The 54,116-nt window shown below is 58.0% G+C and overlaps 3 protein-coding genes across 4 annotated transcripts; 1 reads left to right on the top strand and 2 right to left on the bottom strand.

Moving 5' to 3' along the window:
- The first annotated feature begins 324 nt into the window (after positions 1-324).
- Positions 325-12,603, top strand: CLCNKA (chloride voltage-gated channel Ka). 2 transcript variants are annotated; one of them, XM_047871181.1, is made up of 20 exons: positions 325-365; positions 969-1,075; positions 1,780-1,908; positions 2,701-2,829; positions 3,430-3,569; positions 3,902-3,979; positions 4,098-4,176; positions 4,702-4,827; positions 5,152-5,236; positions 5,335-5,436; positions 6,023-6,107; positions 6,369-6,542; positions 6,996-7,065; positions 7,235-7,345; positions 7,706-7,919; positions 8,819-8,952; positions 10,708-10,796; positions 10,933-11,013; positions 11,781-11,867; positions 12,218-12,603. In XM_047871181.1, exons 2-20 carry the CDS (start codon positions 976-978, stop codon positions 12,263-12,265), a joined length of 2,061 nt encoding a protein of 686 aa, XP_047727137.1. In that variant the 5' UTR covers positions 325-365; positions 969-975; the 3' UTR covers positions 12,266-12,603. The 2 variants fall into 2 exon arrangements, with proteins under 2 accessions (XP_047727137.1, XP_047727136.1); XM_047871180.1 differs by having other exon boundaries at positions 10,933-11,016.
- A 564-nt stretch (positions 12,604-13,167) lies between these two features.
- On the bottom strand, positions 13,168-32,378 carry FAM131C (family with sequence similarity 131 member C). The gene is made up of 7 exons (XM_047872252.1): positions 32,211-32,378; positions 18,944-19,059; positions 17,906-17,941; positions 17,554-17,647; positions 15,216-15,398; positions 14,833-14,943; positions 13,168-14,053 (listed from the first exon to the last, which is right to left on the bottom strand). The coding sequence occupies exons 1-7, from the start codon at positions 32,230-32,232 to the stop codon at positions 13,770-13,772; spliced, it is 846 nt and encodes a 281-aa protein (XP_047728208.1). The 5' UTR covers positions 32,233-32,378; the 3' UTR covers positions 13,168-13,769.
- Positions 32,288-35,165, bottom strand: LOC125171792 (translation initiation factor IF-2-like). Its single transcript, XM_047868901.1, has 6 exons — positions 35,111-35,165; positions 34,842-34,844; positions 34,197-34,253; positions 33,272-33,324; positions 32,917-33,029; positions 32,288-32,663 (listed from the first exon to the last, which is right to left on the bottom strand). The coding sequence occupies exons 1-6, from the start codon at positions 35,163-35,165 to the stop codon at positions 32,288-32,290; spliced, it is 657 nt and encodes a 218-aa protein (XP_047724857.1).
- Between the last annotated feature and the right edge of the window lie 18,951 nt (positions 35,166-54,116).

The following is a 54,116-nucleotide window of genomic DNA, read 5'->3' as shown; positions in this document are numbered from 1 at the left end:
TGACCCCTCCCTGTCCTGCTGGTGTGCAGGAGTTTCTCTCTCCCATGTCCCCCAGCCCACAGCAGGCACCTGCAGCGTGCTTGAGTGCCACCCTCCGTGTGGCTGTCCTGGGTTTTGGGAAGCTCCTGCTCCTGGTCCCCCTTGGCCGCTCTGGCCTGCACGGCTCAACCGGCCTGGGCAGTTCTGGTTGGTTTGTCAAGGACATTCTTAATGGCCACGGTAAACCCGGGCAGGGCGGGGAGGGAGGGGGGCCTAGGTTGTTGATTGGTGGAGCGCAGACCTGCTCAGGTGCATCTGGGCTGCAGGCAGAAGTGTCTCTGTTAGAGGAGAGCTGGCTGGGGCCGCAGCAGGGCCAACGGACAGAGGTGAGGGGCTGCTGGGTGTGGAGCCGGGGCCTGGGTTGGGTGGAAGCTGGGCCAGGGCAGGTCGGGCTGGGGCAGGAGGCTGGGGGGCAGGGGGCCAGCACCTCATTTCAATCCTCACGGGCTTTCCTTGAGCACCTGAGGTTTACCTGCCTCTGTGGCCTGAGCAGAGGAGAGGGGGGCTCAGGGATGGGTAGGGGGAGTCAGAGTAGCCCCTGGGGACCCCACAAAGTGAGTGACTCCGCGGGGCAAGGAGATTGCTCTGAGCAGTGGAAGGAGCCAAGCAGGAGCTGTGTCCACAGCAGGGGAAGGGAGTTCTGAGGCTTGGGGTCCTGCCTTGATCAACATGGTACTGGACACAGGGCACAGTTAGGAACCCCGGTCCCCACCCTGCATCCTCGGTGGCACCCCCTTAGTGATGAGGGCACAGCAGACCTATGTCCCTTCCTGGTAACTTCACACACACACACACGCACACATGCACACACATGCAAACAGGAAAGCGCTTTTCCTTTTTATCTGGGAAGTAGGGGCATTGGAAGGGCCAAGTGGCAGGGTAAAGCCACTGGAGCAGCTTAGCAAGGGTCTGTCTGTCTGTCTGCTCAGGGACCCGATGGAAGAGCTGGTAGGGCTGCGCGAGGGCTCCTCAGGGAGCCCTGTGACTCTTCAGGAGCTATGGGGCCCGTGTCCCCGCATCCGCAGAGGCATTCGAGGTGAGAGCTAGGTCCCTTCCTCTCCCTATCGAAGACCCCTCAGGACGTCACCCCTGTCTACCCAGACCCCACCTCCCCCACCCACCTTGAAGTCCAAGAGCTGCCCTGCCTTGATGTGCCCACAATCACTGGGCGGCCGGGAGGGAAGGGATCTGTCTGCCTGTCCCTTTGCCTATGGGTCAGACGTGCTAGATGTCTGTTGTCTGCCTTTGGGGAGAGCAGGTCCCAAGGCCTGATGGCTATACTGGGGCTTTGCTCCGGGCCCAGTGGGTGCTGCCTGGTCTGACACCGGTGCGGCCTGTAGGATGGCCCCACGGGTCTGGAGACATGGAGGGGTCCTGCTAGCCCCTTGTGTTCTGTAAGCTGTGGGCCCTGCGGAGACACTGGAGAAAGCTGTAGCTCTCAGCACACACTCCCCACCCCCTGCTGCCCCATCATTCTTCCATGAGTATCCAGTGTGGGTGGGGGGTGGGTGGGGAGGGTGCCAGGCCTCTGTACCCCGCCAGGGCCCACCGTGTGGCCACCTTCACTTGCCCAAGTTTCTGCTCTGCCCCTCGTGTGCAGACCCCCTTCTGGGCTACCCTGGGCTTGACCACATGGCCCCAGCCCCACACTGCCCCTGCCCTCCCTGCCCTGAGCCTGAGCAGGCCTCCAGGGAAGGGGCCGTGCTTGCCCCGGGCTATGACCCAGTGCCCCTGCCCCAGGGGGCCTGGAGTGGCTGAAGCAGAAGCTGTTCCGCGTCGGGGAGGACTGGTACTTCCTGATGACCCTCGGGGTGCTCATGGCCCTGATCAGCTACGCCATGAACTTCGCTATCGGGCGCGTGGTCAGAGGTAACCCCTCCCTGGCACGCACTCCTGCTCTGGACACAGGCTTCTACGCACGCTCTCGGGATGCCACATGGGCCGCCAGGTGCATCGCGGGTGGAGGAAGGCTCCGGGTAGGGAGGAGGCCTGGGTCTGTGCAGGCGCTGCTCTTGATTTGCTGTGCAACCCTGGGCAGGCTCCTGCCTCTCTATGGGCCTCAGTCTCCTCATCTGCACGATGAGCAAGAGAGGCCCGGATGTGCCCAAGAGCCCTTCGTCCTCCGAGCTTCTGCCCACCTGTTCTTGCTGCCCCTGTTTCTTCTCCTCCCTCCCTCCTTGCTCTCAGCTCAGTAACTCCAGGCGAGGGCACTTGCTCAGGCTACCAGACACAGACCTTTCTTTTCCCACGCCTCAGCAGGCTCTCCGCACCCTGAGATCTCCCAGGAACCGGGGTAAGGGGGCAGGAAGGTTCTAACACCCCTCTGGCGGACTTGCTCAGGGGGTCTCCTGAGCACCTGCTATGCACATGCCCCGGCCATGATCTGAGAGCTTTCTCACAATGACCTTGGGAGGGAAGTCCCACTGCTAGCCCTTCTGACAGACGGGGAAGCAGAGGCTCACAGAGGTTAAGTCACTTGCCCAAGGTCACTCAGCTAGGGAGCGGCGACACTGGAATATAGACCCAGGGTCCTACGTCTCCCTCCATTTGGGGATCTGCTGCCCCCTGGGTGGCCCCGGGCCTCCCCTCTTTGAGCCTCCGCTTCCTGGTCGGGGGACACCTGAGGGCTGTGATGGCTCCCTGACTCCTGGGTGTCCCCAGCACACAAGTGGCTCTACCGGGAGATTGGGGACAGCCACCTGCTCCGGTATCTCTCCTGGACTGTGTACCCTGTGGCCCTGGTCTCCTTCTCCTCTGGCTTCAGCCAGAGCATCACACCCTTCTCTGGAGGTGAGCCATTTGCCTGTGTGCTTTGTACCGCGGAGCCTCGTGCCAAAGCCTTTTCCTGTCCCTCGCGGCTTCTGATAGGGGGAGGCAGGAAGCAGTGACCCCATTTCACAGCCAGGGAGGCCAGGCTCAGGGGAGTCGTGTCACTGCCCCAGAGTCACACAGCGAGAAGGCCAGATCTGGACTCTTGGCTCACTGCTGGCTCTGCTTCCTTTCTTAGGGCTCTTCTGGGTGGTGACGGGGAGCCCTGGTGGCGGGTTCCCCAGGGAGGAGGGGCACGGCTCCCCCAGGGCCTCTCAGCTCTGCCTCCAGCTCCAGGCCAGTGCTGGGGAGCTCCAGGGGCACATCCGCGGGTGGCCTGAGCTTCTGTCCTGGGTTCCCCCCACCTTGCCAGAGCTGTCCCCCAGGCTCAGCTGGAACGACACGGGCAGCTCACGTCCCCCTCTCTGACCCTCACCTCTGCAAATGAATTTGCAAATCCCAACTCAGGGTTTTGGAGGACCCGACAGGTTCACAGCGTGGCACATTTTGCGCAGGGTGAAGTGTTAAGGTCTAATCTGGAGACTGTGCCTCCTCTTGCCCCCCTGTCCATCCCCTGCCAAGGTTCTGGAATCCCAGAGCTGAAGACTATTCTGTCAGGCGTGGTGTTGGAGGACTACCTGGATATTAAGAACTTCGGGGCCAAGGTCGTGGGCCTTACCTGCACCCTGGCCACCGGCAGCACCCTTTTCCTGGGCAAAGTGGTATGGGCAGAGCATTCCTACCCCGCCCCGCATCCTCTGCCTTTCCCCCCAGGGCCCCACAGAAGCCGGGTCAGCGGGGACTCAGGCTGATGCCTGCCTTCAGGGGCTCAGTCTTGGGGAGGAGATGGGCTGGGTCCCCAGCGTGTGACAAAAGAACCGGGAAACGAAGAAGGGTGTGGACGGGTATCGATGCGGGCCTGGATGAGGCTCTCTCTGCGCCCCCCCTGCCCCCAACCCTGGGCCCCGAGGGGGAGTGGCTAGGGCTCTGACACGCCCCCCCACCAGAGGCAAGCCCCGCCCCTGTGCCCACGCCCCCCCCCCCTCCCCCGCAGGGCCCCTTCGTGCACCTGTCTGTGATGATCGCTGCCTACCTGGGCCGTGTGCACACCAAGGCCATTGGGGAGCCTGAGGTAAGGGAGTCAGGGAGGGCCGTCCTTGGAGGGGCGAGAAGGAGGGGAGGGTGGGGGCTGACTCTGAGCCCCGGACTCCCCCCCCCCCCCCCCCCCGCCCCCATCCCCTCTCGCACAGAACAAGAGCAAGCAGAACGAGATGCTGGTGGCAGCGGCCGCGGTGGGTGTGGCCACAGTGTTTGCAGCGCCCTTCAGCGGTGAGACCCTCCCTCGCACCCTTCCCTGCACCCCGGGGGCCCCCCCACACCGCTCCTGTCCCCTACCGCTGTGGACTGATCCGTTCACTCCTGTGTCCAGCTGAGGGACCTGCAGGAGGGATGGGGGCCAGCTGAGATCTTGGTTCTTACAGCAGACTTTTGAGGGCACGGCCACCCCTGGGTGGGGTGGACGTGTTTATTGAGACACTTCAGGGTTACGCCAGGCAGACCCGGGCTTGAAATCCAGCTTCCCTGCGTGACCCTGGGCTGGTGGGGTCAGCCCTCTGAGACTCACCTCCTTGTCTATAAAATGGGGACCAGAATGGCCCCACCCCCTAGGGCTATTGGAGGGATTGAGATGGCCCAGGAGGGCACACACAGGCGTCTGCCCTGGGCTCCTGCCTGCCCTCCCTCACTTCAGGTCAGGACCGAAGAGAGAGGGCAGGCCTGAAGGAGAGAGGAGAGCAGGACGGGAGGGGTGCTGGATGGGTGGGGGTGGGGCTCTAAGCTCAGCATCACCTTCAGGCGTCCTGTTCAGCATCGAGGTCATGTCTTCCCACTTCTCTGTCTGGGATTACTGGAGGGGCTTCTTCGCTGCCACCTGCGGGGCCTTCATGTTCCGCCTCCTGGCAGTCTTCAACAGCGAGCAGGGTGAGTCCCCATCAGACCACCTGACCCCAGGCCCGGCTCCCTCCTCGTCCCTTCCCCTCCTCCCCTCTTTCCCTCTTTTCTCCCTCTCCCCCCCCTCCCCTCTCCTTCCCGACCTGTACTGGGCATGAAGGATGGGGGCCCTGAGAGTACAAGATGGCCCAGTGAGCAAAGAGGCAAAGGCTGGTTGTTGGGGCCTTGAATGCCGGGAAAGGGTACTTTGTGGGGGCAGGACTTGGCACGACTCCCACGCCTGTTTGTTGAGGCTGGGACTGGGGTTTGGCTGGGGTGGGAGCGTGGTCCCTGATCATTCCCCTCCATCCCCAGAGACCATCACCTCCCTCTACAAGACCAATTTCAGGGTGGATGTCCCCTTCGACCTGCCAGAGATCTTCTTTTTTGTGGCCCTGGGGTGAGTGAGTGCCCCCCACTGGGGGCCTCCCCCCCCCCAGGCCTGAACTGCCACCCCGTTTCCGGGCTGGGGCTCCAGAACTCCCCTCCCCTCCCCAGGGCCATCTGCGGCATCCTGAGCTGTGCTTACCTCTTCTGTCAGCGAACATTCCTTGGTTTTGTCAAGACCAACCGGGTCACCTCCAAACTGCTGGCCACCAGGTAGGCTCTGGGCAGGGACTGGGGACCTCTCAGGGGAAGCAACCCCCGGGCCCCTACTCTCAGCCTCCTGATCTGTTTTATAGAGAGCCCTGCCCTCTGTACTGTCATCCTCCTACAGAGCCCCCCAAACCTTCCTAGCCCACACGCCACTTATGGAGCCCTGGTTCCCTCCTAACAGCCCCTCTCCGGGTCCCCTCAGCCACCCCTCCACCACCTCCAGCTTGCTGGACTACCAACCCCTCACTCTGTCACTGAGTTTGCACCCCCCACGGAAGGCCCACTTTCCTATGGAGCCGGAAGGGCTAACTGAGCCCCTCTCCTCCCCAAACCTTGCCCGCCCCCTGGCATTGGCATCTCAGAGTCGGCCTCCTCTGCCCCAGGCCCGCCACGCGTGGCCCCCGTGGCCTGATGGGAGCTCCGTCTGGGCGGGGTGGGGCTGACCCCCACAGGGTTCCTCCCCTGGAGTGGATCCGGCCCCCAGGGTGGTGGGGGGGCCCGCTCTTGTCCTTTTCCCCTTCCCGGGGGGGTGAGGGAAGAGGGGGGCCAGCACTGGAGCTTACCCGCCCCCTCCACCCCCACCCCACAGCAAGCCTCTGTATTCCGCCCTGGCCGCCTTGGTTCTTGCTTCCATCACCTACCCCCCTGGCGTGGGCCGCTTCATCGCTTCTCGGGTAAGGGGTGCAGGGCTGGGAACCCCCCCCCCCGCCATCCGTCACCCACTTTGTGCCCGTCATCTCGCGTAATCCCCACCACACCCGTAAGGGGAAGCCTGTGGGTCATCCTCGAGTTCCAGACGAGGACACCGCAGCTCTGGGATGTCAGAGCCCTTCCCGAGGCGGGACAGGGCAGAGGAAGACTCGGGGCAGGGGCAGGGCAGGGGGGTGGCAGGAAGGGGCCCCCCAGCCCCCTCACCGACCTGTCCCCCGCACCAGCTGTCCATGAAGCAGCATCTGGAGTCACTGTTCGACAACAACTCGTGGGCGCTGATGACCCGGAACTCGTCCCCGCCCTGGCCTGAGGAGCTCGACCCCCAGAACCTGTGGTTCGAGTGGTACCACCCACGGTTCACCATCTTTGGGACCCTCGCCTTCTTCCTGGTTATGAAGGTGGGTGCCAGGGGGCCCCCAGGGGAGCGCACAGAGTGGAGACCAGCCTGGGAGGGGGATGCTTGTCCGTGGCCCGGGCCTCTTCCGCCCAGCCCGCCTGATCTGACTCCCGCCAGCTGTGCAACCCTGGCCAAGTTGCTTCAGTTCTCTGAGCCTCGGTTGCCTCGTCTCTTAAAACGGTTGCTGTGTCGGCCTCGGAGGGAAGGTTGAGAAGGAGGAGAGGAAAGCCCTCGGCACGGTGCCAGGCACACAGTAGGCACTTTGTCAGGACGGGTTTCCTGCCCTCGGTCAGCGCCTTCCTGGTCAACAGCAGACACCGGCGATGGGGGCGCGTGCCCGCGCGACCCCCTTCCCCCCGGGACACTCCCCTGTCCCCCCATCTATTCCCTCTTCTCGCCCACTCCTGTCCGGTTGCCCCTAACCTCTGCCCTGCTGGGTTCCCACCGCCCACAGTTCTGGATGCTGATTCTGGCCACCACAATCCCCATGCCTGCCGGCTACTTCATGCCCATATTCATCCTCGGTGAGTCTGGGGTTCTGAGGGTCTGAGAGGTTCAGTGTTACTGGGGCAGGGCTGTGGCTCTTGGCCCCTCCCCTCCCTCCTCCGAGGGTACTGAGGTTAGTCCCCAGGAACGGAGGGCTGTGGGAGCCTGGTCAGCCTGGCTCCCCCTCCCCCTGCTGTCTGTGGCCAGGAGCTGCCATCGGGCGCCTCATCGGGGAGGCCCTGGCTGTTGCCTTCCCTGAGGGCATCGTGGCCGGAGGGGTCACCAACCCCATTATGCCTGGAGGGTACGCCCTGGCAGGTGAGTGCGCTGAGTCCCCCCTGGGCGGGGAGACTCCCCGGGCGGACTCCCCAGGGCGGACCTGGGCTGGACCTGGGGGGTCAGCCGGTGGTTCTGCGGGGCATGGGGTGGTCACTGCGCCTCCCCGTGAGCCCCCTCCCTGAGCCCCCGTGACTCTCTCTGGCTCCCGTCTTGTCCCTGGTGCCCCACACTCTCCCTTACCACGCTCCCCCTCACCGAGCCCAGCCACCGGGGCACCTCCAGCGTGTGGCCTCTGGACAGCTGCCGTCTAGCACGTGGCCTTAGCCCCGGGTGGCTCTGCGCTCTGCACGAGGCTGGCCCCTGGCCTGAGCCGCCCCGCCCTGGGTCTGCCCCCTGCAGGGGCTGCGGCCTTCTCAGGGGCTGTGACCCACACCATCTCCACGGCGCTGCTGGCCTTCGAGCTGACTGGCCAGATAGTGCACGCGTTGCCGGTGTTGATGGCCGTGCTGGCAGCGAACGCCATCGCCCAGAGCTTCCAGCCTTCCTTCTATGATGGCACCATCATTGTCAAGAAGCTGCCGTACCTCCCGTGGATCCGAGGTCGGAAAATCAGGTGAGAGGTGCCCACTTTGGGCTGGTTGATGGGGTGATGGGTCTGGGTGGGCTGGGGTGAGGCCCCACCTCCAAAAAAAAACACCACAAAACCCTCACTGTGGCTGGCCTTGGACCTGGGTGGTATGGAAGAGGCCAACACACAGCCACCTCGTCCGCACTCTCTCCAGCTCCCTGCATGACCTTGGGCAAGTCCTTGGCCTCCTGGGCCTCTCTGCGGCTCATTAGCCATCAGTCTGTCCTCGTGACGGTAGGACAGAGATTGCCGATTTGCTGGAAACTGGCGCTCAGAGAGATGCCTTGTCCTGCTCGCGTCCCACAGAGAATCGACGCCAGATCTGGGAGGTCCCCTCCTCTCTCCCACTCCTGCCCTGCTGTCCTGACTGGGACACAGGGGGCTGGAATCAGGCTTTGAGGTCCTCACATGGCAGCCTCTGTTCCCAGAGAAGCAGGACCGAGAGTCTCTGAGACCCAAGGCCCAGCTCCCAACATGTGCAAGCTGCCACCTTGCTCCGGACCTCAGTTTCTCCATCTGTAAAACGGGGGTGGCTACTCCAGTGATTTTCAAACTTGAAAGCGTTTTTTTCATTTTGCCATAAAACTTCCCTTCAAATGAAATTTTTCAGGGAAGGCTTCCGAGTAAAACAAACCAAAGTGGAGACAGTCTGGGCGGGGAGACAGGGGTTTGAGAGCTAGGAATCCAGAGTCAGGCCATAGGTGAGCCGGTCCCCAAGTTCCTCCCCACCTTGGGGTTCTGCCAAGTTCCTCCCCACCCTAGTTGCTCCTCCTAGGAATGTCTCAGCGCCTGCCCACAGCCAAGAACCAGGTACCCCTGCCTCGTCCTGGGGTCTGGATATCCTGCCACTCCAGGACCTGAAGGGAGCGCCCTTCCGCCTTCAGCTCTCACTGTGTGACTGTGGAGCACTTCATGAACGCTACCATCACCACGGTGGCCAAGGACACACCGCTGGAGGAAGTGGTCAAGGTCGTGACCTCCACGGACATGGCCAAGTACCTCCTGGTGGAAAGCACAGGTGCCCGGCAGGAAGGGGGGAGCGCGGGTGGGGAGGGGACATTCCCTCGACCTTTCTCCCCAGCCTTGGGGGCTCAGGTCCAGGAAAGGGAAAGCAGGGCATGGGACCTGTCAGGCACCTGAGTCTGAATCTTCTCTCTACAACTGTGTGACCTCAGGTGGGTCACTTCACCTCTTTGAGCCTCGGTTTCCTCACTGGTAAAATGGAGACAGCAACCGCCCTGCTTGGGGTGGTTGACATGTTTAAATGAGAGACGAGAGGGGGCTTGTAAGGCACTCTGCGGATACCTTTAGGAATTTTAGAAACCAGTCCTCGTGTGCTTGGGAGTGGGGATAAATCGATGGGAACACTACCAGGGTCTCCCCTTGAAGCATTCCCCGGCTTAGTCACCTCTCTTGAAACCCCGTTGCCACGAGAAAGATCTCTTTGGAGAAAAATGGATGGGCCCCTTTGTTAAAAGACACACGAGCTGAATCTTGGGGAAGGATCTAGCTAGAGCATCATTTCCCACTGGGACACGTACAGTAAGAGTGGGAAAGACATGCCGGGGGGGAGGCAGCTACGTCCACTCGGGCCACCGCCAGCCCATATGTGCAAACAAGGCAAGGTACACACTTGGCAAGCATAGCACAGCTGGATTTTGACGCCCACTCATCCTTTTAGCAGGTGCCTTGTTCAGGGAGCAACCTGCACAACTGTATGGGTCACCCCCATACCCACCCCAAGAGACCATAAAGTCCTTTATGAGCAACAGAAGCCTGGGCAAACCCCTCAAGCTCTAAGGATTGCAGTTTCCCTACCTGGAAAATAGGGACCAATGCAATATGGAGTTGTCGGAGGTTCTCACCCCAAATGCCAGGCCCTCTCCCCACTCAAACTGGGATACCTTTAACATTATCCCACAGAATACACCAAATGTCCCGTTTGGAAATACTTGCATATGTCTGACTCCCCTAAGAGGCTTCACCTCCTGGAACAAAGACAGAACTGGCCTCCAAGACAAAGTCCACTTCTACCCTTAGAGCCACAGGAAGCAAAGAGCCCCCAACCAGCACAGGCGCAGGTTGTGGGACCCTGGCGCTCACCTAAGACACAGCTTTAATTGTTATTGTTGTCGTTGCTGTTGTTTAAAGGGACAGTATTTACCTATCTAGTTGTAAAGGTGTTGTTTTTTTTTTTTCTAGTTGTAAAGTTTTTTGTTTTTCTGGTGGTAAAGTTTTTTTGTTTTTGTTTTTGTTTTTGCTTTTTCTAGCTGTAAAGTTTTAATTTTGCTTGACAAGAAGGAAGACTACCAGGACTGCCCCCTCAAACCTGTGCCCGCTCCGGTCATGGCCTGGAGTGAGGCTTGCCAAGCCCTCAGCACACGGTGCATTTCCTGTGGGGAATGAGGGGCAAAGCCCGGCCGTGATGCACAGATATCTTCACGCTAGTTCTCCCAAACCTGCTCTTGCCTCGAGGCCCCGCCACAGGGGCGGTCAGGGTGGGCAGGTAACCTCCCGGCCCCCTGGCAGCCTCTCCCAGCTGCCCTCAACCACCGGGCCTCCGCATCAAAAGCTGAGCGACCTTGGGCAAGACGATCAACCTCTCTGTGCCTCTGAGCCTCAGCTTCCTCTTCTGTAAAATGTAGCGTAATAGGCTGCTGTAGGTTCCTGAGAGACACGAGAACAGCCAGTACAGTTCTTGGCACATAGTCGGCGCCCAGCAGATGCAAGTTTCTCCTTCCTGATGTGGCTCTCTCCCTCTCCACTTGTGCAGAGTCCCAGATCCTGGTGGGCACCATGGAAAGGGCCCACCTGGTGCAGGCACTCCAGGCTGAGCCACCTTCCTGGGCTCCAGGACACCAGGTGAGTACAGGACGGGGAGTGGTCAGCAGGGTCGTGAGGGGAGGGGGCCTCTGGGAAAGGTGGTTCTAGGGGGCCGGCCTGGAGGAAGGGGTGGCTGGCCCGGGCCCCCCATGATTTTCCCACCACCCCCAAGCAGTGTCTCCAGGACATCTTGGCAGGGGGCTGTCCCGTGGAGCCAGTGACCCTGCAGCTGTCTCCGGAGACCTCCCTGCACCAGGTAGTGGGAGACAGTGGGGAGGGTTGGGGCCTGTGGGCATGCGGGCATGCGGGCAGACAAGGACTGTGGGGTAGAGGGAAAGAGCCCAAGAGGGGAACTTGGGCTCCAGCTTTCTTGGCACGCTCTGTCTCCTTCTCTTGGGTCTGCTTCCTCATCTGCGGAATGGACACAGCAGTCCTTGTCCTCTCCAGCCTTTATTGCTAGGATTCTTGGGATGACGCAAAGACTAAGGGAAGAGGGAGAGCTTGGGGGAACAGAAGCCTCTGGGTGGAGAGAGACAGTAGTTAAAAATGTGTCTTTGCATAAAGGTACACATGGGTCTCGGTTTCAGCTCTACCATATTCTCCTCGTGTGATCTTGGGCACATTACTTAATCACTCTGAATGCTGATCCCCTCCCACCCTGCAACACAGAGCCTGGCACATGGGGTTGGGGACCTGGGGGAGGCCTCAGTTCCTCTGTGCTGCTGGATGATCCTGGATCCCTTTAAATAAACCCGTCCTCTCCCTTGGTCCCTTATGCGGACTCTGGAGACCTCTGGTGGTCATGGTGGACGTTGCAGGCCCGGGTCCTGTCTCCCACCCACCACTATGCACGCGGCCGCCCTACCCTTCCCAGGCTCAGAGACAGGCAGGTGGGCACCACTGGGACGGAGCCCTGGCCAGGGCTCCACCTCAGCTCACAGCCCCCAGGCCAGGGCGAGATTGAAGCTAGAGGGGTGGGCTGAGCACATGTCCTCCAATGTTTCCTAACAACCCCTCCTCCAGGCACACAACCTCTTCGAGCTGCTGAACCTTCAGTCCCTCCCTGTGACGTCCCGGGGCAGAGCTGTAGGCTCCGTGTCTTGGGTGGAGGTATGACGGCCCCAGGGGGCGGAGCAAGGCAGAGGAGCCATGCTCTAGCAGGCTGGGGAGGCAAGGGGGGGCACCAGTATCCTCCCATCTAAATTTAGAGGGGTCTCACTGGATTCTGATGAGCCTCACTTCTTGGCCCAGAGTGGCTGGCCGCTGTTTTGTGGCCAGTGGCCAGTCTTGCCATTCTCTGGACCTCAATGGTTCCATCTGTGCAGTGGCGGGGGGCGGGGGGCACTGGCTTCAACGTTCACCCCAGAATCAGCCCCGAGCAGAGTCAGGTAATACTGGAACCCCCACTCTTAGCCTCTTCTACATCCTCCCTCCCCCCAACCCCTCTTTCTCTGTTCTAGTTGAAGAAAGCAATTTCCAGCCTGACAAACCCACCAGCCCCAAAGTGAGCCAGCCTGGCAAGAGGAAACAGGGCGCCTCAGCTGCCCTGGTGAAGGAGGTTGGGCAGGGACCCTGCCTCTCTTCCCCCATCACGGCACACCTCCCGCCCAGCTCAACTGCTCAGTGTAGCAGGCAGCTCCGACCTAGCACCAAAGAGGGCCCCACGGTCACCACGGTCCATCCTGGGTGACGCAAGCACTATGTGCCTTAAGGGACAAGTTCCACCCTGGACAGAGCAGAAATGGAGACCGCAGAAAACCAGCGGACAGTGGGTGCTCATCGAAAAGTCACCAAATTTACAATGAAGACAGGGGTGTATGCGGTCACCAAGGGCAGGTACAGAGGCCCTCTGGGGGTTGTAGGACTCCCAACCAGAGGCTCCTGAGAAAAATAAAGCCGATTCCCAGAGCTGCAGACCCCCTCACCTCAGCTCCAAGGGCGTTGACGTACCTGTGCGGGCCCTGAGCGAGCTCTTGGGGGCCCCCTGGTGGCCACCTGTGGGCATCGCAGGCCTGGGTTCCTGGCCTCTCACTGCTCCTAAATAAGCAGGAGAGCAGGTCCCTCACCAGGTCTTATGACGCTTGTCCTCACGAATAAGAAGAACCCTGTGGTCCAGCTACCCTCACCCCAGCCCCAGCTTCCTCCTTGGCTGAGCCTGGGCTGATGAAGCAGCGTCCCTGGGTGTGGCTCCTGTGTGCTCCGCAGAATCTTGGGCATCTCCTGTGGGGCCTCTCCGGGCCGGCTGGCAGTGGGTGAACCACCTGTTGGGGGGCGGGGGGGAGGGGCGGGGCATAGGGCCCTCCCCAAGTCCCTCTAAAACCCCCTTATCCCAGGGGCCCAAGGACACACCTTCCCCCAGAGACCAGGCCAAGTTCATTGGGTGAATCCACCACTTTAATGTCTGCAGAGAACCTTCCAGGGTGCAGGGAAGGGGGTAGGGGCACCAGGGAGTAGGTTCAGAGAGTGAGGGATGAACAGACCCTCCAGAGACAGAGATTCTCAAGAAGGGAGCTGAGGAACAGACACTTAGCTACCAGAGAGGCTGTCCCACCTCTGAGGGAGGGGGGGCACGAACACAGAGGGAGGGGGAAGGACTGAGCCCCGGGGTCAGGGCAGGGGCCCCAGGTCCCACTCCGAGTGGGTTTCCTAGGCCCTTCTGCGTCTGCCTGGGGGCCCAGCTGCAGGGTCCTCTGGGCAGCTTGCCCTGGTGTCTGCTGAGAGTCCTTGAGCCCACTGATGACAGAAACCCTGCGGGGGAAGGTGCCCCCCTGAGCCAAGTAAAGAAGGGAGAAGGGGGATTATGGCTCCCGCTGCTGGGGCAGGTCCACGGAGGCACAGAGTGGTCCACAAGGAGTGCTGACCCCCCCCCATCCCTTCTGCACCCACCCTCTGCCTGCCCTGAGGGTGAGGGTCAAGAGCCGCCCAGCCCGGACCCCGACGTCCTGATGTGCCCGGGCTGCCCCCCAGGCAAGGTCACAGTATGAGGAGGCTCTGAGCCATGTAGCCCCCACCTCAGTTGTAGAACACCTCGTCCTCCTCCTCCGAGAGGGAGATGCTGTCCACCGAGGGGAGGGAGCCCTGCAGGTGGGCCCCACCCTCAGGCCCCGGGCCCCTAGGCAGCCGCCTCCGATGCTGCTGTTCGGGGCTGGGGGGCTGGGGGTCGGCAGCTGTGATGGGGGGCTCATCGGGTGAGGGCCAGCCATCGGGGGAGAGGCCAGGGGAAGAGAAGGCCAGAAGACTGTCGTCCTGGGAGGGGCCGCTCAGAAGACTGTCCTGAAGGTAGAGGTTCTCTAGGTCTGGAAAACCAACAGGAGGGGGAGGAGGCATGAGGAATGGAGTCCCGGACCCCCTCCTCACCCTCTCCTGGTGTGTGAGGGAAGGTGAAGGCCAGTGTTTTGTCACTGCTGAGCTGCGTGACCTTGGGCAAGTCACTGAACCTCTCTGAGCCCCTGTTTCTCCCTGGGGGCTCCAGGGGTGGTGGAGGAGTTAAAAGCAGGCCGTGCTGCCTGGACTCGAATCTGCATCCTGCGCTCTGAAAACTGGGACAGTGCTCTTCCCCGGCCTCCGTTCCCTTCCCTCCCCTCGCTGTCAGAGGAAGGATTACATGAAGTAGCTCGTATGCAGGCTTCACCCAGGACCAAGCCCTGCTGAAGCAGTAACTGGGGGTGACCTGGGGTTCTAGAAGACTGGTTGGTTGTCCTGGCTCTGATGCCTCTAGCTGTGTAACCTAGGGCAAGTTTCCTGGTGCCTCGGTTTCCCTGAGACAATAACAGGACCTATTGCGTAGAGGTGTCGTGAGGATGAAGTGAGATAATACAATACGCACTTAACACAGTAATCACTCAATCCCCACGATGCATTATTACTATTATTCTTCTCTCCTTTACCCTTAGAGCTCTCCTTGGGCAGTGGGCAGGGCAAGGATCCCCAGCCCCATTGGACAGATGCAGAAACCAAGGCTGAGGAGAGGGGGGCGGGGGGTTGTCCGAGGTCACAGTGCATTTGGTTGGCAGGGCAGGCGGCCAGGCCCTGCTCTGCTCCGCCCGCCCCGCCCCAGCGCCGGCCCAGGGGGTACCCTGTAGCTGGACGACGTCCTGAGGGCTGTTCTCGGGGTGAAGTTCCTCATTGTCCAGAGAGGACCAGGCGCTCAGTGTGGCCTCTGTGATGGCAAACTGTTCGGCGACCCCTGGGGGAGGGGGAGGACAGCGGGACTCAGCTCAGCAGGGACAGGGCAGAAGATGGGGGCAGGGCCTTGGTGCCAGGCCACATTGGCACTCTGCAGCGAGCTGGCTGTCCATCCAGGCCCCGGTGATCAGAGCGCCCACCTGATGCCCCGTCCACCCCCTGGCATTTTTTTTTTGCCCTGCCTAGACACTGCCCAGGTGGTGACCCTCGGTCCCCTAAGGACCAGAGACCCTACGGTCCCGTCCCCATGCCCCCCCGCCCCCCACCTCTGACCTGCAGCAAAGCGGGCCTCCCGCAGCTCGTCTGGCAGGCAACAGTAATGCTCATCCTCAGCCGGGGATGGCTCCCAGCCCGACCGCTGGGCACGCCAGCCCTTCCACTCGATGAGGTGAGCCACGCGGCCACGCGCCATGGCCGTGGGCTTCGTGATGTGGTCCTTGATGCTCTGCACCACCCCTGGGGGCATGGAGGGCAGCTGGGTGACCGCTCTGACACAGAACCCAGCTCAGGGCCCTACCCCCGCTACCCCAGGCCCCCCCAGTGCCTCAGGCCCACCCAGTGACCTATGCCCTACAATCATTCATCGCTGTGTACTCACCCAGCGCCCCGCGTCCTCACAGCCTCATACCCACAAAGCCCTGTATCTATCTGTGCAAGTCCCCCTGCCCAGCCAATGCCCGTGCCCACTCTGTACCCCACGGGCCCCAAGCCCCAAGGCCCCCCACCTCACTTAGATGCTCCCCACTCATGTGGAGGTCCCATGCACTGCCCCCCCCCCACCAGCATCCTGCTTTCAGGCAATATTCCCCTCCACTTGGTGCTTCCTCCCCAGACCTGCCACACCCCTCATTCCCTTTGACCAGGTTTAGACCCTTCTGCCCCAGAAGATCCACCCAAAGATCCACTCGAGATCCACTTGGTCCTCTCCCTTTATGCATTAATTAATAAGTGCTGAGAGAGCATCCCCTGTGCCAAGCCCAGTGCCAGCTCTGCTGAAGGGGAGACCTGCGTGGGGTGCCGTATACCAGGTAGGCTTCCTGGAAGAGGTGGACTGGGGTCTGAGCTTTACAGGTAGGTTGGTAGGTTTGTAGGTGCATTGGACAGAAGAAGGCAAGACTGGAGGCTATTTCAGAGATGAGATGAGAAGGAAGGCATCGAAGAATCTGGCATGATTCCAGGATTACCAGGGGTGAGACGTGGGGGCAACACTAAGACTGGAAGAGGCTGGAGAGCCCCTCAGGGGCTAGACTAAGGACTCTGACGTTTTCCTTCTAGCAATGGGGAGCCACAGCAGGGTAATGAGCAGGAGAGTGATAGGTTAGATCTGCTGTTTAGGAGGAGCATCCTAGTTAGGGAAGGGGCCAAGGGTGGAGATGAGGCTCTGTCAGATACCACTGAAGGGAAGCAAGAGACAGGACAGGGGCTGGGCATTGTTGGGGGGGGGGGTGTGGGTGGCCCGAGGGGTTCTCAGGAGGAGACTGGCTGGATGTGGAAGTTGACAGAAAGGGCTGTCAGGCATGATTCGGCATCTCTCTGAACCAAGGCTGAGCACACAGTCACTGGGGTCTCAGAGCCAAGACGCAAGGAACAGCAATATTTAAGCAAGACGGGGTATCCACCAAGGAAACCAGAGCCATAAGACTGAGAAAATGGGGAGGACGGAGGCGAGGAAGGAGGCGGAGCCCCCCTCCCCAAGCTAGATGTGCGGGCAACCGGCGAAGGTCTTTGCAGGAGGTGGTTCGAGAGACCCCCGCAGGGCCCCTGCAGAGGGAAGGGGTTTCAGGTGGCAAAGCGTCCAGGCAAACGGAAGGAGGGCCGTGAGGGCCGTGAGGGATTTACGGAGACGTGAGCCTGAGGTACATGGGACAGACCTGTGAGCAAAGAGGCTGGCCCGCTGAGAACGGCCCAGAAGGTGTGCTCTGGGCCACCTGCGCGGCAGACCCCGTGCTGGCCTGTGCGCCCACCTCCCCGCTGCCACTGCCTCCCGCCTGCAGCCCTCCCCAGAGCCTGCCCTTGGCTGAAAGGAGTGGAGCCGCCCCGGAGGCTGGAGAGCCTTCCCAGGGGCAACAAGGGACCAACGGGGGGCAGTAATATCCAAGCATCCGCCAGCACCGGGAGTGGTTCCGTCTGTCCGTACTCCTGAGCTCCCCGGGGGTATCAGGCCGAGGACGGTTTCTCATGCGGCCCCTCTTTGCTGGGCTCCCTCCCCTGGCCCTGCTGCCCTCACTCCTACACACTGCCCTCCAGAACTACCCCTCAATAAAGCACTCGCACAATCCTCGTCCGGGGCTCTGCTTCTAGGGAACCCGACCCAAGGGGGAGTGATGGGCAGACTGCATCTGCTGAAGAGATCTGAAGACTCGGGGCCAGCTCCTCAGGGCTTCGGGGAGACCCCAACAACTTAACCCGGCCGGGGGGTGGGGGGGTGGGTCAGGAGCACCAAGTCACCATCCCTGGCCGAACCCGGCCCGGAGCGTGGCATCTGGAAAATGGTGACTCGGGCAGGGCTGCGATCCTTCCCCCTGCGGCCCAGCTCTGGCCTCCCCACGGCTAGTGTCCAGGGGTGGGGGACATGCTAACTCCAGGGCAGGAGAGGGCAGTCGGGGCCTACCCACAAGGGACGAGGTGGCTAGAGCCGCCACATTGTAGTTGCTGGAGCAGGACCTGGAATCAGACAGGTAGCCGTTGGTGGTCTGCAAGCACCTCTGCGGGGAAGAGAGGTGTCAGATGACATCCCCCCTGCACCTGCCAGAGGGCACCCCCCTCCCCACTTCCATCCCCACGAGGCATCCTCCCTGAGCGATTGTGCCCTCCCCCACAGGGCCATCCCACCCCGCTGTTCTCGTCAGGGCCCCCCTCCCCCAGGGCCGGCAGGACTGGGCGTTCAGGCTGGGCACTGCACAGTGAGGGGCACCGGTGTCAGCCGCGGCTGGCTGGACCGGGGGAAGGGCAAACGCACTGACCTGCCAAGGATCCCAACAGAAATCCATCTGTTTGTCCTAAAACGAGAGGAGAAAGAGGGTCAGGCAGGGCCTGGCACACAGTCAGCAGAAGGCACGGGTCCTGGAGCCCGGGGCGGTGGCGTCGGTCGGCCTTCTGGTATTCCGAGGTCGTGCCCTGCCTTCCCTTGCCGTGCGGGGAAAGACGGGGGGCGGGGGGCAGGCAATGGCGGCTCTGCCAGCAAGGCAGCGAGTGCAGGACATAGGTCCGACCGGGGTCCGAGTTTTGACTCTGCACTTTGCACCCGGGAGCGCTTAGCCGAATGCCTTAACATCCCAGAACGTCAGTTTCTTCCTCTGTAAAGGGGTGATACTACCATTTACCTCACGGGTTGTCGTGAGGCAAATGACACGATGCAAAGTGCCCAGCATGACACTTAGCATGCGTATGCGCTAAAAATATATATATTATAATAATTATATCAACAGGTAGGTCCAAGCCACGACCTCTGGGGTGGGGGTGGAAATTATGCAGCACGATTTGAGAGCCCCAGCAAGCTCTTCCTAATGCATCCGGACTAAGAATGCCACTTCTTGGGGGCGCTTGGCTGGCTCAGTCACCCAGCACCCAGCTCTTGATCTCAGGGTTGTGAGTTCGAGCCCCACGTTGGATGCAGAGATTACTTAAATAAACTTAAAGAAAAAGAAAAAAAAAGAATGGCACTCTACCCTCCAGAGGGCAATGCAGGCTGCTAAGGGCTGGTGGGCTGGTTGGGGGGGGGGGGGGGGGGGACTTGTTATCTGCAAGACTGAGTTCATTTGGGTGGGAAAATCTCCAAGGCAGGACTCTCTTTTCTAAACAACCCAGGTCCAGGTCCTGGATGCCCAGGGTGACCCAGACCTTCATTCAACTGAGTACCAAACCTTGGGGGCTCTGATCCCACAGGAAGTAGCCAAGTGCGGCAGGAAGGGAAGATTGGAAAGGTTTCAGCTCCCCGTGGGGAGCTGTAGGGGACACTCTGGGAACCAGGGCATAGGTGGGGATGAAGGGTGACCAGTTACCTTGCCAGTGACATGGTCTGGAGCAACAGCAGGGGGATGGCTGGAGGGCAAGTCTGGGTTCAGAGGACCCGTGCCCTGGGGCATGGGGCAGTCCTTGTGGGCACTTGTGAACAGATCTGGAAATACAATGACAGGAGGAACTCAGAAAAACCGCACACTCTCCTCCTTATGGGGCCTGTTCAAGCCAGCCCCGAGAGATGGGCACGACGATGTTATCATCCCTTGTCATCTTGCAGGAAACAGAGACCCAAGGCCATGGCAGATGAGGAGACCGGCTAGATCTCCTCCCGCCTGGTCCCCTCCATGAGAATTATCGCCCATCCGCCTGTTCCTCCGTTTCCCCTAATTCCAGCACCCACACTCCAGAATTTTTGACCTCATGGAGACCTCCAATCCATTTCCCCTCCTCTTTTCCACTAGCCCCTGGTGCCCTCACTCCCCTCCCGGCCCAGCCCTGGCCCAGCCTGCGAACTGAGCTCTCCTTCGCGGACGCCCTCAAGTCTCAACCGTGTTCAGTCTCCCCTCTGCCTGCTCTGCGCCTGGACCTGCATGTCGCTGGAGAAAGTCACCGGCCTCGCACAAGACACCGTCTGGGGACCCTTCTACCTGTCTCCCATCACCGCTAAGTTTGCTTCCTGCCAGGCGGACTCCCTCCGGCGTCTTTCCTTCTCAAACCGGCAACCCTGGCACCCCCGACCCCACGCCCTGCTTCTGGCTCTTCCCCGTCCCTCACTGAGATCCAGAAGCCTTCGGCAGGCTCCATCCTGGCCCCATTTTTCTACCTCAAGTCATTACCCCGCCCGCATTTTGCCCACACCATCTGCTCTCCCTCCTATGACAGAGGAAGAACTATCCCTACCCATCCGAGCCGAGCCCAGACCAGCCGTCCCAACCAGGGACTGGGACCTGGCCTTGCCCCCCACCCAGCACCTCTGCTCTCTCTCTGCTCTTGTGATCGTCCGGTCTGTCTGTCTCCCTCTTGGCCCCGGTGTGGTGGTCCCGACCCCAGCTCCCCCCAGCTCCGTGCCCACTCCTCCAACCCCTTCCAGGCCACGCTTAGAGTTATGTTCAACCTCTACTTCCTGGACTCCCATTTTCTCCTCCACCCTTTTCTTTTTTAAAAAAATTTTTTTTAACGTTTATTTATTTTTGAGACAGAGAGAGCATGAACAGGGGAGGGTCAGAGAGAGAGGGAGACACAGAATCTGAAACAGGCTCCAGGCTCCGAGCTGTCAGCACAGAGCTTGACGCGCGGCTCGAACTCACGGACCGTGAGATCACGACTTGAGCCCAAGTCGGCCGCTTAACCGACTGAGCCACCCAGGCGCCCCTCCTCCACCCTTTTCGGGTCGCCTCTCGGAGAAAGCCCTTGACTACCTGGCCAAGCCCAGCGGTTCATTGGCTTCTCGGCCCCTCCCTCCCTCTCAAGCCACGCCCATCTCGGGCTTCCCTCCCACCTCGGTGGTCCCCCTTCCGCTCCCTCCCGGCCCCTCCTCATCTCCCTCCTCTCTCCCAGGGCATCTCATCGGAGAGCGAGCGGCTGCCGCCCACATTCACACCCACAGCCCTGACTCTGCTTGAGCCCCACACTGAATTTCCAACTCCCTTCACGGGTGCCCGGCAGGTGTCTCAAGGAAACTCGGGCCCATCTTCCTCCACTTCTCCAATTTTAGAAAATGATGCAATGGTCCACCCAGCTGTACCAACCAAAAATCCAGTTTTCTCCGCGCTGCCTTCCCCCAACCCTCCCAACCAGCAAGCCCTACTGGCTCTCTCTCCAACCTCCCTTCCGGATTTACCCGTCTCCATCCCCACCACTGCTGCCCACGAGGGGGCATCACCCTCGCTCACCCGGACCACAAGAGGGCCACAGCCTCCTGCTTCCTCTCCTGGCACGCAGCCCACTCTCCACCCGGCCGCACAGGGATGCTACAGGTCGGACTGCATCTTTGCTGAAAACCTGCCGCTGGCTTCCTTCCATTGAACCTGACGGGAGAGCCAGCCCCTCACCCTGCACGCCAGCCTGGTCTCTGTTCCCGCCACTCTGGCCTCCCTGCTGCTCCCCAAATGGCCCACTTGTTCTTTGTCCTTGCTATCCCCTCCACCTGGAACACCATCCCCAGATCTTCCTGAACCGTGTCACTCAGGTCTCGGCTCAAGGTCACCTCCTCAGGGGGCCCTCCCTGCCCCCGGGGGCCAAGCTTCCTTTACAGCAGCCGGCACTCTTTGACGTTCATGTGTTTTGAAGTGTCCGATCCCTCTGGGAATGCGAGACCATGAGAGCAGAGGCCATAGCAAAGACCAGAGAACAGGTCCTGGCACCCAGACGGTGTTCTGTCGACACTGTGGAATGACCTCTGCCTGTATTATAGCAGTTAGCACAGGCTGTCTGCTAAAAGCATGTGTGGGAGGGCAGGGACCAGTCCCATCGTGATGCATTCTCAGGGCCTACCACATAGTAGGCTTGCGGAAGTTGCTGAAGGGATGACAGGCTGAACTGAAGAAGTGGGATTTGCTGGACTGAATTCTTGGGCTGAACTGAAGAGGACTCCATCTCCAGAGGGTAACTGGGAACACCCTTACATTCACTTGAGTAAGCATTTCTTTCTGATGCATTCCAAAGCATTAGCTGAGCACCTACTACGTGCCAGGCTCTGTTACGGGCACTAGGAACACTGACAAACAATGACAAGCAAGACGGAGATGGTTTCTGCCCTCACGGAGCTGACATTCTAGTTGGTTCATTCACTCATTCATTCATTCATTCATTCATTTATGCATCCATTCATTTCTTCTCCCACTAAGCATCCATTTAATACATGTCTGTACCATCCAAGCACCTGGGCACAGAGGCGGGATTAAGACTTCATCCCTGCCCTCTGGGAGCTCCCAGTTGCATGGAAACCAGTCCCAAAGCCCCTCATTCAAACACAAGGCTGATGGGCGGTGGGGGGGGGGGCAGGAGCACCCACGAGTGCTCCCGTTCTTCACCCCCTCTCCTGGTATGATGGAACGGACTCCTCACACGGATGGGGAAGCTAGCCAGGAGGGGGTGCCAGGAGGAAGGTGTTGTGGGCAGAGGGAGGGGTGTGCGGCTTGCACAAAACCGTGGAGTCTGGGAGACTGGAGGAGCAGGGGTGTCTGGGCCGTGGCAGGGAGGGGGATCTCTGCAGGACGCTGGTCCCAGCCTGCAGCGTCCCTGTCCTGGACGCTAGCTCCCACCACCCTCCTCTGGCTTAGGTAGCCCAGGCAGAGTCTGCAAGAGCAGATGGCATGGAAGCAAGCAGGGCTTCCTGGAGGAAGCGGAGGTGGAAGGTATCAGGTGCTCCCAGAGGCAGGGCTGGGCCGTGGGCTGAAGTGTGACTAGGGGGCTTTCGGAGGTGTTGGCAGGGAGGGGAGGATGGGGAGCCAGAGGACAGCATGAGTGCTCCACTGGCCTCACTTGTGCCTTTGGATCGCTTTCTCCTCCTGTTTTTGCGCATTCACAGCCCCTGCCCCATGGGCTTGGCTCCCAACTGGCAGCAACCGTGTCTCCTTCGGGTGAGCCACTCTCTGGCAACCGGAGGCGAGTTTATGACCCTTTGTTTGGGGTTGAAAAGCTCAGAGTCCCCCCCCCCCCCCCCACGGGATGGGGCTGCAGCCACCCTCGCGGGGCCACAGACCCTTTGCGGCCCCTCTCCTCCGCCTTGCTCTCTCCATTCCTTTACTGGTTTCCTCTGGAAGATCTCCTTCATACACCAGTTGCACCCAAATCCTCATTCCAGGGTCTGCTCCTGAGGAGCTGGTCCAGAGACAACTGGGTCCAGATCGCCCCGTTCAAATCCCAACTCTGCCCTTCACTACCTGTGGGACCTTGACTTTGCCTCTTGGAGCCTCCATTTCTTCATCTGTAGAATGGACAGTTGACTGTTCTTGTTCTCTAGGTATTGCCTACCGGGATCCAAAGCAGAACAGAGACGTACCGGGTACCCCACTTGGAAGAAAGCCACTGTCAAGGGCAGGGGAAGCAAACAGCCTCTTCAAGGTGGTTGAAACAGGCTGTTCTACCCCAGCCATCCACCACCCTTCTGACGCTGCTGACTTCACAAGTGAAGTGAGGGGGCTCTCGGAAATCTGGGATGCCAGCACAAGAGAGGCCAGCATCCTTACCCACCCGCCCCACCCCTGGCTGGGTGTCTGCACAGCTGGGGAGAGAGGAGTGGAACAGTCTGCCTTATGAGTTTCTCAAGGGTCAACAGGACACTGAGGAAGGGGCCGTGTTTGACTTTTGCTGGTGCCCCCTAAGAGGGCTGCATGAAGGACAAGGGGACCCCAGGCCTCAGAGGCTGGAAGGTGGGCAACTTTAGGGGTCAAGGGAGTTGGGCTGAGAATGGAAGAGGTCAAACCAGGTCAGATCTCCCTGCAGTGGGCAGGCCCCCCAGATGGCCCCTGGCAGAACTCACACATGCTAATCTGGGACCTGTGGTCCCCCTGCCACCTCAACGTCCACCTCTCTCCCTCTTGCACTCCAGCCACACTGATGGCTCAGACACGCCCAGCACATTCCTGCCTCAGGGCCTTTGCACTGGCTGCTCAGTTCCTCCAGCTGGAACTCTCTCCTCCCACATAGCCGCAGGTTCACTCCCACACTGCATTCGGGTCTCTGTGCTCAAATGTTAGAACCTCAGCGAGGTCTGCAGCCATTTTGTTTAATGACACCTGTCCTCTCCTACCCCGTGATCTTATGGTGCCCATCACCACACATTATATGTCCCTTTCTTTATTCAGTCTTTCAGTAGACCATCAGCTGTCTACAGGCTGGTCCTCGTCAGCTTTATTCACCACCACAGCCCCAGCACCTGCCACAGGGCCTGCACATTGCTCACTAAACTTTGCCTCAACAGGGGTGCCTGGGTGGCTCAGTTGATTAAACGTCCAACTCTTTTTTTAAAAAAAATTTTTTTTTCAACGTTTATTTATTTTTGGGACAGAGAGAGACAGAGCATGAACGGGGGAGGGGCAGAGAGAGAGGGAGACACAGAATCGGAAACAGGCTCCAGGCTCTGAGCCATCAGCCCAGAGCCTGACGCGGGGCTCGAACTCCCGGACCGCGAGATCGTGACCTGGCTGAAGACGGATGCTTAACCGACTGCGCCACCAGGCGCCCCAATCGTCCAACTCTTTTTTTAAAAAAATTTTTCTTTCAACGTTTATTTATTTTTTTGGGACAGAGAGAGACAGAGCATGAACGGGGGAGGGGCAGAGAGAGAGGGAGACACAGAATCGGAAACAGGCTCCAGGCTCTGAGCCATCAGCCCAGAGCCTGACGCGGGGCTCAAACCCACGAACCGCGAGATCGTGACCTGGCTGAAGTCGGACGCCCAACCGACTGCGCCACCCAGGCGCCCCTAAACGTCCAACTCTTGATTTCAGCTCAGGTCATGATCTGATGGTTTGCGAGTTCAAGCCCCACATCAGGCTCTGCGCTGACAGTGCAGAGCCTGCTTGGGATTCTGTCTCCCTCTCTCCCTGCCTCTCTCTCTCTCTCTCTCAAAAGAAATAAACATTAAAAACAATTTTTTTTTTGGCCTCAACAGTGAGCCAGTTTGAGCCAACAGAGATCACTAGAACTCCAGATGGATAAAAATATCTTGGCCACTTTTCTACAAGTTCCTCATGCCAGACCCCAACATGTCAGAGGAGAATGGGACCCAGAGAGAGGAGGGAGGCCAGCAGAGGAAAAAGCAGGCTGTGGCCCTCAGGTGCGGCCAGTCCTGACTGGACGGCCAAAGGGAACACCAAATAGGGTGTGAGGTGAAAGTCTCCATCCACACTGGACGGGACTCAGGATCCCTTGAGACTGGCCCAGAGGCGGTTGCAGGCGGGCAGCTGAGGGAGGTCTGAATGAGCCTGTCTGACGCAGGACTGGAAAAAAGGAAGGCAGAGTCAGGACTGACATTCCCACGCCCTGAACTCAGAGCTCAATCACCCAGGAGCCAAGAGGAGTGTGGGCCGAGCCGTGTGCTTGCACACGGGAACATTCCACACATCCTGCCCTTTATCCCGAGTCCCGGCTGCGTGTCCCTGAGCTGGGACTGCCCCTCTCTGGGTTTCAGAGTCTCCGTGTGTACAAAGACCGTGTTCCAGGTCCCTCCAAGGTGGCTTTCAAGCAGGGGCACATCCTTCAGTGGGTCATGCAAGCCGCTTACTAGGTCATATTTTTAAAGAATAAAATAAAATAGGGGCACCTGGGTGGCTCAGTCAGTTAAGCATCCGACTTCAGCTCAGGTCATGACCTCACAGTTCATGGGTTCGAGCCCCACATCGGGCTCTGTGCTGACAGCTGGGAGCCTGGAGCCTGCTTCGGATTCTGTGTCTCCCTCTCTCTCTCTCTCTGCCCCTCCTCTGCTTGTGTGTGCACGTGCTCTCTCTCTCTCTCTCAAAAAATAAACAAACATTTAAAAATTAAAAAATAGAGTAAAATACGGATGCCTGGGTGGCTTAGGCAGTTAAGCATCGAACTCTTGACTTCAGCTCAGGTCATGATCTCATGGTTTGTGAGATCGAGCCCCACGTCTCACTCAGCACTGACAGCATGGAGCCTGCTTAGGATTCTCTCTCTCTCCCTCTCTGTCTGCCCCTCCCCTGCTCACACACATTCCCCACCCCCCCAAAAATAAATAAACTTAAAAAAAAGAGTCTGTTAAAAAAGTGATAAAATAAAACAGAAAATACCAGAACCTACGGAGGAGTCAGGTTGAGTATTGTTTCATGAAACTTCAGTTTATTATTATTTTTTTAACACTTATTTATTTTTGAAGGAGAGAGAGACAGAGTATGAGCAGGGGAGGGGCAGAGAGAGAGGGAGACACAGAATCCGAAGCAGGCTCCAGGCTCTGAGCTGTCAGCACAGAGCCCGATGTGGGGCTCGAACTCACAAACCGCGATATCATGACCCGAGCTGAAGTCGGACACTTAACCAAGTCATCTAGGCGCCCCATGAAACTTTAAATTGCACAGACACGCATGTGCTCACACAAGTGTGCCTACGCACCTGTGGTAAGAATTTTCTATGTGTGTGCTAGATCGTGATGCAAAATATATTTATTGCTACGGGTTCCAGTCAAAAACGTCTGAGAGTGGCCATTCCTAAGATTCCAGAGTGCATAAGCAGGGGCCTGCTGGGGTGCAGGCAGAGTTGTGCTGGCTGCAGGCTGTCCCGGGGAACTTTGAGAGGTCCCGGAATATTTCTAGGGGTCCCTGGTCGTCCCTGAAGCTGTTTTAAAACTGTGTGGTCTGCAGACTGGAGAGTAAGGGGAACTGAGCACTGCGGAAGCTGCTAGGCCGTGTCAAAGGCCTGGAGCAGACATGGCTTGTGCAAGGTCATTGGTCAAGGTGGACTTGGAGGGCTGCTGGCTCTCAGCCCCTCTCCGGCTCTCCTGCCCCCTGCCTCAGTTGGCATCTGGGAGCCTCCTCCAAAGCTGCCTTCTCCCCCTGAGGACTTTGGCCCCGTGATGTCACAGGCTGGTTGCCATGGAGACGTCAGGTAATGGAGCAGCCCAGGGTGAAGTCACAGGCTGCTCTTCGCCCAGCTGGGACCGGCAGCCTCGTCACCACCAGCAACTGGAAAAACACAGTGTTTCATGTGGGGTGGGGGCTGGGGACAGCCTGGGGGGACCCCTGGCCACTGCTCCTGTGGGCGTCTCCTTCTCCGAGGCAGTGGTGGGGTCGTCCTTCCTCTCCGGGTCCACACCCTACTCCTTTGACCTCAAGGCCTGAGGCCCCTTTGGAGACCTGCCCCCTCCCCCACCTCCCCTGGCCACAGCAGGGACAAGCCTCTGGTTGCCCTAGCAACTTGGAAGGGGCCATCTTGATCCTGCAAGGAGAGGGGTGTCATCCAGACGTGTCCTCTGTCCCTGTGCCTTCAGCCAGAGCTCTCTCCTGCCTACCAGGGATGCTTCCTGCCTTCTCACACCAGCTCCTCAATCTTCTGCAGTTCCTCCTGATGTCTAACCTAAGCCCCTCTTGCTGCAAAGCTCCCACCCTGGTTTTCTCTGCTCGTTCCTTGGGTGAGTCTGCAGCTCAGCTCCCTCTCACACGTGCCTCGGAGCCATCTAGCCCCTTTAGCTGTTCTTTGGTGCTCACGTCCCAGCCCATTAGTCATTATGGCTGCCATCTGCCCCTGGAGTGTCTCCCAGGGCTCTGCACCCCAGGAGGGCAGGGAGGGCCCAAGGTAACCCCGTTCTTTCCCAGCAGCCCAGAGAGGGTAAACTTCCTCTTGAAAGCACACAGGAGGGGCGCCTGGGTGGGTCAGTCTGTTAAGGGCCCAACTTGGTTTCGGCTCAGGTCATGATCTCACGGTTCGTGGGTTCGAGCCCCGCATCGGGCTCTGCACTGACAGCATGGAGCCTGCTCGGGATTCTGTCTCCCTCTCTGTCTGCCCCAGCCCCACTTGCTCTCTCTCTCAAAATAAATAAAAATAAACTTAAAAAGCAAGCAAGCAAGCAAGCACACAGTAATTGATACGCAGCCGGGATGCAAAGGTCCTCACCGTGCACCCCACCCCACCCCCACCCACCCATAGCCGCCAAGCTTGGGGTCTAAGCTTCTCAGGACCCCTGTGGCTGAGCACACAGTACAGTCCTCCAGCCAGGGGCTCCCCGGGTGCGTGCTGCTGGCCGGCTGAGGTCCAGGCCCTGTCCTAGTCTCTGAGGAGAACACTTTTACAGTCCCTGCCCCGGGTCCAATCCCAGATGCGTCACAGCCCCTGTGAGCTGTGGGCTCTCACCTGTGAGATGAGAGTCCCCACATCCTCAGGAAAGGGTTGCCGAGGATGAAGCACCCGTCACATCAAACACTCCGGAAACGGTGGCTGCTCTGTCCCTCTCCCCTCTCAGACCTGAGATCCTCTTTCTGGAGCGGGTGGACAGATCGCGGTCACCACCGGTGACCTCTGGTCCTGCCCCTAGGGCTGGAGCTTACGTGGGGACTGTGCAGAGGGAGGCCACCGGGAGTGAGCCCTTGGCCTCTCTGCCTGGTGAGTCACTGCCATGACAGCAGGCTGTCGCTCTGAGCTTGGCAGAGGCCTGGCCTCGAGTGGACAAAGTGCCCTTCTGCTCCCCAGGACATTTGTTTATAGGTCACCAGGACCACAGCGGTAACTTCATCAGTGAGTTGATGCAGAGCGAGGGGGTCCGTTTCCATTCCCCAACCAAGGATGGGAGGGAGACAACGGGCCCTTCTCTAGGACCTCCCACACACCTCAACTCCTTTCCATTTCCTCTGCCATCCTGTGGCTCAGTCTCTTTGATAAGCCATCCTAGAGCTCATCTTGTGCTAGCCTCACCTCCTCCAGGCAGCCTGCCTAGATTGGCCTCGGCTGTATTAGCCCTAGTGAGCAAAGTCTGGCCTGCAGTGATCTGCTGCCATTATTTATTGAACACCTACTATTTTTCAGGGCCTAGGCCTTGACTGTCCTAGGCCTTTTCATCCATTATCTCGTTTAACCCTCACTAAAATCCTGCAAAGTAGATACTATTATGCCCATTTTACAGACAGGGAAACTGAGGCTCAGGGAAGTCAAATCACTTCTGCAAAGTCACCAGCTAATAAGGACAGAGATGGGGGTTCAAACCTAAATCAGTCTGAAATTCCAGAGACTGTGCTCAAACCACTAACCAGTGGTGATCTCCTCAAGCAGTTTTTCTGCATGTGTGTGTGTGTGTGTGTGTGTGTGTGCGTGTCCATGCCCTGCCTCCCCACTTAGACTACTCCACGGGCAAGGTTGTGTTTCTTTCCTCAGACAGTGAGCTCCTAACAAGCCCGATCTACTCCTTCCTCAGTCTCCCCCAGTGCCCATGTCGGACTGCTCACTGGCTCTGCAAGGGCCAGGGCGAGAAAGAGCTGAGGGGCTGGGACGGGGGCGTGGTCAGCGGGCCCTGGGCACTGTGGGTGGCTCTGGCCGGCCCCTTCAGAGCTGGAGCCTTCTCCCAGACATCATAGATGTCTGACCTTCCAGAAGAAAGGCTGCAGTCTCCAATTTCTGCCCTCACCCCAGGGCCCAGGGCGCACTGAGAGCCCCAGGGTGAGGCCAGGAGGCTGACGGGCTGGTTGGAGGATACGGCTGGGGCAGGAGGGGCAGGCGGAGGGGTGCCAGGGGCATGGGGCGGCCCTGAGAGAACCTGCAGCCGGGAGAGAGGGAGGTAGATATTAACTCCCCCTGCTCCATACACTTTGTCACCAGTGGTGGCAGCAAAGCCCCAACCACGTGAGTTATTCGAGAGTTGTTTTTTTTTTTAAGCACTGGCCATGCACTGGGTACCTCTCTCACGTAGGGCACATCAGAAAGCAAAGGGCAAGGGGTCCCTCCTCAGGCGCTGGGCTATCGTGGACCTGGATTCAAATCCTGCCTCTCAGTGTCCTGGCTGTGTGACCTCAGGTAAGACTCTTCCTGTCTCTGAGCCCCGTGTCTCCCCTCCCAGGGTTGAATGAGGACAAACTAGGCCAGAGGAGTAAAGGCTCAGCCGGGGTGAGGCTAAGCCCTTGATAAATGGTAGCTTAGTAGATGATGAATACAAAGTAGCTCCTGGAAATAGCATTTGTTGCCTTACTCTGGTCCCCATGACTTTCCCCAAGTCCTCAGTACCTCAAATGCCTGCCACAGGGCAGTCATGAGGGCAGGACGGGGCTGGAAGCCTCCGAGGCCTCCCCTTTCCCAGACAAGAGGGTCTCTTTGTTATCTCGGTGATGACAAAACATTTCAAATGAAACAAACAGTAACACTTATGAGTGCTTACTTCCTGCCAGGCACGGGTCTGAGTGCTCTACAGGAATTAAGTCATTTGATCCCTGCCCAGCAACCCTAGGACATCAATACTGGTATTAGTCCCATTTTAGAGATGAGAGCACTGAGACACACATCCAAGGTTAAGTAACTTGCTGAGGTCACAGAGCTAGTGAATGGTGTGGATGGGAACCCAGGCTGGCCAGCTCCAGAGTCTGCACTCCTGACCTCTCAGGCCTGGCACAGAGAAGGGACGTGCTGCCCCATGCTGCTATGGGGAGGCTCTGCCAGGTGTGGCCTGTACCCGGGGCTCGGGTTTGGCTAGGGCGGCCCCACCTGGGTGCAGGCTCTGGGCTGAGTATGGGCATAGCATGAGGCTCACGATCCCTGGCCTGGCTTCAGGGCTACGTAGCAGGCACAGCGAAGTGCTTGGAGACAGCGGTTGTTATTGGCACTGGTTGTTCCGAGAACAACCCTCGGAAGCTCATGGAAGCCTGTAGCTGGAGAGGAGCAGGCCAGGGCCCCCGGGCTACGGGTTGGGGGTGTGGTGCAGGAGGCGAAGGGCACAGGGTCAGCTATTTTCAGGTCACTCAACTCCCCCTCTGAGCAGTTTCCCCATTTGTAAAATGGGTTCTGCGATAGTACCTACCCCAAATTAGCTACTTGTGCCTAAAATGCTCCAACCAATACCTGGTAAGCTGTAAGCACTCTGACAGTGACAATTAGAGGCTGGGTGGCCTCCGCTTAGTGCTTCGGTCCCTGGGACCACAGCTGTCCTCTGCTCAAGTGGTCCCGGACCTTCATCCAACTGGCCCCATGCATGTTGGGGCTGTAAGCCCCAGGAAGCAGACAAGGTTAGAACACACAACTGATCTGGCGGGGGCACTGGGGAGCCCAAGCCGCAGAAGGAAGGGTGCCTGTGTGACCTCAGACATGCACGGCAGAGGGTGCCAGCCCCTGGTTGGGGGGTCAGAGGACCTTGGCAGGAATCTCTTCCTCTCTGGCCCCTGTGCTGTGTTCAATGGGTCTGCAGCCTTCCAGCTCACAGACAGGTCCACTCGGGTCCCTGGCGCGGGATGGCCAAGTGATGCGGAAGGGACACAGTCACCAAGGAAACGCTAGATCCCAGCTGCCCCACACCCAGAGCCTGCCCAGAGCCTTCTGGTTTCTGGAAACACACTGAGAGGCTGTCAGTCCTCAAGGATCTTAAATACTCTCCCGGAACCCTTGAAACTACCTTCCCCTCTGGCCAGCTTTAGGCCTCACAAGGGCAGACGCTGTACCGGACCCATCTCCGCTAGATGCCCACCCAGCACACACACAGTAGGTGCTGCGCTGACATCAGCGTAATGAATGAATAAGTTTGTGAACCTCACACAACCTCAGTCCCACCCACGATCCCAGCCCTGACACCCTCCTGAGACACCCCAAGCTACTAGCCTGAACGTCCCACTTGGACCGATGAGCTCCTTAGAGGCCAGAGGATGGGGGAGGGGTGCTGCACTCCTTCCTCAGCACACCCCCCCCCCCCAGGACAAGACCCCCTCCAGGGCCTGTGCGGCCCCTCCCCAGTGCCTGTTCATCCCTCAACCCCTGAAAGTAAGCTATTGGCTGTGTGGTTGGGGTCAGTGGGTTTGGCTTCAGTCTGCAGAGCTGGGGCCAAGGCCTCAGTCACTTCCACCCCCCCAGGCCCCCCTCCCCCATCTCCAGCCTCCCTGCTCTGTGCAGGACTCCACCGCCACCCCCTCCGGGCAGTTCACTCCCACTCCTGGGGTACCACCTTGGGAAGTGCAGGAGAGCAGAGGGGGCCAGGGCAGGGCCAAAAGCTCAGAGGCAGAAAGAAAGGCCCAGGGGTTCCTGGGAACATCAGCTGTCCCTGTCCCTTCCAGTCCCCTGACCACGAATGGGGGTGGGGACGGACGAGGCGTTAGGGATGAGGGTGGGGGGAGGGATACCTTCTTTATAACCTGTGCATGTCCATTAACCCATTGCTGTCCGTGGGGTTCCGGGACCCTGAAGACAGGGGCCTGGGGTGAGGGGACAGAAGTGCCCGCGCGTCGGGCAAGGAAGGCCTGTGCCTTGGGGGAGTGTGGGAAGGAGAGTCGGCCTGCTCCCCTGGTGTCCCCACCGCCTCTCCAGAGAAGCCAAGAGCAACCAGGAGGAGCCTCCCTCCCCTCAGAGCACACGGCAGGGGGTGTGTGGCTGCCGGCTTGGAAGCGACCCCGCTCCGAGCCACCTGCCTGGGTGTGGTTCCAAGCCGGGCTGGAGATGCGGTGACCTCCCCGTGCTCTCCCCGCGCTCCCCCCCTCCCCCGTCCTCCCGGGGCACCGCGTCCCCTGGGGCTCGGTGGGGTGGCGTGGGGTGGTACCGGTCGCGAAGGCCGGGTCGCCCCCCACCCCCGCTCCCACTCCCCAGGTTCCCGGGAGCCGGCGAGCGGACGTGCGAGCGTCCTCGGCTTGGGGCCCCGGGCCCCCGCCCCCCCACCCGGGCCGGCAGCCCCCTCACCTCGCGACACGCAGGAGCCCATCACGGGGTCGCGGGGCCGGGCCGCTGCGCCTCGGGTGCGTCGGGCCGCCGGGCGCTCATCTCTCCGCGGGCCCGGGGCTCACGCGCGGCGCCGGCGCAGCGGGCGGGAAGGGGCTGGGGCTCCGCTCGGCTCCCCGTCGCTCCCGCCGGGTCGTGCCCGCCGCCGCCTCCCGCGCCGCGCCCGCTCCTGCCAGCCGCGGGCAGCACGGCGGGCGGGGGGACCCGGGGGACCGCGCGCCCCGAGCCCGCGAGCGCAGAGCCGCGCGCAGGGCGCCCCGCCCCTTCCCCAGCGCCCGGCGCCGCCCGCCGCGCGCACCTGTGGCCGCAGCCCCGGCTGGGGGGCGGGGTCGGCGGGACGGGGGCGGGACGGGGGCGGGGCGGGTTGGGGGTGCCCGGCGCCGGCGTGGCGGCTGGGGTGCGGGGTGACCCGGGCTGGAGGGAGGGAGGGAGCCACGGCGAGCGGCGGGGAGCCGGGGAGAGGGGATGGAACCTCTGACCCTCACCCGTCGCCGCCTGGTGACGGGGGCTGAAGGTCAGGGAAGGGGACCGGCAGCGGGGACGCGGAGATTCCAGGATTTGGGGCACAAAGCACACACCTTAACTTAATCGGGACCAGACGCCTGGCGCAGCGCAGTAACGCCAGCTCCACTCCGCCCATTGAACAGGGGAAGAAACTGAGGCTCACCGAAGGCTTGCCTGAGGTCCCTTAGGCTGTGAGGCGACTTTGAGGGTCAGCTCCTCCTCCGGCCCCACTGGCCGCACAGAGGCTGGGCGGGGCTTCTTCTCAGCCCTGGGTCCCTTCTCGTGGGGCAACCGCGGCTCACTCACGCGCACACGCTCACGCGTGTCCCACGCATCCGTACCCACTCATGGACACGAGCTCGCATACACTAGCACACACATGCAGCCATCCGCGTTTGCACACGTCTTACACGCTCACACACCCAGCTCCTGAGCGAACCTTCCCTTGCACAAGCACTGCAGTGTCTGAAACACTGACTTGCACTCGTATCTCACCCCATCTTCACACCTACACCTACCTGGGCACCTTTTTCAGGTGAGGAAGCCAGCTTCGCTGGCTCCCTTCCAAAACCTGGCGATGGCCGTGCAGGGTTGTGAGGCATGAATAAGGTTTGAGGCATGAGTGTGGGCTGGAGCTGGAGGCCTCTGGCAGGGCAGGGTCTGGGCCTGGCGGGACTGCCAGGGGGGTGGGGGAGGGTGCTGACCTTTTTGTCTCCCCCCCCCCCCCCCAGCCCCAGGCCTGGTGCCCTGTCTGAAGTAGGGTGTGGACGGCGAGTGGCTCTAACCATGGGCGTCAGCAGACCCGGTGTGAATGCTGGCTCAGTTCACACGAAGTTCTGTGACCTTGGGCAAGTTGCCTCACCTCCCTGAGCCTCAGTTTTCTTATCTGTTAATTGGGGGTAAAAAAAAATCTCAGCTCACAGGATTGCTGTAAGGATGAATGAGAAATATAGGCAAAATGACTGGCACATAGTAGGTACTTAGGGCTAAAAATGAGTAACAGTGACGGTGAACACAGGTGTGATGCGTTCTTGCCTCACCAAGTTTCTCTACGCCCACGGGAAGCCTGAGGCATCTTCATTCCATGAATGTGCGTGAAGTGCCTACTATGTGCTGGTGTGAACGGGAGAGATGTGCCAGACTTAGAGTCAGTGCTAAGTTCAGCCACGTGTGCTCAGAGCCCCCCCATGTGCTGCGCCTCTCAGAGCAGCCCCCACCCCCCAACTCTGGCCTGAGGGAGGATAGCTCTGAAGGGAGTCTGTCCAGGTCACCCTGGATGCCTCCATGCCTTGCACAGTGCCAGGTGTGGGCCTGGCTAGTGCGGAAAAGGAAAGAAGAGAGGAACCCTTCCTGTATGGCCTGGGGCGGGGGGGCAAGGTGTCCTTTCTCTTCTTCTTGTCGTGGGGTGACTGGGCTTGGCTTGGAGGGATGGCTCTGACTCACCATGACGCAGGACGCTGGTCACAGCTCCTGATGTTCCCAGCTGGCAGCCTAGCAGCTCTGGGGGCGGGAGGGACGGGGGGGGGGAACCCCAGCCGAGAACGGGGCAGTTCGCAGGGGAGAGGATGCCTGGGGAGCCCACTGTGCCCCTTCAGCCTAAGACAGGGACAGGTGGATGAGGCTGGGCAGTGGCCCCACGCAGAGTCCCCCGCTCACCGTCTCAGAGACATGACCAGGGTGCGGTGGGGTGGCCCTGGCTATCCCAGCCTCTGGCATTCGTGCTGGTCAGCTCCACACTGACTCAATCCTGTCCGTGTGCAGACTGGTGCTCAGAGAGGGGCACGGGCTTGCCCAAGGTCACACAGCAAATTGATAGAGAGTCGAACCGGGGTCGCCTGCCTGTCGGCCCAGCTTGGCACTCACTGCAAACAGGGCCTCGCAGGGGTGGGCCGCTCCCCCTTGTGCGCCCACATTCACCTTCCTAGTCCTTGGAATTTTGCTGAAGCTGACGATTCCCAGATTCCCAGACAGCTCTAAGATGTGTGGTTGTCCTTCCCCGGGGGCAAGCTGTCCTTTCCCAGAGCAGCCTACAGTCCATCTGCCCTGTGACCTTCTGTTACCCTCCCCCCAGTCCCCTCCTTGCGTCACCATCTGTGGGAGAGCAGGGAGAGAAAGAGGCCCTCATGGGTGAGGGGACCAGGGGAGAGAGTGCCCAGGCAGTGCCCGGAATCCCATTCTCCCATCAGGACTCTGGGGATCCATCCAGAGCCCCTGCTTCTATGGCCTGCCGCTGCTGTTCTTAGCAACAGACATTCACCAGCCAGCGCTGAGTGCCTGGCCCTGGGCTGGGCGCTGGAGCGTGGAGAGCAGACGCTGCAGGGGCTGACCAGAGAAAGATCAATCAACCCGAGGCTTACAGCGATGAATCACACTCAGTCTAAGCCCAGGTGCTTCTGGGATCGGGGGTGGCATGGCCGGGGCGGGGGGCGGGGGGTGGCGGGGGGAGCCATGTGCATAAAGAGCTTGGGTCAGTGTGGACAATGGTGTATCCCCATGCCAGCCGAGTGTTGTAAGAACAGAACTGCTTCTGCCAAGGATCGTGGAGATGCCTTCAAGGTGCTGGTGACCCTGCCGTGGGAATTTGAAGGTTGAGCGGGACCTCAGCAGGCAAAGATGGGGGAGTGCTCTGTGTGCACAAAGGTATCGAGGCAGGGATACTGAGGGGCGTACAGGGGACTGGCTTTTCTGATGTCTCGGGGGTGGGGCCAGTGGGAGAGGACAAGACTTCTGGGTTGCCCATCTCCAGGCCTCACACATCTCAGAACTGGTTTCTCAGGAAAGCAGTTGGAAGCCCAGCAGATCTGCGTTTGACGGGTATGCCCAGAACAGTGCCTAGTGGGTGCTCGGTAAGTATTCGTTAACTGAATGACAGAAAGTGAGACTTGTCCAAGGTCACACATCTAGAAACTGATTAGGGCCAAGACTGACTCAAGCAACCTTTCCTTCATCCAACTGATGTTTACTGAGCACCTAGTATGTGCCCAGCCCTGCGTAGCACTGATTAAGCATCAATGAGACAGATGAGGTTCCTCTTCACTGGGGGAGGGAGAAGAGCTGGAGGGAGGGAGGCATTAATCCGGTAATGACCCAGGTAAGTTGAGAATCACAACCCTGAGAAGTGCTAGGAAAGAGCTGTTGACAGTGTGGAAGAGAGGGGCCTTATCCGGCTTTAGGCGCCTCAGGAGGCATCTGGGGGAAGAGATGGTGACCGAGTCCACAGCCGAAGGGGGAAGTGGGACTCGGCCTGGCGGCCTGAGTGGCATGGGCAACAGTCTGAAGGGTCGGGAGGTGGGAGGAGGGACAGACTCCCAGGAGGACGAGAGGGCTGTGGTGGTGGCTGGAGCACAGAGCGGGAGGAGCGGGTTAAAGGAGCCGGTTTCCACAGGGTCTCACACGGAAATCTGCCCTTTATCCAAAGGGCAACAGGAAGCCCCATCCTGTTTCCTCCTCTGCACACCGAGCTTCCTTCCAGTCTCCCAGTCTCAGGTGCTGTTGAGACCGGGACCAGCCTCCCCAGTCCTGTTTCGCTGGAGGCCCAGCCCTGCCTGGGGCCTTTCCGGGAAGCCTGAGAAAGAAAGCCGCTCTCAGCTCCAGCCTTGGGCCTGGGGGCTTCTAGCTGGAGTGAGGTGACAGGTCAGAGCCCTCCCCCTGTAACCCTCTAGGCAACAAGCTGAACTGGATGAGATAGGGAGGGAGAGAGAGAGAGAGAGAGGACGGTGAGCCCCCCATCTGATTGGGGAGGCAAAGTCCTCAGGGAGCTCTAAGTCTGACGGAGGAGACACAGCCACTGTGCCAGGCACTAGGGACACTGGGAAGAGACCAGCCCCTGTCCTGGAGACGCTCCCAGCCTGGTGAGGAAACAGGTGCACTAAATTTATCTCTAACGTGCCCGTCCCGGGCCTGGTCCGCAGTGGCTGCTTCATGACAGGATCCCTTTCTCAGGGTTCAGAAGTTGAGATTCTGACTCCCTGGGCATTGGATCTCTGCAGGCAGGGAGGAGGCCCCCCTGTTCGGACCAAGAGAGACAGGTGAGACACCGGAGCTGGCTTTCCTGAGTTGTGAGTGTCATGCAGGAGGTGGCCACCAGGGGGCAGCCCAAGACAGCATCTTTATTGCCTTCCTCTTCCTTCTTCCCTTGGCCAACTGACCCAGAAAGTACCATGCTGGCGACTCAGACCCAGCCACAGTTCAAGGCTGTGCATCGTGCGACCTGCACAGGGGTGCCCAGCTGAGGGGGAGGGCACTAGAACCCTTCCCATCCTCTGGTCAGCAAGCCCTGAGCTCTGGCACGGGCTGTGCTTGCCTCCATATGGGGTGCCTTTTTCTTTTTTTTTTTTTTTCTTTTTTTTTTTTTTAATTTTTTTTTTTCAACGTTTTTATTTATTTTTGGGACAGAGAGAGACAGAGCATGAACGGGGGAGGGGCAGAGAGAGAGGGAGACACAGAATCGGAAACAGGCTCCAGGCTCCGAGCCATCAGCCCAGAGCCCGACGCGGGGCTCGAACTCACGGACCGCGAGATCGTGACCTGGCTGAAGTCGGACGCTTAACCGACTGCGCCACCCAGGCGCCCCTGGGGTGCCTTTTTCTTAACACAAAGGTGTCACCTATTTGTTAAGGAGTGCTGTCTCCACCCAGATCTGCACAAAGTGTCCTATAGGCTAGCAACACTCCTGAGCTCAGACATCACCTGGTCCTGACCCCCACTGTGCAGAGTGGCGACTGAGACCCAGGAAAGATGGAACCGAGGCTAGTTAGGAGCAGAGCCAGGACTGGAACCCCACAGCCAGTGGGACTCCAGGCTCCACCGGGAGGGTTCAGGTGCTGGGTGCTACCTCTGGAGACCAGGCTGTGCCTGAGAAAGAAGGCCGCAGGCTGAGCTCAGACTAGGTGCATTCCCAGCACAGGCTTGGGACTGAGGGCTTCTAGCTGGAGTGGGGTGACAGGTCAGAGTCACCCCCCACCCTCCTCCCCACTTCCCCCTAGGCAACAAGCTGGACTAGGTGGGATGAGGAGAGAGAAAGGCAAGCCTCCAGTCTGATGGAGGAGACACGGCCACTGTGCTGGGGCAAGACCAAACCCTGCCCTGGAGAAGCTTCCGGTCTGTGAGCAAGCAGGTGGTGTGTGTCCTTAGCACTTGGACAGACATCCCCCAGTTGTTCCACGGACAGGCTTTCTCGTGCTCATCACATCCTCAGTGGGGGAGAGTCCTGCTGACCCAAGTGGGGCCACTGGTGAGGACTTGAGGGCAGTTGCGGGTGCTTGGGTTAATAACAGCGACAACATAGTCATGTGCCAGCTGCTGTGCCGAGACCCTTTCTGGTCCCGTCCTGTTAATCCTCCCAGTAACCCCAGGGGTGGGTCCGAGTCCTGGCCACACTGCAGCAGCCCTTAGACCCCTCGCTTTCCCCTCTACCTTGACCTCTGGGGGGATTCTGAGCCTGGTAACTCCTGGGGACGGACAGCGTCCCCTCCAACCCTGCTTCGTGATGTTTGCACAAGCTCTGCTCCCCCCTTGATCAGTCCACATCACCGGTGTCCCTCGGTGTCACCACATAGGTCTTCCTGTTTCTCTCCCTCATTCATCCAATATTTATTAAACCTGTGCCTGCAATGGGATACACTTGGGAGGAATCAGACAAGTCTCAGCTGTCTTGGGGATTAGAGAAGTTGTCGGCACACTATAATCCTTGGGCCAAATCCAGCCCGTGGCCTGTTTTTGTAAATAAAGTTTTATTGAAACATACCCACGCTCACTTGTTTACCTACTATCTATGGCTGCTTCACCTTACAACAGCCTGAAATGGGGGGGCGCCTGGGTGGCTCAGTCGGTTGAGCATCCAACTTCGGTTCAGGTCATGATCTTGCGGTTTGTGAGTTCGAGCCCCACGTCGGGCTCCGTGCTGACGGCTCAGAGCCTGGAGCCTGCTTTAGATTCTGTCTCTCTGTCTCTGTCTCTCTCTCTCTGCCCCTCCCCCACTCATACTCTGTCTCTCTCTCCTTCAAAAATAAATAAGCATTTAAAAAAATTAAAAAACAAAAAAACACAATAGCCTGAAATGGTATGGCCCTCAAAGCAAGAACGATTTCCTATCTGGCCCTTTGCAGAAAAAGCTTGCCAATGCCTGACTTAGAGTCTAGCAGCGAAGAGATATTAACAAGTCACTAAGATAAATACAGATATTGACGGACTGTGAGAAGAGCCAGGAGGGGTGTAAACAGGGGGGCAGGAATTGAGACGTGGGGTTAGACTGGCCACCACTGCTTTTTGCCTTCCGCCTCTGATACCCCGACCAGGTCATCCAGGGAAGGACGTGCATGGGCAGCATACACAACGTGCCAGCCCACTGGAAGGTCAAGTTTTGGAGAGGAGTGGCCTCCTGGGTTGTGTTTATGCCAGACAGGGGTGAGGGTCCTGCTGATGTCTGCGGCTTGGATCACGGCCCTCATTCTCCCATTACCCAGCCTCGCCTGGCCTCACGCCTCACAGCTTCTATGTTCTCCATCTCCCCCGGTGGGGGGGGGGGGGGGGGGCGGGCAGAACAGAGCAGGAAGTTCTGTTCCTTTTACAAATGGGACAACAGAGACTCCTCATGTTTAATGACGTGGCCACCCCTTGCTGAGCTGCAGAGATCTCGATGTCGCGGGAGAGCCCCAGACGGTATTTAGGACACCAGGTTCTTTCCCAGGACTCATGTGAGCAAGTCCGTTCCCCTCTGGGCCTCAGTCTGTTCACCTGTAACCGAGAGGGTTGGAGAAACAAACTTACAAGCTCTTTTCTGGATCTGCCAGCAGCACGCCGGGGCTCGCCCTCTCCAGGCCTCGGTTTGCTTCTGTAAAGTGGGGAGAGAAATGCTGCAGCTGGTCCCAAGCCAGGGAGATCACAGATGGGAAAGTGCTTTGAGCTCAGAGGAAGAAAGGAGCTTTTTAAACCCAGGGGGTTATTAGGGTGATGGGGATCAGTTGCGCGCTGATGTTTGGAAGGCCCCGGGGCAGTGTTTGGTCTGACCAGCAGAGGGCACTGTGGGGGAGGCTCTGGCCAGATTCTGAGCTGGAAAGCCTTTGTTCCTTCTAGAACAGGGACTCAGGCCCTACTGTGTGCCAAGCTTGCCGAGCTGAGCGTGGGGACATGGCCGTGAATGAAGGGGACCTGAGATGCTCCCAGTCTAGGTTTAGCGGGAGACATGGAACAAACAATTCTTGACACGGAGATGGGAGCTATGGTAGGAGCCAGACAGGCTTGGTGACCCCCTTGCTGGGGGCTCAAGAGAAACTGGGAGGGGTGGTCCAGCCTGAAGCCAGGGTGGGAGGTCTGGGCTGGAAGTCAGAGGGGTGACAAGGGGAAGGGAAGTATGGGAGATGCCTGGGTTTGAACCCTGGCTCTGCCCCCTACAGAAAATTATTTCACCTCTCTGGGCCTCGTGTTCCTTGTGTAACAGCATCTACTCACTGCGCTGTGGTGAGGTTCAACCAGCTGGCTGATACCTCCGGAACACCTCTAAGACAGGGTCTGACCCACCCAAGTTCCTTAAATGTTGCTGTTGTGACCTCAGGTTGATGCTTTGGATCTTGGCAGCTGAAGCCATGAGGGGCTTGTGTCCACTTTGGGGGAGGGTGATGAGGACAGGGCTGAGGATGGGGCCGCCTGGGGAAGAAGGAGGAGAGGCCACACAGCCTGAGAGATTGGGGGGAGGGGTGCAGAGTTGGGGGAGGGTACAGTGAAGCAAGGGAGGGAGTTTGGAGGAGGAAAGAGCAGCCAAGCCCCTGTGCAGCCCCAAATTAAACTCCCTTGCTGAGTCACCTCTCTGGCCCCCTCCTCAGCTGTGTGCCCTTGAGCACACCCCTGGGCCCTGATGAGCCTCAGACCCCTGCTCAGGGGGCTTTAAAGATTTTTCAAGCCCTGGCCTGGCTCTGGGAGGAGCGTAAATGCAGCCCCCACCCCCATCATCTCTTATTGTGCCCCACGAGGGGCTGCATCAGGCTCTGTCCCCATAGTCACACAGGCATTCTGCTTGGGAACCAGCCAGAGAGGAAATCCCCTAAAAAACGAGCACAACGCTGCTGGTCTCCCTTGCCCAGCCCTGCCCAGCCCGGCCCTGCCCGCTCCTGCTTTCCCAGTCCTAGAAGCGGGTGGGGAAGAAATCACACTTTGGGAAAGGTTTTTTTTTTTTTTTTTCCCCCAGTGGGTGGGGGCAGCAACTAGGTCACGATGTTGCTGACAGAGGGGCTCCCAGGACTCCACAAGGTGTCGGATGTTCCTGCTCCAGCAGGCAGGATAGAGGGCATCAGAATCCACTGGGAAGCTGGTTAAACATGTAGATTCTGGAGCTGCCACCCGCCCCCCTGCCCCCTCAGGCCCTGACTCCCTAGTCGGCTGAGGAGCTGGGGTTGGGGGCGTCTGAGGAGGCCCAGCGGTCGGGCTTTGAGACCTGCCAGGAGGGCCAAAGCCTGTCTGGGGAGGAGTCCGGGGTGGGCTGGGGAGGAGGTGGGCTTCTGGGCTCTTTGTGACAATGGGGGACACTTCCAGCAGGCTTGGGGGCCTTGAAGGTGGCAAGAAGGAAATAAGGGAGTCAGAAGTGCGGGAGAGGAAAAATAGCGACGGGCTCAGTCGGTGGAGCACGTGACTCTTGATCTCGGGGTTGTGAGTTCAAGCCCCATCTGGAGTGTAGAGACTTAAAAATAAAATCTTTAAAAACAAACAAACAAACAAAAGAGGTGTGGGAGAGAAGGTGGGGCAAAGACACACACAGTTAAAAATAAAAATTCTTGGGGCACCTGGGTGGCCCAGTGAGTTAAGCATTCGACTTTGGCTCAGGTCATGGGCTCACAGTTCGTGAATTTGAGCCCCGTGTGTTTGGCTCTGGGCGGACAGCTCAGAGCCTGGAGCCTGCTTCAGATTCTGTGTCTCCCTCTCTCTCTCTCCCCCTCCCCTGCTCATTCTCTCTCTCTCTTTCTCTCAAAAAGAAATAAACATTAAAAAAAATAATAAAAATTTTTGGATTTCTGTCTCACTGGGTGACGGTCCTTATGCACACTGTTGCTTTTGGTCCTAGACCAGCCTAGGAAGTGGGGATTATTCGAGGACCATTGTGCTGATGAGGAAACAGGCTCAGAGAGGCAAGGCTAGGATTCCACACCCCATGGGCCAAAGGGGGGGGGGGGTGGGGATATGTGTCAGCTGGGACTTTGTCTAGGGCTGGTTCCTTTGGGGACCCTGAGCTTCAGAGTAGAGTCACCGTGATGCCTCCGTGGCCTGGGGACTCAGGCAGGATGAAGGTCATGGCTGCACAGGAGCAAAGTCACACCTTCTGATCCTGGAGGTCTGGGGGAGGGGGTCAGTCATCAAGAGTGTTTGCCAGGCCTCGGACACTGAAGTCGGGGCTGGGGGGGGCGGGCACTGGGAGACGGGGCCTCAGTGACACTAGCCACTTGTTCCCTCTAGGGGAACCACAGTGTCTTGCTGCAGGCACCCAGGCCCTGCTGTCTCCCTGATTCTCGCGTGGAAACCCATACGGTACCCTAACCCATGACGGAGTCAGGCAGGGAGGCTAGGGCTGCTCATCTGTGTGTCCTGAGGAAGTGCCATCATGGGACTGTGGCCACTTCCCCTTTGCCCACCACTCAGAGGATCTCGTTCAGAGGCCCTGGAATGGAGAGCCCGGTCCAAACTTGGAGATGAAGAAGAGATTATCGAGGCTGGTGGTGGTACTGTGCCAGAGGTGGAGACAGGTGGGGAGGCGGGAGCAAAACTCTGTAGGACCTCAGGCTCCCAGCCTCCGAAACCCTCTGGTGGGCGGCTTGTTGGGTAATTCTTGGTCCCCAACTGGCTAGCTCCTTCTCAGGCCAGCCTGCAGGCCATTTCCAGCCCTCAGCCCTCTCCCCGCTGTCTCTTCTCCTCCTCCCATTGTCAGCCCCCTCCCCATATCTCCCTAAGCCTCCCCCCACTGTCAGCCAGGGCAGCAGGCCTGGAGCACTTGGTGCAGGTGACGCTTTCGACCTTCTAACACTTCCTTTCCTTTCTCCGTGGGTGCCTGCTGAGGAGGAGGAAGAGGAAGAAGACACAGGGGTTGAGGGGGTTGGCGCGGGGTGGGGGGGTTAGAGATGGGGAGAGCAGATCTCCGAGCAGGAGAGGGGAAGCAACTCTGGGAGGTTGGAGAGAAAAGGGACATTCCACTGTGGCCAAGTGAATTAACCCGGCCCTGACCCGGCCAGGCTTACAGGTGGCCGCGAGGATGCGGGGGTGCTGCACCTGGCTTGTACTTAGTGCCCAAGGAAAGTTCGCTGTTATCAGCATTGGAGATGATGGCCTCTTGTGACCTTGTCTCACCCCCTCACTTCTCACCAGGGACACCACGACTCAGAGAGGGTGTGGGTTCTGTCCCGGGTCACACAGCACTCAGAGCCAGCTGGGCTGGCGCCTCCCCAGGGTGGGTCCCTCAGGGGCGGGTTCCATTGTGCTCTCCCCAGCAGGAAACCGCTGTGCTCAGCAGCCTGGGCAGCGGGAGAGGAGGAACAAGTTTGGCTACGTGACTGGCAGGCCCCAGGGGCTGAGCCAGGCCCAGCACCAAGAAAACAACCTGCTGGGGGCCGCCTAGGCAGGGCCGGCGGGGGTGGGGGGGGCACTAGGATGGAGACCGCCCTGCCTGGGGAGGGAGGCTGTCCTGGGACGAGGCCTGTGCCCCAAACCCACCAGCAGGGAGGCAGCGGGATGCTGACCAGAGGCTGCCCAGGCGGGGAGAAGGCATGTGGGCAGCAGGTCCAAGGGGTACACAGAGCACATGGGGGTGATTTGCACAGGCTGATTTGCACCCAGCTTACGGGAAACTGGGTGGCCATGCAGGAGGGGAGGAGGGCTCAGCCCTGGCCATGGGCAGCTGACTCCCAAGGGGCCCGTGCCCACGGAAGCAAAGGTCCAGGAGAGAGGAGCTCCCCTCTGCCGGAAAGCCTGGCTGTAGGACTTGGAAAAGGCGGAGTCCTTCTCTGGGCCTCAGTTCCCCCTGGGGACTCATGGAACCATTGTCTCCCTCGCTGCTAGAAGAGGCTCAGGGCTGGCTGACTCAGGGCCTGGAAGCCAGTGGTGAGGAGAAGGCCCCACGGGCCCAGGTGGCCCCTGGCGTGGCCGGTCACCATGGGGAGAGCACTGAGCGCCAGACCCAGCAGTCAGGATTTGTCAGGAAGCAGAGTGGGGCCGCTGAAGGATTCAGCACAGGGGAGGGGAGTGATCAGCTAAGGCTGCTGGGAGGGACCAGACTGGAGGCCAGGAGGACAGAGAGGAGGCCCCAGCTTGGGCAGCAGCAGGGGCCTGGAAAAGGAGTGGGGAGCCAGGTTTAATGCAGGTCAAGTAGATGAAATTAGGAGTACAGGCACAAGCGGGCGGCCTGGGGTCATTCCCAGCTCCTCCTTCCAGCCTGACGAGCTACACACATATCCACGGTGTGTTAAACTCCTTGCATCTTCTTTGAACATAAAACAAAGCGAGCTTGGAGCTGGCAAGGAAGCAGGTGTCACAGGGTGACCCTGGGAGCTGGGGGTGGCAGGTGGTGGGCGGAACCTCAAGCCAGAGGGGGGAGACCTGGGTCCTGGATGCCGATCAGTGTCATTAGAGCTGCTTCCGCAGCCCTGACCCGTTGCTTAAGGGAAGGGAACTGGAAGAGAAGACCCTGCCTGGAAGAGAAGTCCCCTGTGTCTGGGGTGAGCCGTGACCTTAAACTTGGCCACAGTCCGTGACTGCCTCACTCCGCTCTCTGAGAGACGGGGTCCCTGCCCATGGCAGATCCATCCCAACTTATCACCAGTCTCCTTGGACTCTCATCTGTAAAATGGGACTATACTGGTGCTTGCCTCAGAGGGCTGATGGGAAGGAAAAATTAAACCATGTGCAGGGAGGTGTGGCATGTACAAAGCACCTCACACATCTGGCTGCTGGTGTAACAGGCTGTGGTCTCACCTGGGCCCTGAGAGGCAGATACAATCTACCCATCGTGCAGAAGAGGAACACTGAGGCTCAGAGGGGTGACGGGGATTTGCCCACGATCACCCTGCAATTCTCACTATACAGCTCCCAAGCCTGGCTTCTCTGCATGGAGATGGCTGGGGGTGTGGGGGGGGGGATGCATGGGGGCCGTAGGCTGGGGGTAGGATCCTCATGCCCTTCACGTGGTATGAAGGAGTGAGGACCCAGCCCTCCCAACCCCGCCCCAGCCCTCTTCTCCATCTCCCCTGGCCTGTCTCCCCTCCCCTGCCAAAGGCAGGCCCTGAGACACATCAGGCCAGCAGCCTCATAAGCATTCCTTTCTGACTCCGCTATCCCTCCTTGGGGCTGCAGAGGCTCTCTTGGCTGTAACCCGAATCCTTTCTACCTTAGCAACAGCCTCTTTCTTCCCCCACTGCCTTCTGGGCTGACAAATGGCAGGCATTCTTACTGAGACGCACGGCAGCCCACTGATGTGGAAGAGAAGCCACGAAGCCCTTCTCCAGGCATCATCTTTTCTGGCCTAGGGGCGCCCGAAGCTCTACCAGCCTCCCCCTCGAGAGGAGCTACAACTCAGAGGAGTTGCTGCGGACCCAAGAGAGAAATCAGGCAGAGAGGGCAATCAGACATCTGGTTCTAAGCAAGGGTCCAGGATCATTCTCCCCCAGCTTCCTTTCTTGTGCCCAAATCCAGCAGGACCAGAGCATTGAATGCCGACCGGAGCCAGGCAGGAGCCAGGCGTCTTCTCCTGGCACACCTGGCCAGGTGAGAAGGCAGTGAAGCCAAGAGCCAGCTCATCGCTTGGGTGCAAACAGCAGCCAGTGGGGAGTTGGCAGGCATCTCCTCTGCCCTTTCCCCAGCCCCCTCCCCTTGAGCCCCGCCCAGGGGAAAGAGGGTGTCCTAACTTGTTGGAGGAGTTTCCATCCCACACCTGTGCCCATACCGGGTGGGTGTGTGGGGTTGATTGAAGGGGGCCCACAGAGGATCTTTGTCCTCCAGGCTGCCCCCCCCCCACCAACTTCTCTTTCCTGGTGCTGGGAAGGCGCCAGGGTTCTTGGAATGCCGAGGCCCCCACCTCATCCAACCCATCCCAGATGCCTTTGCCACTCATTCCCAGGGCCCACGCCAGCAGAGCAGAGCAAGGGCAGTCTGGGAGCTGGATCATGCCCTGAAGGAGGGCCCCCTTGGCTCCTGTTCCCACCAGCTGAGAGCTGTGTCCTTTAGGAGAAGGGTGCAGCTCCAAGGCTTCCAGAAGCCGGAAGAAAACAAATCTCCACCGAGCATGGGGACCCTATGCCCTGAAGTTCACAGATATTGTCTGGGAGGTGGATATTGCTTCCTCCACTTTAAAGATGGGAAAAGTAGGGGCCCCCGGGTGGCTCAGTCAGTTAAGCGTCCGACTCCTGATCTCCGCTAGGGTCATGATCCCAAGGTTCGTGGGTTTGAGCCCCACGTTGGGATCTGTGCTGACAGCACAGAGCCTGCTTGGGATTCTCTCAGTCCTTTTCTCTCTCGGCCCTTCCCCTACTCATTCTCTCTCTCTCTCTCTCTCAAAATAAATAAATACACTTACGAAAAAGATGGGAAAAGTAAAGGGCACCTGTTGGCTCTGTTCCCGATCTCAGGGATCTAAGTTCAAGCCCCACTTTGGGTATAGAGATTACTTAAACAAATAAAACTTAAAAAAAAAAAAGTTAAAGATGGGGAAAGTAAGGCTGGTTGCATGAGAGCTTGGGCTCTACCTTATGTGCCCCTGTCTGCCCAATCCCCGGCACACAAGAGCTCAAGGTGTACTTGTGGAGCAGATGAATGGAACTCGGAGCAGGTAAGTGACCTGGTCAAGTTCACACAGCCAGAAAGACCCCCAAACTGGGGATTAACCCAGGCTAGTCTGAATCCTAAACTCGGGTTGTTTTCAAGACCTTAGGCGCCAAGGTGGGGGCATCACCCACGCACACGTGAATGTGCGCCCCATCCTGCTGTCAGATCCTGCTCACGCACATACATGCACCTCCACGCACAGCCCTGGGCCGAGAGCCCCCACCCGCCATACCACTCAGGCCCATGTAATGGGCCCTCCCCCCGACACCACCAATGGGCACACAAACTTCCTTCTGTGCTGGCCTCTCACACCCTCCTGCCGCCACCCCCTCCTTCACGCCTGGAGAAGGCAGGACGGAGCATGCCTTCTTCCACCCCCACAGCCTTGGCACCCTCGCTGCCTCCCCAGGCCCCAGGAGCCACATTGGCATCGCTGCTCTGGAAAAGGCCGGGCAACTACAGAGCACCCCTGTTGGGAGGGCACCCCCCGTAGACCTGCTTGGGGACCAGCTGGAGTCTTGGGCAGGGTGGGCAGGGGACTCGCTCTCCAAAGCAGGCTGTACACGGAATGGGCCCCTCCTGCTTCCCCACTAGTGGAGGCCCCCCAGGCAGGGGTGGCCAGGGAGGCAGGGGCCCCGGGAAGTGCAGCTGGCTTGTGCCAAACTGTACTTTAGACTCCACGCAGTTTTTCATCGAACCCGACAGTAGCCCTGGGAGATAGGCACTCATTTATCAGGAACCAGTACGATTCCCATTTTCTGGAGGGGTAAACTGAATCCCAGAGAATTAAGTGCACTTGCCCAGGTCCCCAGTTCCCGGCATGCAACAGGTATTTGCTCAATATTTGTCTAGTAGATGAAGTTGCAAGAGGGGAAGTGACTTGTCCAAGAGCCTGAAAGAAGGTAGGATTTGAACCCGGGTCTGACTCTGGAGCCTCTTGGCTTCCTCTGTAGCTTTGGGACAGATCGACAAGGCGTGGCTGACATTGGCTCCTCACAGGCACCCCATGTGACGCGGCTAGCTCTCCAGGGCTCCATGCTGTTTCCCCCTCATGTGGAGAAAGAAAAGCAGCCCCTGACAGCCGAGCCCTCCCTGTCAGGCTATGCTGTGCTCCTGGGAACAAGTGCAGTTTCACGGATCGCCAACATCAGACGAGGCTGCTCAACGACCTTGATGGATCAAGACAAAAGCAAAACCTCCGGGAGCCTGGGTGGCTCAGTTGGTTAAGCTTCTGATTCTTGGTTTCAGCTCAGGTCACCATCTCACCGATCTCACCGTTTGTGAGTTTGAGCCCTGCGTCAGGCTCTGTGCTGAGCTCTCAGAGCCTGCTTGGGATTCCCTCTCTCTCTCTCTCTCTCTCAAAATAAATAAATAAACTTAAAAAAAAAACAAAGGCAAGACCACTCTGTAATCATGTCTGAACACAGACAAAAGTAACCATGGCCCAAACCACGAAAATGACCAGATGTCCCTCTATCTGGCTAAATGAATGACAGCTGCCTCTTTGCCAAACACAGCTTTCGATTCAATTCATTCCTCTTCCCTTCTAGATTAAAATGATCAAGATAGGGGCGCCTGGGTGGCCAGTCGGTTAAGCGTCCGACTTCAGCCAGGTCACGATCTCGCGGTCCGTGAGTTCGAGCCCCACGTCAGGCTCTGGGCTGATGGCTCAGAGCCTGGAGCCTGCTTCCGATTCTGTGTCTCCCTCTCCCTCTGCCCCTCCCCCATTCATGCTCTCTCTCTGTCCCAAAAATAAATAAACGTTGAAAAAAAAATTTTTAAATGATCAAGATACCCAGTCACAACATTACCCCTGCTCCCTGCGAGTGGCCAATCCAGAGCGAGGATCCACCCCCCTGGAATCCTCCCCAGGAGCACCCATCTCCAGCCCAGACCCTTTCTTAGACCCCACCAGCTCCCTCTCACCGGCCCCTTCTGAGGGGTGTGTTCTCCCTCCTCCCGGAGAGCAGGAAGCCCAGCGTTGTTGGGGGCGTGGTTCTGGCGGTCTCTGGCTGGAAAGCATCCGCAGAGTCTTAGAACAACTGAGCAAGATGTGTTTGCTCAGCCCATTTTGTTGATGCCTCTGGAGCCACGGGCCAGGAAAATGACAGCCTCTGATGAGGCGTGACCCCAAAGGGAGAGGAGCCTGTAAGCTCCTTCTGTCCCCAGGAGGCCGAGGTTCAGGCTCTCGGGCCTGGGGAACGGTGAACTCCTGCAGCACCTGTCAGCCCCATCCACCACAGCCCAGGTGTGGGCCTTAAAACCCCCTTCCACCACCACAACCACCAGAAATGGGCATCAGGCATGCGTGTGGGAGGAGCAGAGGAGGAAGTGAGCGCTGAGCCAGGAGTCAGAAGACCTGGGTTCAGGCCTTGCCTCCGCTTCTCATTAGTCACGTGACCTGAGCCTCAATTTCTACATCTGGATAATAGGGTGCGGTGGGGTGGGCTCAGTGGATTAAATAATGGGGGGGAACCCCTCCCCAGCTAGGATCACTCACCCAACTCTGTGTTATAAACTTTTCAGTGGTCAGGACAGAAATCTAGTCTCCCCTCAACTCCTGGCTCCCTTGGGTCAATCAGCCTTCACCTCCCGGGCTTGATGTTGCGGTGACCCGGGGAGCAGGTGAGGGGCTGGGGTCCCATCTGTCCCCCGTCACTAGAATCCTGGCTATGCAGAGGACAGTATTCGTTGGAACCTTTCCTCAAAGCTTGGGGCTCAGGGCTCAGCGCCCCCACACCCTATCCGTCCTCTCTGTCAGGGACCCCGTCCAAGTCAAACAAGATGGTGCCCGAGGCGCCACAGGAAGGGCCCCGGGGCCTGTACAGAGGACACTCTGGCAGAGGCCGTTGAGGAAGAGAGTCTCTGTGTCTTCGTTCAGCTCCACATCCTGCTTCTCCTGTGACAAGAGGATGTGGCCTCCCTCCATTCGGCCCGGGGCAGGAGGAGAGGAAGGGGGCCAAAGCTGAGGGATTGGAATGAGCCAAGGACTCGGACCTTTCCTGAAAGGAATTGTTCAGCACAGAAGGTCAAGGAAGTTTTGCTTTCCCTCAAGTGTAGCCCCGTCTTTGTCCAGGAAGCCGGATGGGGTGCCAAACCCACCTCCCAGCCTCACCCATTGGCCCCCTCCTCCCTCACACCCCCTCCTGATTCCCCAGCACCTCTCGGTGAAGACAACTCTTCATCTCTGTGAAGACACATCTTCATTCTGCCTGGAATGCCCTTCCCTCCCCCGTCATTTGCAATAGCTCCACATCCTTCAAGCCTCACTTTAAATATTATTTCCTCCTGGAAGCCTCCCCGGGTTGGATCTCCTTGCAATGTACTCCACGGCTCCCTCTGCTTCCCCTTCCCAACCTTGATGTCCCTCAGTTGCAACCAGCTATCTATCACCCTCCTCAAGGGTAAGGGACAGCTTCTGTGTTGTTAGGGCAGAATCCCCAGTGCCTGGGATGGGCCTGGCATACTATGGGTGCCACATAAATGTTTGATGATGAGTAAATGCAGCAACAGAGACGTGGAATCACAGGACCAGGGACCTTGAGTTGTGAGAGCTTCTGATGGCAAAGCTCTGTGCAGGGCCTTGAGATTAAGAGAGCCTGAGATGAATAGAGAAAGGGTGTATTCTGGGCACAGCCTGGGCAAAGGGAAGGAGGTGCCAGTGGGAAACTATGGCTTTTGTAGGGGCTTCCGTCTCCAGGAATTGGGGGATAGATATTTTGAACGAAACTTCTACTGAAAACAATTGAAGTCTCCAGAGCCAATTCAAAAAGATCATCTTCTTAAAACCATCAACCAATTAACTAGCTGGCAAAAAAATTCCCTAGTGAGAATCTAGGAGAAGGCAAAAATCCAGGGGGGAAAGCCCAGGGTAGAAGACCACATTTGCCTTGAGGGCATTTACCAATCTGGAAGAAATGGCCTTGAAACTGAGTTGTGGTTTTGGCAGCCTTATGGGAGGCCAGGGAGGAGACAGGACAAAAGGTAAGCCCAGCTTTTTGTCCAAGATGGGGAGCCTGATACCTGGCATCTTCTTTAAACTGAGACATCCTCAGAATAAGGGTGAACCAGGAGAAGACCAAGCCTTGGGGTGCCTGGGTATCTTGGTTGCACATCAAACTCTTGGTTTCAGCTCAGGTCATGATCTCACAGTTCGTGGGATAGAGCCGCACACTGGGCTCTGAGCTGACTGCATGGAGCCTGCTTGGGATTCTCTCTCTCTCTCTCTCTCTCTCTCTCTCTCTCTCTCTCTCCCCGGCTTACTCATGCACATGCATGCACACACACACACACACTCTCTCTCTCTCTCAAAGTAAATAAACTTTAAAAAACAAACAAACAAAAAACAAGCCTTGAGTGAGCCCAAGCACCTGGGTGACTCTAATTTTGAACTTGAATTAAAGTGGCCTTGGATTAAAGTGTCTCCAGGTGCTTGGTAGAAGCAAACAAAAAACTCACCTGCAAGGAGGTATCATCCTCTCAGGCGTCAGGTTATTGTCACAAATCGTTTTCAAACACTGAGCAGAACATAGTCAAAGATAACCAGACACACAAGGAACTAAGACACAACGAGCAAGAATCAGCACAATCAAAAGACGACAGAGATAAGAAGCATGTAGCATGAGAGAGGTGTTAGCTATAATGGTAATCATATTGCAATATATAAATGTATCAAATCAACATGTCCTACACCTTAAACTTATACAATATTATCTGTCAATTATATTTCAATTAAAGAAGACAATAGAAATAGACCACAATGACTTTAGTTATTGGAATTATAAAGAAATTATGGCCTTAGAATCACAGGTTCAAAGATCCTGATGGACAAGCTCCTCTTAAAATTCATATGGAAATGAAAGGGACCAGGGTGCCTGGCTGACTCAGTCAGTAGAGCCTGTAACTCTTGATCTCAGGGTTATGAGTTTGAGCCCAAGGTGGGGTGTCGAGATTACTTAAAAAGATAAAATCTTGGGCACCTGGGTGGCTCAGTCATTAAGCATCTGACTTTGGCTCAGGTCATTATCGCATGGTTTTTGAGTTCAAGTTCCACATGGAGGGAGCTCGAGCCCCACCTCAGGTGAGCTCGTGTCCCAATTCATATGAGCCCCACTTCTCTCTCTCTTTTTCTCTCTCTCTCCACCCCTCACTCACTTACACCCTCTCTCTATATATGGGATAGAATTGAGAGTCCAAAAACCCACACGTTATGGTCAACTGACTTTTTAAAGTTTATTTATTTATTTATGTATTTATTTATTTATGTATTTAGTAATCTCTATGCCCAACATTGGGCTCAAACTCATGACCCTGAGATCAAGAGTCACATGCTCTTCCAACTGAACCAGCAGCCAGGCACCCCTGGTCAATTGATTTTTTTGTTTTAAGTTTATTTATTTAGAGAAGGAGAGGGTGGGGGAGGGGCAGAGAGACAGGGAGAGTGAGAGAATCCCAAGGAGGCTCTGTGCTATAAGCATAAAACTGGATGCAGGGCTCAATCTCGCACACCATGAGACCATGAGTTGAGCCAAAATCAAGAGTCAGACAGTTAAATGCCTGAGCCACCCAGGTGCCCCATCAATTGATTTTTGACCAGGGTGCCAAGAAAATCCAATGGGGAAATAGTCTTTTCAAGAAATAATGCTGAGGGGCGCCTGGGTGGCGCAGTCGGTTAAGCGTCCGACTTCAGCCAGGTCACGATCTCGCGGTCCGTGAGTTCGAGCCCCGCGTCAGGCTCTGGGCCGATGGCTCGGAGCCTGGAGCCTGTTTCCGATTCTGTGTCTCCCTCTCTCTCTGCCCCTCCCCCGTTCATGCTCTGTCTCTCTCTGTCCCAAAAATAAATAAACGTTGAAAAAAAAAAAGAAAAAAAAAAAGAAATAATGCTGAGACAACTGGATTTTCACGTGCAAAAGAACGAAGCTGGACCCCTCTACTTCACGCCCTTTATACCACATGCATCATTAACTCAAAATGGATCAGAATCCTAACTCTAAGAGCTAAAATGATACAATTGTTAGACAAAAACAGGCATGCCCTTGGATTAGGCGACTGTTTCTTAGATATGACATATGAGTAGAAGCCAAGAAAAAGGCAGAAAATTGGACTTCATCAGAAATAAAAACTTTTGTGCTTCCAAGGACCATCAAGAATTGAAAAGACACCCCAGAGAACAGGGAAAATATTTGCGCCTCAAGTATCTCATAAGGGCCTAGTATCTAGAATATATAAAAGATACTTAGAGCTCAATGATAAAGTGACCGATAACCCGATTTAAATACGGACAAAGGAATGGACATTTCGCCCAAGAAGATGTGTGAATGACCAATAAGCACACGTGAAGATACTTGACATCATCAGTTATTGGGAAAATGTAAATCAAAACCACAGCGAGATGCCTCTGCACACCCACTAAGACGGTTACAATACAAAAGAAGACATTAGCCACTGTTGGCAAGGGTGTGGAGCAGTTGGAACCTCATACATTGCCAGTGGGAGTATAAAATTGTGCAGCAGGGGCACACGCCTGGCTCAGTCGGAAAAGCGTGTGACTCTTTCTTTTTAAAGTTTTAAAAAAAATATTTAATGTTTATTTTTGAGAGAGAGAGAGACAGAGACAGAGCACCAGCAGGGGAGGGGCAGAGAGAGAGGAAGACACAGCATCCGAAGCAGGCTCCAGGCTCTGAGCTGTCCGCACAGGGCCCGACGCGGGGCTCGAACCCACCAACGGCGAGATCGTGACCTGAGCCAAGTCAGACGCTTAACCGACTGAGGCACCCAGGCGCCCCAAAGCGTGTGACTCTTGATCTCGGGGTCGTGAGTTTGAGCCCCACGTTGGATGTAGAGATTCCTAAAAAAAGTAAATAATCATATAAAAAATGAAATGAAATGGGGCAGCCACTTTGGAAAACAGTTTGGCAGCTCTTCACAAAGTTGAAGGCGGAGTTATCATATGATGCAACAATTCTACTCCAAGGAAGATACCCCAGAGAATGAAAAACACGCTTACAAAAAAACTTACACTGGGGGCACCCGCCTGGCTCAGTTGATAGAGCACGAGACTCTTAATCTCAGGGCTGTGAGTTCGAGCCCCACATCGGGTGTACAGATTATAAATAAATAAACTTAAAAAAAAAAAAAACCCAACAACTTATACTTGAATGTTCACTAACAGCATTGTGCCTAATAGCCAAAAAGTGGAAACAACCTAAATGTCCATGAACAAATGTGGTCCATCCACACAATGGAATATTATTCAGCCAGAAAAAAAAAAAAAGAATGAAATACGGATAGGTCAGGAACGAACCTTGAAAACGTCGTGCTAAGTGAAAGAAGCCGGACACAACGTTGCATACTGCGTTTATACGAAATGTCCAGAATGGGCAAAGCCGCAGAGCCAGAAAGCAGACCGGAGGTTGCCGGGGGCAGGGTGTGGAGAATGGGGACTTATAGGCATAGGCTTTCATCTAGGGATGATGAAAAGATTCTGGAATTAGTATTGAGTGTACTAAAAATGACTCGAGCGTATGTTTTCAAAAGGTGATCTCCTGGTATGTAAATTATATCTCAGTTGAA

The sequence above is a fragment of the Prionailurus viverrinus genome, chromosome C1 (genome assembly GCF_022837055.1).
Source record: "Prionailurus viverrinus isolate Anna chromosome C1, UM_Priviv_1.0, whole genome shotgun sequence".
NCBI classification, from domain to species: domain Eukaryota; kingdom Metazoa; phylum Chordata; class Mammalia; order Carnivora; family Felidae; genus Prionailurus; species Prionailurus viverrinus.
This window is presented reverse-complemented; position numbering and strand designations above follow the sequence as displayed.

What these genes read in the sequence shown, in the direction of transcription:
- CLCNKA (XM_047871180.1), top strand. Translation starts at nt 976, where the DNA reads ATGGAAGAGCTGGTAGGGCTGCGCGAGGGCTCCTCAGGGAGCCCTGTG. An exon ending in CATCCGCAGAGGCATTCGAG is followed by an intron (nt 1,076 to 1,779) that starts GTGAGAGCTAGG and finishes CCCCTGCCCCAG; the next exon opens with GGGGCCTGGAGTGGCTGAAG. An exon ending in TATCGGGCGCGTGGTCAGAG is followed by an intron (nt 1,909 to 2,700) that starts GTAACCCCTCCC and finishes GGGTGTCCCCAG; the next exon opens with CACACAAGTGGCTCTACCGG.
- FAM131C (XM_047872252.1), bottom strand. Translation starts at nt 32,232, where the DNA reads ATGGGCTCCTGCGTGTCGCGAG. An exon ending in CAGACCATGTCACTGGCAAG is followed by an intron (nt 17,942 to 18,943) that starts GTAACTGGTCAC and finishes CTCTCGTTTTAG; the next exon opens with GACAAACAGATGGATTTCTG. An exon ending in TCTGTTGGGATCCTTGGCAG is followed by an intron (nt 17,648 to 17,905) that starts GTCAGTGCGTTT and finishes TCTTCCCCGCAG; the next exon opens with AGGTGCTTGCAGACCACCAA.
- LOC125171792 (XM_047868901.1), bottom strand. Translation starts at nt 35,165, where the DNA reads ATGCCACCCCCGATCCCAGAAGCACCTGGGCTTAGACTGAGTGTGATT. An exon ending in GACCAGCGTCCTGCGTCATG is followed by an intron (nt 33,325 to 34,196) that starts GTGAGTCAGAGC and finishes GGCCATCGCCAG; the next exon opens with GTTTTGGAAGGGAGCCAGCG. An exon ending in GGACCTCAGGCAAGCCTTCG is followed by an intron (nt 32,664 to 32,916) that starts GTGAGCCTCAGT and finishes CCCTCCCTCCAG; the next exon opens with CCCGGGTCACCCCGCACCCC.